This window comes from Cornus florida, unplaced genomic scaffold (assembly GCF_030987335.1).
Source record: "Cornus florida cultivar Cherokee Brave unplaced genomic scaffold, ASM3098733v1 CherokeeBrave_3.0.0_Hap2_Chr06, whole genome shotgun sequence".
Lineage (NCBI taxonomy): Eukaryota > Viridiplantae > Streptophyta > Magnoliopsida > Cornales > Cornaceae > Cornus > Cornus florida.
Window position 1 is genome coordinate 56,999,530 of NW_026775576.1, and position 72,089 is coordinate 57,071,618.

The 72,089-nt window shown below is 35.6% G+C and overlaps 1 protein-coding gene across 1 annotated transcript; it reads left to right on the forward strand.

Moving 5' to 3' along the window:
* The first annotated feature begins 23,891 nt into the window (after positions 1–23,891).
* Positions 23,892–24,677, forward strand: LOC132314873 (protein ASYMMETRIC LEAVES 2). The gene has a single exon (XM_059813655.1). It carries the CDS (start codon positions 23,895–23,897, stop codon positions 24,543–24,545), a length of 651 nt encoding a protein of 216 aa, XP_059669638.1. The 5' UTR covers positions 23,892–23,894; the 3' UTR covers positions 24,546–24,677.
* Positions 24,678–72,089: the final 47,412 nt, after the last annotated feature.

Sequence of the window (72,089 nt, forward strand, 5' to 3'; positions counted from 1 at the left end):
ACTTCTCTCTCATGTTTTGCAACGGATGTGTTAGGGAACAAGGAGGAGAAGACATGGCGTTTTGTGTACGGCCTAAAGCGTTCTATTAGGCCAGGGTTGACACTTTTGGAGTTAAAGAATTATTCTGAAACGGTTATGAGAGCATTAATGGTAGAAGCAGAAACCAATGATTGGCAAGAGAGGAGTGGTATCATAGGTTCTCAGGAACGAGGTATGAGTATGGGTACTCCTTCCAGGAGTCGGGACAGGAAGAGGCACATGGATGTTTCCTTGTTTAATCAGGAGCAGCGAACGGCAAGTGCTACTCCTATTGTCGGGACAGGAACGGTAGCGAACAGCGAACAGCGCAAGGCAGCGAACGGCAAGTCGCAATTTATTGAATTATGGCAAATTACCATTTTGGACCTCGATATTTAAATTTAACGTGAAATGACCGTATTACCCTCGGAGGTTTATGAGACGGGCAAGGACCCGTTTAATGATCTGGATCCATGAGGAGCTAGGTCGTTACAGAGTAAAACTGATATATATCATTATGCACAAGTCAATCACTTTTTTTTTTTTTTAACAGAACAAAACAAAACACACCTAATCTAAAAATAAAAGAAAAATACACAAAGAAACTAACCTATTTGTTTTTTTTATTTTTTTATTTTTAAAAACAAATTTAAACTAACCTAATCTAAAAGTAAAAGAAAAATTCATAAATAAACTAAAAACCTAGAAATATTAAAAAGAATAAAAAGAAAAAGAAAAATAAAAGTTAACTAATCTACAAGTGCTAAGTTTATCGTCTCTAGCAGACGTGGGGGTGACTCGCTAGTCAAAACTATAAAAAACGAGATACAGAACATCCACGTTTAACCTCTTATCAATTTTCCCTATTACCTCCTCACTTACAACATTGAAATCATCTTCCAAAGAAATAATTTGAAAATAAATGGAAGATTTAATATTTTTCCCTTCATCTACGGTCTTGCAAACAAAGTCAATAGTGGTCTGCCTTGCATCTTTGTTGTGCTCTTAAAGTATATTAAAAGAATTACTTCTTTTGTTAATTGGCAATGTAGTATCTTTCAAACACTTAAATTAGATCTTTAAAAAACTCACTCTCTTCATCATTTTTCTCTTCCTCTAAATGAATCACCTTTTCCTCACTCTCTAAGGTGGCTTCAATGATTTCATGATCCAAATTACAAGGAATGTCCTCATAAATTATGTTGTGCTCTATTGGATTTACTACTAGCTGACTTGGCAATTTCACCTCATCTAGACGAGATACAACACTTGTTATTTGCTTAACATGAGCCTCTAGTTAGGCTATAGCTTGAAAATGAGAATGACCAAGTGGGTAAATTTATGTAAGTTTAGCAAAAGCAGCTAATACTTTTTCTTCAAATCTAGGCGAGTACTTAGAAGGTGATGGAGTTGGTTCATCATAGAATTATTGGGGTGGGTAGTGGTTATAAGGAGGATAAAAAGAGTAATCAAGTCCATAATAAGATGGTGATGCTTGTAGTGAATTGGACTCAATTTTATAAGGAATAAAACATGATGGAGGGTTATAAGTAGAAATGATGTAATGACCCCTATAACCTGTATCTAAAAATTCCTCCATTCAAGCTCAATCCTCTTCAACATAATAATAATAATAACAACACTAATAATAATAATAATAATAATAATAATAATAATAATAATAATAATATTATACAACAAAAATAAGTGTAAGGATAAAAGTAAGAAAAACTCACGAAAGGTTTAGAAAATTCTATACCTTCTGCTTTGTTGCTCCCGCGCTTAAAATCTTGCACCTGAAAACAAAAAGAAATCAAATTAAAAATATATACAAAGTCCTAAACTACAAATTAAAATAGAACTAATCTCGAACTCAACAAATCCGTGACACAGTCCCCGGCAATGGCGCCAAAAATTGTTGTGTCGATAATAAATTAACCACTCGTAATAGAACGAATCCTTGTAGGATATGGCTATATTGAGGGTGTCGAACCTCAAGGACTGTGGTGGTTTATCGAGTCTTAATTAATTACTATTTTAATTAAGAAAGAGGATTTGATTTGTTGTGGTGCAATAATATAAACAAAAAATAAATAAAGTAAAAGAAAAGATCAAGGGTAGAGATACTTAGGGATTGACTTCACCACGATCCTCCTACTGTGATCAACTGTTCAACCTTGGGATTTCAACAATTTATATACCATATGAATTAAACTCAATAACATACATTTAATTCGGTTTTAAAGAAAGATGTTTCATGAATTTCAATTAACTATAACCTATCTGCAGTTAGCATGGACTATCCACCTACCTACTTCTAACTAATTTTGCAGTATAATTCATCTTTCTTAAGCATAGCCTATAAAAGTATTCATTCACAAAAAACGTTTGAACACTATTACATGATCTCCATTCTTATGTCTGACAAGGCTCCGCCAGATACCGTCCAATAAGAATGGGTTGAGAACAGTTTGTAAACAGTTATATCTAAGACAAGGTAATAACTATTCAAAAACTATTAATTCATTAAAACACCAATTGAGTTGGCTCAATTGCTCAAAATCATATAATCAAAATATATAAATTATTAAATTCCCAAAAGTATAAACAATCAAACCATAGTAATCGGATCGGGTTACATCAATGCCAAGGAATTAGCCACTCATGACAACGCCAGATTTCATCTGTGTTGGCGTAGTCTTCATCGTCAAGGTCTGCACTTCTTTCTTGGGGACTTCCCTTCAAAACCCTAAAAGCCGCCGTGAGAGAGAGGATATGAGAGAGATGGATGAGAGATCTCCATTTTCTGTGGCCTTATCCTCTTCTTTTATAGTGGAGAACAAGTCCCAATCCTATTTGGATTGGTTTTACAGCTTTTGGTAACAATTGGACCCATAAGGAAATAAAGAAATATGATTTTTGGTAATTCCCGCATGTATTTTCGACTTCCAAGACGTCCAAGCTCGAGCTCTAGAGTCCCAGGCTCGAGCTTTGAGGTTCAAGCTCGAGCTTTTGGGTTCAAGCTTGAGTTTCACCTGCCAGAAACTTATTTTAACTTTATAATGTGATTTTGACCCATTTAGAGTGTGAATCTCGAGATATCTATTAGAGACAAAAATGTCGGGCTTCGGGTCTTCTTTCCAGAGCCACTAAGTTTGCTCAATTTGGAGTTTTGAGTCAAAAGTTATGGCCAAAAATACTGAAGTAGGTTCAGAGTTTTCAACAATGCTCGAGCCCCGAAGTGGTGGTGCTCGAGCTTTCTGATTCGGGCTCGAGCCTTAAAGCTCGGGCTTGAGCTCTGGGAGCTAAATTTGTCTGGAACATCTTTTTATTGATGGTGCTTGATCCTTTCTTCATGGTACTCGATCCCAAGGTGTTGGGCTAGAGCTTTAGGCCTGTGGGCTTGAGCTTTAGGTGTTAGTGCTCGATCTCTGAGGCTTGGCACGAGGTCTGGGAGCTTGGATCAACTTTTTTCATTTCGACACATCATGTGCTCGAGCTTTTAGGTAAAAGCTTGAGCATCCTTAAGTTTGGCTAGCTTTGAGTTCAAAGCTCGAGTTTTCCTACCTTGGTGGAATTTCTTGTTTCGTGCTCGAGCCTTAAAATGAGGCTCAAGCTTCTGAACTTAAACTCTTCTAAAATTCACCATTTTGACTATAGGCTTGCTTCGGATGACCGGCAACGACGCGGTAAACTTCATTATCATTCTTTTTGATAAGTGCTTAAATGTTGCACATTTCAGCACATAAACTAGGGTATTTTAGTCCTTGCATTTATCTTATTTTCATGTTTTAGTTCTAATTTATGTTTTTGTCAATTTCAGGTCAATACAGTTCAAACGGACTAATTTCGGTTCATTAAGGCCTTTTTGGAGACAAACAAAGACATTCGGGAAAAGTTCAGAAAATGGCAAGAAGAGTCCGCAACCATTGTTCGTATAGTGTGCTCATCCTTCAAAAGCGGACAATTCTACATTTTTCGGGCCTTTAATGATATTCCCAAATATTAAGAAGCAAACGGATTAGCCCGGGGCTAAAATAAAGCTAAAATAGAGCTTAAAGGAGATTTCCAACACCTGGGGATCGATCCCCAGAGTGGGGGATCGATCCCCCACTATTCACAGAACTAACAATGCCCTTTGGGGATCGATCCCTAAGGCTGGGGGATCGATCCCCCAGGCCCTGGCAGCATTACGAGATTTTGTCTTTTGGGTCTATTTTTTTAGTTCTATTGGGCTGAAATAGAGTTTGTTACTTAAAGGAAATAGGCCCATTATTTTTAGGGTTAGTTTTTTTTATTAGTTTAGAGAGTTTTATTTTTATTATTTTATTATTAAGAAGTTTTATATTTTGTATCGTATTATTATCGCTCTATCTGGAAAACACGAAGAGGAGAAAAAAGTTCTGGAAAACACGAAGAGGAGAAAAAAGCTAGGGTTCTTGAGAAAAATTCAGAGAAGAAGAAGAGGAGCTAAATGAATCAAAGGATGGGGCTTGTTGACATCTTGCATCCATCAACCATGAGTGGCTAATTCTTCAACTTAGGGTTGGATAAACCCTAAGTATGTAACCTAAACTTTCTCTCTTTTTACTATTTTGGGGATTTAATTTATGTAATTTTTGTTATAGCCTTGGTATATATATAATAATTCTTTCAATTGATTATCTTTGTCAATCTCATATTGTCTTATATGTTTTTGAATGATAATTGATCTTTACACTTGATTTCTTTGTGAATTGAATCATGTGATGGCTATGCATTGTATTAATTTGATGTAATTGTGTTCTAATTTGATTGAAATTGCTTATATTAGATGGGTTGTACTACACAATTAGGTTAATGTCTAGTTTAAATAGTTTAATTTCAAGTTTGGTTAATTTAAGGTCAATTAGTTAATTGTAATTTAATTATTGGGTAAGTAGACAATCCATACAATTGTTTGAAATCCATACTTATTGTTACAATTACATATCTTCTAGATTAATGTGTGTTAAATTTGTAACTTGAATTGATGAATCATGCTTTGAATTGGTGAATTGCACTACACTTAGTTTAATTGTCATTAGGTAGTTGATTCATGCTTGAAATTGATGGTTTACACTTTTTATTGCAATTGTTAGCCACATATAAATTACATAGTATTATTTCCCCAATTAGTTGAAAGTTAGTGAGTTAGGGAATGTGCTTAGTGGTGAATCCTACACCCTAAGTCTCTTTCCAATCTCTCAAACTCTATTTCTTTATAGCAATCATTTAGTTTAAAATTATTTTTAATCACAAACAAAACCCTTTTTAGCAATCACATAAACACTAAAGTAGAATTCAATTATGAAAAACCTATAATTGTTTAGATCTCTTGGGACGATCCCTGCTCACTTCATACTCCATAGTAGAAGTGTTTAGTGGCTTTATAAATTTTAAAATATGGTGCCCACTTGACATTATTTCTAAACCTAAAGTGTTGTGCATTATTTTGTGCACACGCTCGGTCGCACCACTTTCCATCATAAAAGCCCGGTTTTAACTACTTATTTGGGAAAACACCTAAAAACATGAAATAAACATAAATCAGTATAAAACAGGATAGATATATCACTTTAGGTCTTAACATATGCGTATTTAGGGATTCGAATATGTAATATTCAGCGCTCATCAGTGACTCAACAGGAGAAACAACCGGATTGACTATACGACCCTAAGTCTCCCATTCCTGTGACTCTCCAAGCTGAACACCAATCTGTGATACCGAAGGTCAAGTCGGTCCTTGCCCTGAACCTACCCCACCAACTGGAGTTCCATCTCTCTTAGGACAATCCTTCTTCCTATGATCAGACTGACCACATTTAAAACAAACTCCAGAACTAGGCCGACTCTAAGGGCACTCTGCTTTCAAATGACCTATCTGCTTGCACCTATAACAAACCCTCTAGACCTTAAGGGAAGTCTCCAGCGGTGACGTAAAAATAACGGGAGAATGAGATGAATCACCCTTTAGCATTTTTTGTACGTAACTCTCGAACAACATCTCCACCTCCTTAACCTGATTCCACAAGCCCCTATCTTCTAGTCTATCCCTAACCTCTGTTTTCTCCGACTGTACCATCGACCTCTGAGTCTTTATGACTACTGCTTTGTCATGACCTCAACCAAATTCTTAACCAAAAAGTCCCAATCAAAGAGCTCGTCCTGCTCCCCACCATCATCTGTTTCTCTACGTCTCTTCGGAGGCATGACTCAAAAAATGGCAAGAAAAGAGTCAAATACCACACAATCATGCGACCCTGACTCAAAACTTTGAACACTCACATAACTCAAAACTGAGACGTAACACTTAAGAGCACACCAAATAACTCACCCCATAAAATCGTACCCTTCCCAAACGTGTACACCTATCACAAAATCGTATACAAGGCCGCATACTAGCCAGTTCTAAGTATACATGGCGTACGACACTATCATCATAACTTAAACCTATAATGGGTGATCGAGTCATAATTTCTTAACATGGAAACACATAACAAATAAACATGCTTTCACTTAACATATACGCTTCATTTACATATACTGACATCTAGACATGTAAGTATATAGCAAATAGGCATGCTTTCAAAACTGTAAACATATAAACATGTGATCACGTAAGCAAATAAATAGGTAAGCAAGTAAACAAGTAGGCATGCTGCTCAAACATTTAAACACTTTAACACGTAGCACATAACCATGCAATTCAACTTCCCTATGCAATCCCAAGTAGGCCTCTACCCGTCGTCCTAATAGTATTCGAACCATTACTCTGATACCAACTTTATCACGACCCGAAAATGATACCAATTATATATATATATAATTTTTTTTGGCATGACCTCTACTAAAAAAGGGTCTACAATAACCTGCTGAAATGTATAAAAAAAAACAATGGCCTCTCTTGGACCTTCGAAACTAATCTAACCTGTCCCAACACAAAAAAACAAATAATATAAAACATTCCCAAAACAACAACATCAACAACCTCTTCAAAATAACCCATTATCACCATCCCATTCATCCAGAACAAAGGAGTACCTGTCTTATACATAGTCCCATGCTCACATAATAGAATTTTACTCCAATTACATCAACTTACAGCCCATGAAGCAAAATTACAATACCAAGAGTTCATAAGTCTCTATACTGAATATAACATACTAAGGTTTTACAAAAAATAATGGGACTTGGATACAAAAATAGCAAAATGATCCTCTAATCCAAATTAGGCTTGTGGTGGAACGTCACCAATCACTTCTTTCCCATCTCCTAAAAAATGTTAAATAATAGGGTGAGTATAAAGCTCAGTAGGTGGTACCTAAGAGACACCTCTTGTGACCCTATGAATCCAAGCAATGAATAGAACAATAGGGAACGAGATCATGCTATGCTGGGAGAAATACAACATCAAGTTCAAATCCAAATGAATAATATGGTGCTATGAAATGCAATGCCGTGCTATATCGCTCTCCATTTTTAAAATCATCCATCATTTTTCAAACTGTTAATATAACCCGTCCGTTGGTGATTCCGCGGCGACACGAGAGAAGGATTGGCTACTGTCCCTGACCCTTGGTACCTCCGCGACGTCATTTGGGACCCAGATAGCTCAACCACGTTAGGGTGATTTCCCTAGTTCTCTCTATGTTACATTAACTCCACGGACCTTCGGTACCTCCTCGGCGTCCGGGTTTTCTAAAAATCATTTTTATCAAAACTTTTCCCAAAATCCCTTTTCTTTCATTCCAAAACAATTTCCCTTTTCTTCATACCCAATGATATGCATGAATGCATCCCTTTTTATGCTATGCTAATTAATACCCATAATCATACATTTAATCCAATTCTAAACCACTTAGCGTACTTGCAAGAATTTTGAAAGAATTTATGGCATGCTTCCTTTCAATAAGAATCTAACATGATAAGACTATAAACATGAAATTAATTCATACAAGCATATAATTTCAACTAAACACATAGCCACATACTTCATTTACAATAATCTAATCATTTTAGAGGAAATTCAACATAAATTGGCATGCTAGACAGTAATTAAAAAGGAAATTCACAAAGGAACGAGAAATTTCATGGATTAGGAACCCCTACCTCTTAAGATGCAAAAACCTCCAAAATGGGTTCAAAAATTCGAAATCCTTAGAGTTGGCCAAACAAGAAATTGTTTACACCCACGCGTAGATCTCGCCGTGCTCTCTGATTTGCCGCAAACGACACCCAAAAATTCCAAGTGGTTGAAGAGTAATCAAAGATAGAAGTTGTAAAAGAAAAAGAAAAAACAAAAGTCAGCGGGAGAGAGAGAAAACTGGCCGAGAGAGATGGTGAGGTTCTGTTGAAGATATTGGCTATAAAACCATTATATTTATTATAATATCATATGGGTCCCACCATTTTTTTTTCTTTCTTTTATAATAATCTTTAATAACATAAATTTATATATATACAATAATTAATTCACCACCACACAAATTAACATAAAAATAAATAATCTATGCAAAAAATAACAATGCAAGAAATGCAATGGACCCATGACACAAACCCTGTACACAACAATCCCGGTAACGGATCCCACTTGGAACCTCCCGGCTCAAAAAACGAAAAATACCGAAATGGCGGCCATTACATTTCCACGAGCCATGAATTCAAGGAAATGCCCTAATCAACCATCGGACACACCGGCACACCCCACGGTGTTTGGCACGCAAAACGAGGTACTAAAATTAAATAAATTCAGAAAATTCAAAAAACGCACAAAAATGGAAAAATAGAAAAATGATAAACTTCACATGGTTGTAATTAGAGCATGTGTATATATATTTTGTGGTGTAAATTAAAAATGGTGGACTTTTCTTAGTGGTGGGACCCACCACAAGATTTTTGTTGGCCAAGAGGCCAATTTTAACCTTATTTTCTCCTCTCTCTCTCCCAGTAAGTCTTCTCTCTCTCTCTCCCTCTCATATATATATATATATATATATTCCAAAGCTTCAAGCTTTGATTTCTTTCCCATTTTTGGGAATTTGATGGTGGTACCTTAAGCAAAGTTGTAGAGCTCATCGAGGCCGTCGATTTGATAGGAGCCAAGCACCATTTTGGCCAACCCTTGGATTTCGAATTTAAGGCTTTGAATTGGGGATTTTGGGGGTTTTCACTTCCATCGAGGTAGGGGTGTTCTAATGCATAAATTCTTGTACTTTTGTGAGTTTTCTTACTTAATAGATGTCTAACATGCTTAATTTGTATAAAGTTTTGCAAAAATTGTTTAAATGTCAAGTATGGAACATGTGACTTAGGGGTGGTAATATTTGACACGACACGCTAACACGACACGAACACGACACGAGATAAGCGGGTTAGGGTTTGGGTTAATCGTGTTCGTGTCATAATCGTGTTGACACGGATTGACCTGCTAACTAAACGTGTCGTGTTCGTGTTTGACCCTGTAAACATGATTATGGCATGATTAACCCGATTAACTAAACGTGTCAGATAAACGTGTCGTGTTCGTGTAAAAAATGATCCATTTAGCAAAATATGTCGTATTCGTGTCGAAAATGACTTAAATGTGTCTTTTCGTGTCGTGTCAAATCTTGACCTATTTATTAAACAGGTTTTGCGTGTCGTGTCGTGTTACACGTATAATAATCGTGTTGTATTCGTGTCAAGGGTCTTAGACGCGATTAATAATCGTGTCGTGTTCGTGTCAACCCTAATCGTGTCCGTGTCGTAATCGTGTCGACACGAACACAACACGCCAACACGAATTGCCACCCCTAATGTGACTACTTGTTAGTTATTTTGTTGTGACTAAACATGCCTATATGAAGTTAAATTCATGACTTATATGTTTACTATGCTAGATCTATGTTGAATGAAAGCATGAATTATTTATCTTAGAGATTTAATTTGCAAAGTATTTGTGAAATTTTATAGTTGAATTAATGATTAGAAATCATGTAATATTTATGCATTCATTGGGAAGGAAAAAAGGGAAAAATGTTTTAAAGCCAAAGGAAAATTGTTTTGGGAAAATGGTTTTGTTGAAAAATGTTTGTGAAAATCGGACACCTAGGAGACTCCTAGTAGTCCGTGGTGTTAATGTGATCTAGAGGGAGCTAGAGAGAGACTCTAGTGGAGTTGAGCTAGCTAAGCCCAGACGACGCCATGGAGGTGCCATGTGGTCTAGAAAAGCTAGCCAATCCTTCCCTCGTGGTGCTGTAGAGGTGCTATGGGCCGGGTTGCATTAACGGCTTGGAATGGCAGAAAAAAGAATTGTTTTGGGAAATGGAAGCAACATTGGCATGACATTGCATTTCATTAGCATATTTGGTGTATTTGGGTTTTGATAACATTAGTATATGCTTGTTGTTGTGGTTATTGATGTGTATCCCGTATAGTATGATCCCATCTACTGTTTACCCATTCTTTGCGTGGATTCACGAGGTCATAAGAAGTGCGTCTTAGACACTTCCTACTGAGCGTTTAGCTCACCCCATCATTTAACATTTTTTAGGATTGGGAAAAGAAGTAGTAGACGATGTTCCACCACAGGCCTAGCTTAGACCATGGGATCATTTTGCTATTTGTATCTAAGTTACATGAAATCTAGTGAACTTCAAATTGTTGTACTTAGTCATAAGACTTATGGATACTAGTTGATGTATTTTGTTGCATAGATTGCAAACTTGATGTTTCTATGGTGTAATTCATGTAAATGACTTTGGAACTATGTAAAGAGCCTGTAAATTTTATATTTTGAATGTATGGGTTATGATTAATCATTTTGCAGTACCTTGGGAGGGGATTGGATCAGTTTCAAGATCTCTATTAAGACCAATTTTCATTTCCATGTATGTAGCAGTTTTCTGCAGATTTTACAACTCGCAGGGCCATTTCGGCCGACCGAAATGGGCACTTCGGTTGGCCGATCATTCCAGTAGGTTCAGTTTCAATAGGGGTCACAACCGGCCGACCGATACAGAGGTTGTTTTGGCCAGTCGAAGCTCCATTTTGGCTGACCGGAATGCTGTTGTCATGTGCATGATGTTTCTTCTTTTGGGTTTGGCTATTGTTGAGCCTTAGAAGGTGGTTTAGTGTAATACCCATAATTTTAAAAAGATAGTCTCGATATTTATTTAATTATTTTATCCCATTTTAATTGAATTACTTGATTATTTGATTTCGTGGCCATTTGTAAATGTGCTTTTATTAGAATTAATTGTTGTATTAATTAGATATTTAATTGTTGTATTAATGGTATGTTTTAAATGTTGTATTAATTAGATGTTTAATTGTTGTATTAATTTTATTTTTAATTGTTGTATTAATTAGATGTTTAATTGTTGTATTAATGGTATGTTTTAAATGTTGTTTAAATTATGTGTTTCTTTGGGGTATTTAATTTAATTAAATAGTATTAATGTAGTTTTAGTGAGATTACTATATCTATATATATATATATATATATATATATATATGTATATTATTATGATTTTTCCTTTTTTTTTATTAAGTTATTAAGGTAATTATATTTGGAAAATGGTTTGATATAGTTAGTGTATATATATAGGTATATTGTCTGCCATAGGGTTAAAAAAACCCTATTCATGTTAGCGGAGGCAGAGAGTTTTTGAGAGAAAAACTAAGAGAGGAAGCTAGGGTTTTGGCCATAGTTGAAGGCTGAACCAAGGAGAAGGAAGTAGGATCTATTCGTGAGTAGAACCAGAGCAGTAGGAGGCTTGATGGCAATTAAAGGTCGCCGAAAAATCTAGGAAGAAGAAGATTAAGTTTCAATCTGAAACTTAAGGGAAGTTCTATTTCTTCTCTTCCTCTTTGACTTATGTTCTATACAGACTTAGATAAATTCCAGGAGAATTAATTGAATTAAAACAAATTTTTTTTTTACATGTTTAAAGTCTGAAGTTACAGTGTAAATATGTATGTAATAGGTTTGTATATATATATTTTTTATGATTTGATAAATTGATGCATGATTTGTGTTTTGGATTATTTAAAATATGTTCATATGATGTATTTTGGGTATTCGGACATTCTAGGAAGAGGAACCAGAACTTTAAATCTCCAACAATGGAGGTTTGAAGAAGAACCCGTAGAAGAAGACGATGAGCAGTGCCATTTCGGCTGATCGAAGAAGAGGTTTCGGTCGACCAAAAAGGGGTTTCGGCCAACCGATTTTGGCCTTTCGGCCGACCGATATGTCGTAGGATTTGGGGATTCTTACTGTTCATGTTAATAGTTGTTTGGATTTGTTTTAATTATTTTAAATTGTTAAAATAAATTCATGGAGGTTATGGAATGCATGATTATAATTATAATGCTAAGGTATTGTACAATATGAAATTTTAAATGGAGTTGCACGTTGTTAATGGAGAGTATAATTGCTTAAATTTAATTTAGCAATTTAATGTGGTGTATATATGATTTAGTCATATACTGTTAGTATAATATGATCACATATATGTCTGATTTATATTGTGCTCATTTATGGATTTATTGATGTAGTATTATATTTATTTCATCAATTGTGGATTGTGTGATGTAATGCATCAGTATGGGATGGTGACATTCTAGGAACGAATTAACTTATCAGTTAAGTCCTACCTATTTTTATATAAGGGGATGAATTAACTAAAAGAATGTTAAGTTCTACCTATATTTAAGTCGGGTCAACTGAACAAGTTGAATGACTTATAGAGGATTAATTATAGTTGGATATGATGAATTATATATATATAATTATGTGCCATAATATGAGCTTGAGTCTCAGGATCAGTGGTTAGGGCAATAGTGTAGTTGTGTACCCTGGTAGGTCTAGGTACTCATGCCCACTATATATGTATTTTGCATGTTCCTTTCTATTCAGGTTGAGACAACTCTATAGTCTAGTGAGGTTCCTTTAGTGTGTATATATTTATACGGACTATATAGTTATTGTTGGATTAAATAGGATGTATATGTGTACCGGGTCTCTATTTGGGGTGTAGTAGATTAGAACTTGTTCGTGGGCCTGATCCACTATTATTTTTCAGGTATTCGACAGTTCCAGTCTTACAGGTTGTTCGTGCTGAGTAGAGACAGTCTATCATCACTCTTCCGATTTGACGTAGGAGTCTTCTTTATGTTTTAGTATTGGATTTTATTTAATTCAGTTGGATTTTGGTTTAGGGGTCCACATGATGGATTCCAAAGTTGTAATTTTTAATTAATTACTGGTATCAGAGAATTTAATTATTGGAGGTTTATTATTGGATTAATTAATAAGGTTTTATTATTTAGTTATTTCAGTCTTTATTCTTTATTCATTTTGTATTCCATGATTGTTTAAATATTAATTGTTTGATATCCTTTTGGTTCTGTGCTCGGACTTGATCACCCGTGGCTCTAGAATATAGGGGTATCATGTAATACCCCTAATTTTTAAAAGGATAAAATGGGAATATTTTGGTTTGTTTTTCATTTTTATTTAAATTATTAGACTTATTTGTTATTTGGTTAAATTAGTTAATTTATTATTATTTATGTGTATTTAATTTAATTATTGTATTGTAATTGTTTATGTATGTTAAATTAATTATTTATCTGTTTTATGTTAATTGGCTGTGTTGCTTTAACTATTTAATGGTGTTTTTTTTAATTTAAACGTAGGATTAAATGACGTATGTTTTAATAGGACTTATTTGGTATATATTTTTTGTATGGTTATATAGGATTAGGGTTTTCTTTTAAGAGATAAATAAGCCGACTTATAGTTAGCTAGGAATTGGAATTAGGTCTTAGTAAGTGCCTATATATATAATCTTATATGTCTGTTAGGGTTAGGAAAACAAAACCCTTTTCACGTATTGTGAGATAGAGAGATACAGAGACATGTAATGGGTGTTTGAGGGAAAAACAGTGGGGCGCTTGAAACTGATAGAACCACCAAATGGGATTTCAGCCATGGACTGTGGGTTGAACCAAGGAAGGGATAGGAGTGTTGTTCGTATGAGGAACTAAGGAGGAAGCAAATAAGTTAGAACAGTGCGGGATCGCCGGAAAATCTAGGAAGACGGCGTAGGGATTTTAATTCAAAAATCTCAAAGGCAAGTTTCATTCTGTCTCCTTCCTATAAACTTGTGTTCTGTGCATTCTATATAGTCTCCAGGGATTAATTCAACCTTTAAAACTAATAGTTGATGCATGTTATATTAGACTGTAACCTATTTTACGTTTAAATAACTGAAATTGGGTTTTTCTCAAACTGTGTTGTTTTTTATTTAAACTTCTGTTAATCAAGTTCATAATAGAATTTGAGAAGTTCTATGATTTTTGGGACTTGTATTGAACCTTAAGAACTTTAAGGAAACTTGGAGTAGAGGAGTGGTCTTCGCCGGAAGCGAAGAAGATAAACAGAGGAAAAGAAAATTGTTTCGGTTGAAGCTTTGTTAATAAATTCATATTGGAATATGTAGGGTTTCTAGGACTTTAGGAACTTGAATAGAACCCTAGGAATGTTAAAAAGATTTGGGATAGGACATTGGGCTTCGCCGGAAGAGCAGACGACAACCGGACGAAGCAGAAACGAAGCAGTGAAGCAGAGAGGGGCTCTCAGGGGTGAGAGCCGGCTCCTAAATGGTGGGAGCCGGCTCCCATGAAGAGAGAGCCGGCTCTCCATGAGGGAGAGCCGGCTCTAGAAGCCTAGGAGCCGGCTCCAATAAAGGGGAGCCGGCTCCCATGGGGAAAAACCCCTACGGGTGTTTTCTGCAATTTTTTCTGAAGTTCAGGGGCTTAAAGGTAATTACTGGAAAGTGATGGGGGGTTTTAAATGATTAAAATTAACTTGTTAAAGCCTTCAAATAGTTGGTCTATGCTAAGGTGCTAAACCTAAATGCTTGTCATAAAACATAAGCTTATAATAGGCCTACTGTCAAGGAATGAGGAATGCTTGTTTTGCTAAGTTGTTTTGACAACTTAATTTGGACTGACATTGTAATTATTGTTAGAATTTATATCAATGATATATTTAGCATAGTTCAGTTCCAGGAATGTTGGTTATGACGTCATGTACTCGTATCTAATAAGTTGTATATTGTCGGGAGTAGTGGAAGGTTAGTTGCTAGTTTCGTGTTAGCAAATTAAATGAAACTGGTATAAAATACTTTTGAAGTTTCATATGATGTACTTAAACTTTGGAGTGTCATTATATCCGACACAGAATTTATAATGGGGAATTACATAGATGCCATGAGATTTAATTATAAATTTGCATGCCGTAAAGGATATGGGAGGATTTAAATGCTAGTCATCATTTTAACATTTTAAACGAACTAGTATGGATGTGTTGTTTTGGAATTCTAGTATAATGTGCAGTTTAAAATTCTGATATTCATTATATTATGTTATGAAGGATAATTGCTGAACTGTCTTAATTTCTGTTCTGTCAATTACATGGAAATGGATGGTTTAAATTGTTTATTCTTATTTTAACAATTTAAAAGGAGGATCTATGAATATAATCATATACTGTATGCATTATAGGAGCTTATCTATATCTAATTTCTATTATGTTGGTTTTGGATATACTTGATGTTCATTTTGAGTGTGCATCATGTGTGGATCATATGCATTATATGTACCGATATGGGACGGTGACATATCAGGGATGGATTAGATCAAAAAGCTAAGTCCTACCCTTTTCATACATACGGAATGGATTAACTAAAATAGTTAAATCCTACATGGATGCATGTCCTGTCAACTAAAACAGTTGAACGACATAACGGATGTTTGTTTTATTTTTCTGCATTAGGAAAGAATTTATATATATATTTCTGGTACCGTGATACGAGCTTGAGTCTCCTGATCACGGTTAGGGTGCGTATATTGTAAAGGTTGAGTAGCTAGATATAGCTAATGTTCTTTAGTATGTCACCTTCTACCCAGGCTGAACTATGTTATAGGCTAGTGAGCATCCTATAGTGTGTATTTATATATCTATGGACTATTGTAGATATTGCCGAGCTATCTAGGATGTATCTGCGTATCAGGTTTATGTACGGATTGTAATAGGATGGAACTTACATGTGGGCCTGACCCACCTTTATTTTTTAGGTGTTCGTGAATACTAGGCTTAGGGTTTGATCGTGGTGATGCAGATACAGTCACTCACTCTTCCGACTACATAGGATTTTCTTTCTTATTTTGGTTTTGGATTTTAATTCTGTAAATGTTTTACCAGTTGGAATTATTAGGGGTCCACTAGATGGATTCCCGAGTTGTACGGATTGGAAAGTTTATTTATATAAAAACTTTTATTTTGGAGGTTTTACAATTAGAATTCTTTTCAGCGTATAATTATTTGATTCTTAATTCAGTTTTATTCCTGCTTGTTTATATATTAATTGTCTGGTATCCCTTGAATCTGTGCCCGGTCTTGATCACCCGTGACTCTAGAATCGAGGGGTATCACATATCACGTTTAGTGACTATATAGAGTATATTAATGACATAAGAATGATGTGTTGATACCGGATTTAAAGGCATTGATTTAGGTGACCTCGGGTTCGGGTAAGACCCGGCTAGCGGTTCGGATCTACATGTTCAGGTCGTTATACCGTTACAGAATATGTTTGATGTTGCACCAATGCTGACATATCAGGTGATATAGGGTGGATCTGTGAAGATCTTGGAGGTAGGTGCGGAGCGTGAATAGATTAACGTTTAAACTGATGGCACATGGTGGTACGGTGACAGAGCTGATCTGATATGTTGAGCATCTCTGAACGAGGCATCTCGTTAAACAATGAGGCTTCCCTATACGGGGCATCCCTAATTGGGGTTTCTCTAAATGAGACATCTCATTGGGTTTCCGAAAGGAAGACTTGGACAACGAATCTTCCCTGGATGGGGCTTATGAAGATCTTTATAAAGATCTTGGAGTGTGCAGAAACGTACGAGTTGGTTGACTGCCGCCACCTAGGATGGGCTAATAGTGCCATCTCCGACGATGACTATGATAAACTTGTAGATTGTTTACCAGAGATGAAAAGGCTTTGATACCATGTTAAATATAAAAGAGAGAATTATATGAGATATAGGGGTTATGTGTAATGAACAAGTAAACCCTATATGTATATGGTAATCCTATATATAGTAATTCTATACGAACTATAAGGTAACAATATATTATAAAGTATATTCTGATGCTAACAATATATTCTATAATATATTCTAACACGTAAATTGGAGTTGTGTGTTTGGGAAGTAGGGAATTTAACAGTGACGTTTTAGCAAATCAGGTCGTGACAAGACACCTTTCGTATTCATGCCCACGCCCACGCCGTGTATGTGCATAATGTCATTTTACACATCCTCCGTACTCATGATTGGGTTTTCAAAATGTGTTTACACTGTTATCAGGAATCCACATAAATAAGTACCATGAACTCCCCTATACGTCATATGTCGACATCACAATCATCCCCTGAAATCATCTGTCATGATTCGCCCACATCGTGTAGATATTGTTCGCTTTGTACACTCTCTGTACTCATTATTTTCAAAACACGTTTATATAGTCATGAGACATCTGCTCAAGTAAGTGCCATGAACTTCTCTACTACGCGATCGCGAGACATCACAATTTATATTCTTGATTTTCTTTTTATTTTTATTTTTTTATAAAAGAAAAAATAATATATTCAAACTATAAGAATTACTCACATTCCATCTACTCTGAAATGACAACCTTGACAAACATACATCAAGTGGAGAGACTTCTTTAGGGCCTGTTTACTAAGAGGAATAATTCCTGATTTCTACTGCCAATTTCTAAAATTGAGAATCAAAAGTAAAAATCATGTTTAATAAAATACTTTTACTTTTTAGTTTTAAGAAAGTACTTTTTAGTTTTGTGAAGGGAAGAGAAAATAAGAAATCCTCACTTTCTCTATTTTCTACACTATTCACTGAAATCACTTTTTCTACTGTAGCATCACTTATAAAAAAAAAAGAAAAAGAAAAAAAAAATGACTCCATAATGTATCTCGTTGCAGCCTATCTAAATCCCTCTTCTGTTCCTCATCCTCGAGCCCTAGCCAACTGTAACCACTGCCACAACCATCAATTTCCACCTCTCCTCCTCATATCTCTCTTTACCCCATCACCCACCGCTCTTTTCTCTCTGTTTAAAATCAACCAAAGACCTGTTCTTCATTGGTTTAATTTATGAAGATGGTGATTTGAAGCTCCGATGACCATGGTTTTACAGATTCCGGCGACGAAGGATTCACAATTCCGGTGACAACAACCAACAATTTCGAGGACGGAGGTGTTGTGACTATGTAATTCCGGTGGTGGGTTTGGTTTTTGTTCCTTGGATTTGGACTTGGGTTCTCTGTGATTAGGTTGCAGTGGCGGCTAGGGTGTCGATGGTTTGAGTTTACAGTAGGCGGTGATGGGTGGTGGCGATGGAGGTTTTGGGTGGAGGTGGTGGTGTTTACACTTGGCGGTTGGCAACGATAGCTCTCTGCTACTGATTTTTTTTTTTTAATTTTAATTTTAATTTTTTAGGGTTGCAGTTTCTGTGTCTTGTTGGTTGTGATTTGTTTGGTGCAAATTGGTTTAGGTGATGGTAATGAAGGTTTTGGGTGGTGGTGGGCAGGGATCAGCGAATTTGATAGTGAATTGGATTCAATTAGTCACAGAAATATGAGAGAGAAGGATTGAAAAATTTTTGTACATACAAAATCAAAATTATAATTATTGAACTTGCTTTGAAAATATTGAAAGCATGAAAAATTAATGAACATAATTTTACTTTATATTTCAACTTTAGAAATGAAAATCATAATTTTACTTTTGAAGAATATAAAAATAAAAAAGTGAAAACGTCAATAAATGAGCCCTTAATATGTAAACATTATCTTTCTTTTATTGGTAAAATGGAGTAAAAACAAACACAAAAGCATGGTGACAATATAGCAAAGGGAAATTGCCTCACCGAACCACCTTCCCCTAGATTTACTTTTTAAGAGATATTTAATAATTAATTTATTTTTAATTATTACTATTGTCTAGGAAATTTTCATATTTGAGAGGCTAAAGGATGAAAAGAGATTAGGTTGCTAATGAATGTCAAAATCCTACATATTTTAGATTCACTCCTCACCTATATTATGCAACGTCAAAACTCCTAAGATTTGGCATTTTACAAGGTGCTTGTATCGAACATAAATTTTTAGTCTAAGACTCGCAGTATATTTAGAAAGTCAGAATTATATTTAATTTTGTTATTTTGGTTGTTAATATGCATATAAAGGTGCCACTAAAATGGAAGGATTTTATCAATGTCCATTAATGATAGATCAGAAGCCGAAAAAATTGAGTACTACTATCATATAACTTTGTATCGGTTAAATTTACGAATTGGAAGCTCGGTGAACGGCGACTGTTGTTATAACAGTCTTAACGCAACGAAGTTTCTTATCGGGTAAGTTTGGATCCGGACAAAAGGCGTAATGATATGGGCAAGGTCTCGAACAAATAGACATTGTTTTTTTATTAACTTGTGCATTGTTTAGTTTTATGAGAGTAGGTTTTATTTTTTATTTTATTGGGGTTAATAAGAATTCAAAAGTCAAAACCGGCAAGGTCGGGCTAGATTGGCCCATATTTTTGGGGCCCGTCTGATGGGGCCTGAGGGCTTTAACTTGTCCCTGAGTCGGTCAAAACAATTGCAAACATAGGCCCAATCCGTGAGCCTTGGAGAGACGAACCAGTGGGCCGGGCCAGCTAGTGGCTATCTTAGCGGACCAACCACAATTGGTTGGCTTCTAAACTGTGCTTCATGTTGGACTTTAAAATGTGGTATAATTGGAGTAAATTAATACTTTATTTATTTATTTATTATTATTTATCAAGGATATTGTGGTCTAAAAATGAGTGTGACATTGTGAGTGGTGTGTGTTTCTTCTTATTAATGACATTTTTTTTTTTTGAAAAGAAGCACACCTATTAGAAGAACTAAATCATCTACCAATTAGGAAACCGAAATATAACCGAGTAAATTAATACTTCAATTGAGATTATTGAGATAAAATTATGTTATGCATTATATTATTATATAAAGCTATAAAATAATTAAGTTGCAAATTGCAATACGTCATGAAGTAATTCATTACTAGCAAGAAGTCAATATCGTAGACTAATAAGTTATAAACTTATATATAATTGTATACAAAAATAAATCATAATAGTGTGAGATTAATATATATAGTATAAATATACACATTCAGTGCAACGCTGTAATAAACTAATAATATTTCACGCAAGTGAAAATATATCTATTTGAGTGCACCAGAGTCTAATAATTTGTTAGCTAATAAATTTGATACGAAATATGATTGATCGGGTCAGATAATAATCCAATATAATATAATATAATATATAATATGTTGTAAATATATTAATAATGCTATAATATATAATATTAACATATTATTAAAATACTTTTTACCATTTTTTATTTTTATTTTTATTTTTATCGACAAGAAACACATACATATCACTCACACACCCTTTGCCCCTTTCAATGAATTCTAACCGTCAACTTTGAAAAATTGAGGAGATACCACGAACTAGGACACAAAATCTTTGATATTTTTTACCGTTATTTTTGTTCTTCTTCTTTCCCCCCCCCCCCTCTCTCTCTATTGTTTTTTCTTTAATAAAAAATTGAATACCGATTTTATAATCTCTTTTTTGTTTATATTTTATTTTTCTTCTCCGATTTCTTATTTTTGCTAATCTCATTTGCCATTAAAAATTTTTATACAAAAAATATCTCTTCTTAATAAATTCGATTATCAGATCGGATATCTGATTAATGACAAATGAATATGGATTCACTTATAAATAATTCATTAGGTTATGGGAATAGATTGAATTAGCCATATCTCTTATTAGATTCAAATTTCATCAGCTCTAGGTTTAGCCGAGTATGAGTATGGGTAAGATTGCTACATTATATCAAGAATACAAATTCAAAAAATTAAAAATACTTTCTTTTAATGAAAATAAGATAATGTAAATTTGACTCTTTCAAAATTTACAATAACAAAACATCGTAAACTGAGTTAGCCCGAGAGTCCAATTAATTAAGAGAAATAAGTTTTCCTCAAGCACATGAGTTGAATCGAAGCTCTCCTAGTTCTCTAACCGAATGTTTGACCTAACCTATACCTGATGAGTACTACCAAGTCTGAGATACTAATGAATGGTCAACAACACTTAATTTGATGTGGGCTTTAATTACACAAAATATATTGTGTCATGTGTAAAACTGTAAACCCCATACCCCTCAAGCCCCCGTTTGGGATTTGAGACAGATGCTTTAGCTGGAAGCCTAAAAACCCTAACAGAAGAAAGGAAAAGATCCTATTTGAGGTAGGGTCATGTCACAAGTCCTAAGTCACAACAACAACACACACACATTACACTCCAAAATCTCTTAAATATATCCCACACATACAAACACACACTTTTAGAGAGAGAAGGGGGAAAAAAAATAAAAATTCTCTAGTAAGAGAGAGAAAACACACACACACACACACTACTGATCAGCTGGCTAGCCTTTGCTTTCTACCGCGTCTCCTTAGCCCCTGCTCCTGGGGGATCTCTCTCTCCTACTAGAATACCCACACTCTCTCTCTCTAGAAACCTCTCTCTACCCAAATCACTCTCTCTCTCTCTCTAGAAACCTTCGGCAGCGCCTTCTCGTCACCATCTTTACATTCTTGTTCCTCTGCCAGCTGAATGTGAAAGATTTCCGCCCCCTAGAAGATGCAAGCCAAAAGACTATGCGCATGATCGGTTAGATATATACATATACATATATATATATATATATATTATATTAATATATGCACAGTGCACACACAAACACAGACAAATATATATATATTGTTTGGAAATATAGCAGAAAAAAGTGAGGAGACAGACTGTGAAGAGACAGGTGAGATATATAAATATATATATAGCTGAAGAAATAGAGATAATCTTGTTTGTCTCTCTGCAAGAGTTGGGAGAAAAAAAAAGAAAAAGTTAAGGGGCTTTGAAACTGAGGCAAAAAAAGTGGGCAGTGACTTTGGAAAGTTTCAAAGGCTTTTTCCTTCACTTTCACAAGATCCAAACAAGTCATCTTCTATGCTTCAACAGTTGTGGTATAGTAAGAATACAAAAGGGGTTTGACTATCAACAAATCCAGAGGCCACGCAACGCTAACACATTTCTTATTATTATTATCATAAAAAAATCGAACTTCAAATTCCAAGAAGAATAGAATTAGAGACACCTCTAAGTCCACAACTTCTATTGGTACTTTTTTATGTTTTATATTTAATTTAGTTTCGTAACGAAGAATTAATTCATTGCTTAGTCACTCTGAATTCTGATTTACAAACTCCAAATACATGCAGTAATCACTCGCAAACCACAAACATCAGTTATATATATATATATATATATATACTAGTTTGTACTATATATATGTGTATATTATAGTATATATTTGGGTTGATTATTCCAAGAAGAACTAAGACTAACTGATCTCTCAAAAGTCCCATCTTTGCAGGTGAATGAAGTAAACTCTTTTATCTCTCGTGTGGTCTATGAAATTGAAGCAAGAGATCTGCTTGGAGGCTTTTTCTTAATTGGAAAGAGTGAGTCATAAGAGATCTCTTTAGTACTACTTCACGAGATCCAATCTGCAAACCACTGGTAAATAATCAACCTTCCTTCCCCTCTTTCTTTCTTCTCATCACCTTCTTCTCCTCTCAAAACCCTATTAATAAAAGCTCTTTATTTTCATTGTGTAGCCCCCCCTCCCTCTCTCTAGAAGTCAGAAAATATAGAGAGATATATATTCTTTATAATTATGTGATTTTTTCAGAGACTCTCATTATTACTTGATTTGTTAAATATAAGATTTCTATTTTTGTTCATATATTCAAGTATAAGATTGGTGTACATAAATACACAAACATATATATATATATATATGAGAGAGAGAGTTTTTATATAGCTGACCTCGATCCCTTCTTACAGCTCAAATCTCTTAAACTCCAGCCAAAGCCAGAGGTAGAGACTAGAGAGTGCTGGAGTACAAAATTTTGATATTGTGTTGAGTCCAAGAAAATCACAAGCCAAACAACATATATTTTCCAACGATTTCTTAAAATTGGGTGGTCATATTTTGATCAGGTCCTGCAAGGTCTCTCATTAGGGTGAGTACGTTTTATTCATTTCCATCCTTTATTTTATTTATTTATTTATTTTTTTCATTTAGTTAAGGGTTTTTATTACCTTAGGCCATCAAGTTAAGGTCTTCTTTTGTATTTTCACAAATTCCGGTCTGATCTACTTATTAATTGCTTGTTTTCAGATTTTATTGCTCCATATAGTACAAGTCTTGGTTGCTTCTCTTCTTGTTCCTCAAACTTGAAACTTTGCCATTGTTTCTCCCACTGCATATACGTTGTACATCTCTCTCTCTCTCTATATATATATATGAAGAAACACACACACACACACTAGAAAGCTTCTTGTTATAATTTTACACTTCATAACCCCCTTATGGAAATTGGGTTTTTGTTTCTTTTTATGTTCATTCCATAGAACATTAAGAGAAGTCCCCAAAAGCTTTAATTGTTACCATGCATTTTAATTATTTTTGTGTTCATCCCATATGTTATAACATAATCTATATGCCTCTTTGATCTGTTTTTCAGATCACATTAAAGAAAAGAAAAATTTTCTTGATCAATCGTAGCAACAACAATATGGCATCATCATCCAACTCGCCTTGCGCGGCATGCAAGTTCTTGCGGCGAAAATGCCAGCCGGAGTGTGTATTCGCGCCATACTTTCCCCCGGACCAGCCTCAGAAATTCGCAAACGTCCACAAGGTGTTCGGAGCAAGCAATGTCACAAAGCTCCTCAATGAGCTCCACCCCCACCAGCGCGAGGACGCCGTCAACTCTCTCGCCTACGAGGCGGACATGCGCCTCCGCGACCCTGTCTACGGCTGCGTCGGCGTCATCTCCCTCCTCCAGCACCAGCTCCGCCAGCTCCAGATGGACCTCAGCTGCGCAAAATCCGAGCTCTCCAAGTACCAGAGCCTGGGGATCACCGGCCACGGACTCATCGCGGCTGCAGCCGCCGCCACCCACCACCACCAGCAACATAATTTGGGGATCAATTTGATGGGTGGTGGCGGTGGCGGCAACCGGGAGCTCCACTACCACCACCACCAGTTTTTCCCCAGCAATCAAGCTCAGGTGATGAGGAGTACCTTCGATGCCGCCGCCAATTACGACGCCAGCAGCCTCCTCGGGATGAATGTGTCCGCCAGCATCGGGCAGCTGAGTCATTTCCAGCAACCCAGGGCGGCCGGTGGAGATGACCGGCGGACACCGGTCGATCCTTCTTAGGGTTTTTCTCTCTCTCATCAAGCACCCAAACTATCAATGATAAGTAAAATACCCAATCTTTTCACTAAGCTATTGTTGGGGTTTTGTTGTTATATTATTACTCTTATTATACTATGAGTATGAGTAAGTCTATCATGAGTGCGCAACTCTCATAGTCATCTTTTGATTCAATGGCTGAGGGTGCGAGTTCATGTTAAAACATACTCATGATACATTTTTCCTATCATTATATTATATACCTGTTGGACGACTTCAGGATGCTAGTTTTTCTTGAATTTAATTGAATTATTCAATGATCAAGACTCATTATAGAGCAATGAAAAACAACACACAAATGTTAGGTTTATCTAGTACCTTGTAACAATTTATGTTGGATCTGAAAAATCTGAAACTAGGGTTTTGAAAAGGAAAATAATTATACTACTAGGAAAGCTTAAGTTGAATTAAACTATCCCATCAGATTGCAATAAACTGGTACACAGAATTATCCACTGTTGGAATGAAACACCCCATAAATATTCCACACAAAAAATAAATGTTTGTAATAAATATTATTGATGTTATTCACTCTGAAAATTTTAATTATTTATACTAATTAAAAATTGCACACACACACACACACACACACACATATATATATAATTGGATTAATTTCTAAATTTATTTTTCGTATTATGCAGATTACAATACACTCAATTGTAACACATGCAACTCTTTTTTGAGTTTAAGATCACTCACACACACACACACACATGTATGCAACATCATTTTATTTAGAAAATGCATAATTCACTATACATATATTCATAATTAACAACTGTTATTTTCTTGGTTGGCTTGCAGATTTTGAAGGATTCAATATACCCTTCAACAGACAATTTTAGGGTTGTTAGCTTGGTGTATATATTAATTTGTCTTCTTAATTACTTTTCACATTATATTCTAATTTGGATCTCATATTGTCATTTGAATATATATATAAAAAAAAAGGGGGGGGGGGGGGGGGGGGGGGAGGACTTGCCAAAGCTGTACTTACTCTTCCCGTCTCACAGTAACACTAATAGTTTGTAGGGCCCTCCTCCTAAAATATGTGTCCCACACACAGTTTAGTTTTGTTCTTATCCATTTGATTTTTCCTATTTCCACAGTTTTAGACAGATAACAAAGAAAAAAGAATAATAGAATGAATGAATAACTAAATATTCCATCCATCATCACTTATATATATATATATATATATATATATATATATCTTTGCCACAATTCTTAGAGCTTGTGATGAGATGATCATTTTGCATAAGAAATTTCAACATCAAAGTAATATTTTAATTGGAAAATGTTTCTCTTAATTTCGAATTCGAAATATGTATTATTGCTCAATTTAAATTGTCACTCTGAAATTATCTAATATTTTCTTTTGTTAGATAAGACGATTAAATTTCATTTAGAGTTGCAAAAGATTCTACTTGAAAATAGAGGGCTAAATTCACATAAAATAAGTTATAAATTTTTTTATAAAAATATGTTTTGTTGTAGTTTCCTGAAAGTCGTTTAAAAAAAAAAAATCATAACACTACACAAAAATCTGTAATTATTATTTTTTTTCCTTAGCAAGAAAAATCAGTCACACACACTTCACTCCTTTCTATTCTTGCCTTCTCTTATTGTATTGTTAAGTTTGTGAATGAGCAGCCCGAAAACCTTTCATCTCGCTCTTTCATGGATTGACGGGACCCTTCCATGCCAAACCTATAAGGGGACTAGGTCGTGGAGAAGTCTCGACCTTCTACTTTGGAAGACTAGAAAGTACCACTAAGTTACATCCATTGGTTAAAAAGAGTTAATTTTCAGTAACCAATCTTTTATAATTATCAAAAAAATAAGAACTGATTTAAGAAAATCGAACTAATTAAACAAACTCATACTTTAAAACAGTTTTCTGTATTTTGAATTCTCAAAATACTTTTTATTTTAAAATTATTAAAAATTGTATTTTAAAATCAGAACCAAACAGTCCCTCTCATTCTATCTTTAGAACACATGAATATTTATGTGTTACAATACACATCTATGCAAGTACATGCAATCTCAACATTCAAAATGGGGACAATTATTTGATTACGGATAGATGAACCATATACTAAAAGTCCAACAAACATCAAATAACACGCTACAAAAGGTATGCCAATAATACCAATAATCGCAACACATTGTGCCTCCATATAGTACCAATATTCATTCCACTTTAGGGCACATGACTAGTACATACATAGTTGCTTATTTTTTGGGATTTTTTTCCGAAAGGTTTTTGGTTGGAAAATTTGAAACATGTATCTATCCAATCAATTCGTACATGCAAACTCCTAGGGAGTATTTAATAAAATCACTTTTGGAATCATATATATATATATATATATATATATATATATAAAAGAGTATTCCGTGCAAATATTGAGGTAAAATTTTAGAGATGAATTATTAAACACAATTAATTTGATAAGTATTTAATTTGTTCATAATTAAGTATTGAATTTATTATCAGTCAAACATCACCTTAGTCTTCAACTCCGGAGTCTTTTTTTGAATTGACACAATGTGACAATACATGTTTAGGTTATTTCTGACACGAACAAGATATGTTTAGTTAAACCGGTTATTTGTAATATGAACACGATATGATGTTTATATAACAAGTTTAGTTAAATGAGTTATAAACAGGTTATTTGTAATATGAACATGATATGATGTTTATGTAACATGTTTAGTTAAATGAATTAAAAATAGATTTATAGGTCAAACACGAATTTAACTACCATATTAATTTGGATCGACATAATACTATTCCCGAACACAATTAGATTAAACCAAATTCACATATTTGTATTTAAGTCACGTTAACACATCGTATCATCCATTAGTGTATTAAATTCTCAATTTAATAGTAGAGTATTGCATCAACTAGTCAACCCTCAATCCGCCAACATGTGTTTGTGTTGTGTGTGTGACTAGGGAGAGGCTCATACAATGCTCTAAAGCTTTGCCTATACGACATAATATTTTACAGAATTTGATTGAAGTTGAACGGAGAAATTAATTGAGGTCCTAACAACAAGACATACATACACAAGTGTCTTTAAAATTCAATGATTTAGCTGACTTTAATTTAGATACTGCAATGCTTAATGCATTTCCAAAACAGAACATGGAGACAATTCAACAGACAAAATAAATTGGAGATCAAAGAAGCAAATGAAATGAAAACTGAATTAAATTCAAGCAAACAACCCCCAAGTCTCCCTCCTCCCTCTCTGCTACAAGCCGTTGCAGCAGAGAAAATATAAGAGAGAGAGTCTAGAGAGAGAAAGATAGAGAGAGAGCAGCATTTACTGCTCCTACTGTGAACCACATTGAAAACCCAGTTGGAGAGAAGGGGATATATTGAGGTGAAAACTGATTCAAAACACTAGTCAAAAAACATTGCATGACAATGATTACGTACTAGAGCAATGATGGCTTTTTCTTTAAATGCATTGACAGTCCTTTTTTTTCTCTCTCTTATTTCATCAGGAGTGAGTACAGCTTACTCGCTGACCCATCATCCGTCGCATGCGTTTCTCTACCTTCTGCCCGAGTGTGTCATATTACTCCGTGTGTGTGTCACTGTGTGTACACACACATAGTATATAGCTTGGTTCCACTTGCGTTTGAGTCAAATTGTAGTGTTGCCTAATGCTAATAGCATCAACTACTAATAAGCATTGACTATGGTTAAAATATGTATTCAATGATTCATTTAACTTTTTAAACCAGTTTTAATTAAATAATTAAATATAAAGAGTTCCTTTATCAATAGTTAAATCAGTTTAATTCAATAATTAAATATAAAGAGTTCCTTTATTCTCTTGATATCATTAAGGGTAAAATAGTTAGGGTAGAAAAATGCTAAATTCTGAAAGCAATACTTTTTATACAAATAATATGAATTTTTGTTTTGTTTTTTTAAAGGTTACGTTTATACTTGCTATTTAAAACATTCCTTTGAACTCTGTTGATGAGATTATTCTGTAGAGGAGATCATTCTTACAGTAGGACCCATTTATCATATTGGAGGTTGAAGATTTATGGGGCTCCTGACAATCAGTGCTGTTCAATTTTTTTTTTTTTTTTTTTTTGATTTAAAATAAATGTATGATTTAATTAACTTTCAAGAAATAAATAAATAATAAACCAAATAGCGCGACAAACTAAATTTTGTTCGGTAAGATTAAAAATTAAGTGCTGAATTTTAAATGTTAACAATCATTTGAGATTTTATTTAGTTATTTATTTATTTTTATTTTTGTAATTTAGACCAATCTCATGCTGCACCACCATTTACAAGTGCATATCCACACTCCTTGCAAATAAACTCAAACATATCCTTCCCCATATTGTTGGTCCTGCTCAGTCAGCTTTTGTTTAGGGTAGAATTATTGATGAGAACATCCTTTTGGCCCAAGAACTTCTTAATGGTTATCACAGAAATGCTTCTTCCCCAAGATGTGCCATCGAAATTGACATTAAGAAAGCCTTTGATTCTGTTTGCTGGGATTTTCTTTTTGACACCATGAAGCTATTTGGATTTCCTGAAACTTACATGAAATAGATTCATGCCTGTGTTTCTACTCCCTCATTCACCATCTCAGTCAATGGAGAATTTAATGGTTACTTCCAAAGCATCAAGGGCCTTAGGCAAGGGGATCCACTATCCCCATTTCTTTTTGTGCTTCTTATGCAGGTTTTCTCATCAATTATGGACAAAGTCACATCTGAAAGGCTTTTAAATTCCATTGGAGGTGCAAGGAACTGCGCCTCTCTCACTTGATTTTTGCAAATGACTTATTCCTATTCTCTCATGGTAGCATCCCTTCACTTCAAACCATTAAGCTCGCAATTGATATCTTCTCAAACTTCTCTGGTCTTCACATCAACCATTGCAAAAGTCATGTGAGAAAGGGGAGCTCCCTGTAAGGTACTTAGGAGTTCCATTGGTAACAACCATGCTTCGAGCCAATGATTGCAGAGCCCTTATTGACAAGATCACTGTAAGGATAGGCCACTGGACCAGCAAAAATCTTTCCTTTGCAGGAAGATTACAGCTTATCAAAGCTGTTTTATTCTCTACACAGTTGTACTGGAGCTCGAAGTTTATTCTTCCAATGAGTGTCACTCATGAACTTGAGAGCATATTTGGAGCCTTTCTTGGGACAGGTCCAATTTTGAAGACATCTGGGGCAAAAGTTGCTTGGGATAAATGTTGCTTACCAAAGAGAACAGGTGGTCTTGGTTTGCCAAATATTCATGCATGGAATGAGTGTGCTATGATGAAGCACTTCTGGCACTTAATCATTTCAAAGAACATGTTGTGGGTAAAGTGGATCAATATTTATCTTTTAAAAGGAAGAAGTATTTGGGAGGTTAAGGTTCCAGGTCAATGCTCATGGAATTGGAGGAAATTGCTCAGCCTTAGAGATACAATTAAACCACTTGTCAGCGTAAAAATTGGTGATGGTTCTATCACTAATTTTTGGTTTTACAATTGGTGCTTTCTTGGCCCTTTACACTAACTGACATCTCCACAACTGATCTCATTTTCAGGCTTTCCAAGCAAAACTAAGGTACGATCCTTCATAACCAATAACACTTGGTCATTTCCCCCTTCCATACTTTCCATTATTCCACAGTTTCAGCAGATAACCAACCTTCCCCTCCCACAAACAAGCTGCAATGACAAACACATTTGGATTCCCTCACCCAATGGTGAATTTTCCATTGCACACACCATGAAACATTTCAACAAACATCTTCCAACCCTACCTTGGACTCACCTAGTATGGACCATACCCTCAATTTCCAAGCATTCCTTCATACTATGGGTAGCAATCCAACAAAGACTTCCCACTTTAGACAGGAGATGTACAGCACACATCAATTCAACATTGTGTACCCTCTGCAACACAGAATTAGAATCCCACAACCACCTATTTTTTCAGTGCCCCTTCGTCAAACCATTGTGGACATTTCTTCAAGCAAGATGCAGATTTTACATCTAACCATCATCCTGGCCTGACCTCATTAATTGGGCTGCACATCATTGGAAGGGATTCTCAGCTTCTCATAGCCACACTCTGTCAAAAATGAGCTTGGCAGCCTTGGTGTACCACACATGGATAGAGAGAAATAGAAGAATTTTCCAAAAGAAAGCCATCTCTGTAAATTCACTTCTTCACCAAACTCTGGATTCTGTTAGAGCAAAAATCACAGTCTCTACCATCAGCGACACATCTAATGCCTCAACGATTGCAACAGATTGGGATGTTCCTCATTCCATTATTCGACCACTAAGGAAGCCACCAGACCTCAACAACTGATGTGTTATTTTGCTGGAGTCTTGCTCCTGTTACCTGAAATTGTGGCAACATATGGTTATAGCTGTTATGTTGTTGGTGCCCTTGGGCTGTTACGTTTGATGTTTTTTGGCTGTCTCAATCTGCTTTGTATTCTGGGCTTGGCCTTTTGGTTAGCTATGGCTAGCGTTTCTTAATCCAATTTAACTTTAACTTTTCAAAAAAAAAAAAAAAAAAAAAAAAATGTTTCTTAAAAATCATTTACAATGATGTTTTTAAATTTTTATAAATTTTCAGTATTCAATATTCAGTAATGAGTGAAATCAATATTGACACATAAAAATTTACTTCATTGTAAGTGATATTACAAAATGCTTTATCAAAAACACTTAATTGAATAAACATTTGACATATTCAAAATCAAGTATTGAATTGGATTGTTAAATAGCACCCAAGTCACACAAAAGAGCTTTGTAAATGGCAAAATCTATAATTTGAGGAAGTGTTTCGACACCTTGTATGGTATTGTCTATAAATAGATATAATATGTGATTGTATAAAACACTTATTTATTTATTTTTTTTCAAAATATTAAGCAAAGTTATAAATAAAGGTAATTACATAAAGGGTGTTTGGCAAAAATAAGCCAAAAAATTGGCAACCCAGCCTAATTATAGAGCAAACCCAGGACAAGCTAGCCCATGACACAAACAAACACCCAGCGTTAACGAACTGATTATCGCCATTAAAGCTGACCATTTGATCCCAAATCCGATAAACAAACCCTAACGGTGAACCTCGTTAAGCAATTGGCGTCATTAAGTTCTACTCTCTCTGTCCCATAATAGATGTTCCTTATGAGGAGTAGAACTTTTTAAGGGGACATGTAATTATTGCATTACCCCCTTTGAAAATTATAAAGTTTCCCTTTCAAGTTTAAATATATATATAATCAAGTTTGAATTTTTTTAAAATTTTAAGGGTATTTTATAGAAAGATGTGAAATATGTTATTTAAATTTGATAAGTGGACAAGTATTTTAGGACAACCCAAAAATAAAAGATGGACAACAATTATGGGACGGAGGGAGTAGTCACTAAGAATTTGCCTTGATGTAGTGCAGTCTTTCAAGAACCCCAATTTGAGAAATGACTTTATGATGCTAGAAACTCTGGCAGTACTGCTCGCAGCGTAGAATTCGTCCAGCGAAAGATGCGTTCATTTCGCTCCTCCCATGTATGGTACACCATAGTTGAGAGGCATACCTTTTAAAGCAAGTTGATTGGCGTATTTGATTTCCATCGATTGCTGATCCATGATACCAAAACATCCTAATTGTGCATCGAAGTGTAGAAATTACATTTATCTTGGAAGAATTTCCAAATTGGGGAGCTAAATGTGTAATTGAAGAACATATTATTATATGATTCTTGGGATGGTTTGTACAAGGCACAAAGATTTTGGTTATGAGCCACTGCCATATTATCCAGAGTTGGTGGTTTTCTTTACATAGTAACCATAAATTGAACTCCATACGTGGTATATATGGCAGGGGAGTGCGAAATTAGGTTATGCCATGGAACCAGTGATGGGACCTGCAAGGTAAACAAAAGTATGCTTCAAGCTAAAGAACTTAGACGAAGAAGTAGTCCATATGAGCTTATCATTTCTGGATGAACATAGTGCATGGTTGGAGTGTGAGAAGCTCAGGAATAACAGTGGTTAGGTAAGGGGAATGCCTATGAACTGTTCACTATGAAGATAACAACTATAATGTAACGACCCAAACCCGTAGGTCCGAACCGTTAGCCGGGTCCTTAACCGAACCCGAGGTCAACTAGGGACAACACTATTCTTTCTTTTGTCAATACATATAATACGTGTCATTCCGGGTTTATAAAAAAAAAAGTAATAATAAATAAATAAATAATAATAAAATAAGATTACAGGTACAAAGTATGTCAAAACGGTCTACTAACCCATCAAACCCTGTGGAGGAGCGTCGTCTGCCACTGGCCATCCGTGTCCTGAAAAATGTTAAATGTAATTGGGTAAGCAAATTGCTCAGTAGGTAGTGCCTAAGACCCACCTCTTGTAACCCCGTGAATTCAAACAATGAATAGGACAATAGAGAATGGGGTCATACAAAGCCGGAAAAAAAATAAAATATACATTTTTAAGTCTAAAGCAAAAGAATGCCGTGCCATGAATGCAATGTCATGCATGTCACTTCCCATTTTTCAGAAAATTTCTATCATTTCACAAACTGTTAATATAACCTGCCCTTTGGTGACTCCGCAGCGACACGAGAGAAGGATTGGCTACTATCCTTGACCTTTGGTACCTCCGTAGCGTCATTTGGGGCCCAGATAGCTCAACCACGCTAGGGAAATCTCCCTAATTCCCTTTACGTTATATTAACACACCGGCCCTTTGGTGACTCCGCAACGATCGGGTTTTCTCAAAACCATTTTCTCAAATTTCTCCCCAAAATCCCCTTTTCAATTTCATTTCAAAACACTTTCTCTTTTCTTTCATGCCCAATGCTTGTATGTATATTACATGCCTTTTTAATATTATGGAAATGGAGAGAATTATTATCACACAATTAACATGCTTCCATATAAAATTTCTAACAAATTATTAAGCATCATAGGCATAGAAAATTAACACATTAAGCATACTTTCCAAGTAAATCAACAAATACACATAATTACATGATTCATATACTCAATTAAATCATTTAAGGAACAATCAATTCAATTTAATCATGCTTGACAATAATTAAAGTAGAAAAACTCACAAAGGAACAAAAATTCGAGTATTAGAGAGCCCTACCTCAATCTAAGCCAAAAGTCTTAATTTGTGCCCTAGATCCCAAACCTCTGTAGAGTGCACCAAACACAAAATTGCTCCGATCAACTTATAGATCTCGTCGTAGGCTTCAATTTACTGCAAACATCACTTAAAAATACTAAGTATTGAAAGAGAGATCTAAGTTTAAAGATTGAAGTAAAAAGAAAAAGAAAAAAAGAAATGAGAGAGTAAGAGAAAGATACCAGCGGAAGAGAGAATAGAGAGAAGAGAAAATGAGGCAAAAATTGCCTCTTGATTCCTTTTTGATAAAGGTGTGGGTCCCACCAAAATATTTTATCTTTTTCTTTTATCATTTTGTTTTTATTTTACACCACACACAACATATATACACATGTACATATTAATTTGCAACAACATAAAATACATTTAATAAAATTGATATGATGCAAATGGACCCAAACAAAAACCCCGTGAGCAACAGTTTCGGTAGCGAGTCCCACACGGGACTGTTTAGCCCAAAAAATTGAAAAATGTGAAAATGATCACCCTTACATTTTAAAGAGTCCTGGACTCTATGAAATATCCCAAACAACCTCTCAGATACAACCAGTGCACTCTGTAGTGTCCGGAACGCAAAACAGTAAAAGACAAAAATGCCCTTACAACGACAAAAATTTCGAAAAAATTAAAATGGTGAAAATCAGAAACATAACATATAATATCTTCATTAATTCCAACATCAATGAGGATTTGTGATGGGAATCTTAAGCACAGTTGTAATGTTACAAATGTTTCCTATTTTTCCAATTTATGGGATTTTTAGATTTTTCTGGATTATTTTGGTCTCGCCCTGTTTTATGTACCGGACACTGTGGGATGTGCCGTGTGTGTTGCATGAGTTGGTTGGGGCATTTTCTTGAGTTCAGGACTCTTGGAAATGTATTGATTTTCATTTCATCATTTTTCCATTTTTAGGGCCGAGAGTTCCAGGTGGGACCCGCAACCGGTATAGTAGTGCACCGGGTTTGTATTTCAGGTCCATTGCATACCATGTATTAGTGTTTGATGTAAAATTATATGGATATTTAGTTATTTATGTGGTTGTAATTTATGTTTAGTGTTTATATATTTTTATAATGAGACAAAAAGATATTTGTGTGAAATTGGCCCCACAAAGCACTAAGCTTATATTATAGCATCACATATGTATAATTTTGACCATTATCTTCACTCCAGAACCGTGGCTTTCCCTTCCTCTTCACAGTTTCATTTTTCTTTCTTTTCTTTCAATCTTCTAAGCTTGATTCACACCATTCCATTTGGATTTTAAGTTTGCCACTGAAGGCAAAGTTGACGAGTTCGCGAGGGCTTCATTATGAACGGAGCCTATTTTTGATTTGACAACTTTGGGATTTCGAGATTAGGAGCTGATTTGGGAATTTTGATGAGCGCTGAAAAGTGCGCATTTAAACTCCCTAAGCGAGGGTATTTTAGTTCATTTATCTATTTTTGTTTACCTGTTTTAGCACTTATTTGTGTTTTTGTCTATTTCAGGTCAATAATGTTAAAACGAGCTAAAAATGGTTTCTTAAGGCCTTTTTAGAGTCAAACTAAGTCTTAGTGAGAATTTGGAACAAAATGAGGCTGATTTGGAGCAAAAATGAGGCTAATGCTGAAAGCTGAAAAGTGAGATCAATCGAAGAAAAGTGAGATCGATTGAACTTTGATCGATCGAATTGTTTGCGAAAGTTATTAAAAAATAGATCTGAATCTCATTTCGAACCAACTCGGGCAGAACTTCAAAGAAGAGATTCTAGGGCCGAGTTCTCACATATTTGGGCTCTCAAAGCCTTGTATATAAGAGGGATTCAACCATTTTTGTTTAGAGATTCATATTTTAGATTGTAATTTCTATATTCTCTTTAGTTTCTCTCTCTAGAAAGTTAGAGATTAGGGTTAGAAGAAAAGAGGGAAGTGAAGGCACATCTCAAGATCCATTTTTAGATCCACTCTCTCTCTCTTTATAGAGTTTCAAAGAAGAAGAAGATAGAGCCATGTTTGGAGCTTACCCTTGAGGGTTTCATGACCACATCTACCTCCTCCATGATTGGCTAGATCTACACTTAGGGCTTGGATGAGCCCTAAGTCTTGTGTAATCTAAACCCTTGTATTTCTATTTTTGGGGATTTATATATATTGTTGTGATTAGTGTTCTAGCCTTGTGAATTTAATGAATCTTGGTATATTTTTATGATTTCTATGGTTTAATTCTTTCTATTAATTCTCTAGTTTATTTACATGTCGATGTGTGATTAAATTAGAAATTATTTCTTACATGATTCATATGGATTAATTCTTTTTATTGATTCTCTATTTGATTACATGTTGTATTATGTGTGATTATTTGGGGAATTGATCTCTACACTAGATTCTCTATGTTGGTTGCATGTCCATATGTGATTAATTAAGGATTTAGTGATGGCTAAGAATGGGTTTTCACTGAATGGGTTTGTAGATTAATTTGATAGATTATTCTTATGCTTGATGGGTTGTTCTATAATTTAATTCACGCTTGTAGGTAGGTAGACAATTTATATTTGGTTTGATATTCCATGGCTTATTATTGCAAATTCCATGATTATCTAGATTGATGTATGCTACAATTGTTACTAATTTGATGGGTTATGCTTAGAATTGATAGGTTGTGCTACACTTAGTTTATTTGTTGGTTAGGTAGACAATTCAAACATGAATTTGATGGTCCATGCTTAATATTGCAATTGGTAGTCGCATTTTGTTCACAACAATGTATTCCCTATTAATGGAAAACAAATGGTTAATTACATGAGCTTAGTGGTGATTCCAACACCTTAAGACCTCTCTTCATATCTCTTAAATCCCTATCTCAACTTAGTTTTATTTTAATTACATTTTCTTTAATTGAAGTAGTTTAATCATCTCATCAAATCTCTTTGCAATCTTATGATACATTAGAGTCAAAGTTAAATTCCAACACGTATAATCCCTTGGGACGATCCCTACTCACTCTTGCTACGTTAGTAGTAGTGGTGGTAGTGGTTTTTATAAATTTAAATTTGACCTAAAAGGCTTTTCTTGAACTGCACATTCACTACATTATTTTGACGCATAGAAGCGGCCTCGTCAAATTTTGCTCTTTATTTGAGGCAGGGATCTCCCTAATGCTTCAAGTTTTGCCTTTTATTTGAGTAATTTTTATTTCCTTTATTATATTTTAAGAATTGTAAGCTTTGATATAAAATTATGGTCTTATGAACAATTCTTGTGATTGTTTTCTTTGAAATAATGATGTGAAAAGTGTTCTTGTATTATAAATTTTTTGATGTATATCATGTCTTGTTTAATTACTATACTATGCCTTATTTAAATTTCTTAAATTGTGAATGCCATGTAAATATAATTGTTGCTATAATGAGTCATTATTAAGGGATTGTAACAGGGTGCATTGTATTGCATGACATGGCATGACATTAGGGGATTTTAAAGGGGGTTTTGAGGAGGAAAGTTTTACTTAAGGAAAAAGGTTTATTAATAAGGGAATTTTTTTAAAAATAAACCAGATTTCACGAGTCTGGGGCTAGCTTAACCTAGAGGAAGTGTGGCCCGGTGTAGGGCGTGAAAAAGTTGATACTAGGCCCAGAACGGTTGCCGGATTTAGAACCGGGGATAGTTATCAATCTGGCCTTGGTAAAGGCAATTAGCGGTTTTCGAAAATGGAAAGTTGGGTCGGTAGAGACCAAGTATGGGAAGGGTTGCATTATATTTCATGTTATACATGATATAATTTTGAAATTTATTGTGTTGAGAAGTAAATGCTTGTTTGGAATGCATATACTATTAAATGGACTCCCAATGCATGTCCCCAATTTCTTTATTCTTTTCATGTGTTACGTGGCTCAAGGGAGTCCAAATTGACACCTTAGGCGACTTCTACTGAGCCTAGTGCTTACCCCTTATTTTATTATTTTTAGGACATGGGAAAGAAGTGGCGGATAATGATCCACCACAAGTTTAGATTGGGTTGGAAGTTTATTTTGTTATCTTTTGTATATGGAACTTTATTATTTTGTTAAGCCTATGTGTAACTAGCATGAAGGTGTAATTCATGGACTCTTAAGATTTTCACTTGCTTATATGGCCTGCAATTGTAATCTTGATCCTTGATAGTACTTTGATGAAATTTGATTCATCTTTAATGGTCGAGAATGCATGTATCACCTTGTTTTATGTTTATATATGAATGGGATGATGTTGGATCCTTTTGAGGTGCTTAGGGACAGGTTTATATCAGTTTTGAGGCCAAAGGAGGCTGTTTGTTCCTTAAGCATTTGACAGCAGGATTTTTACCTTGCAGGGTCATTCTCGATGACCGGAATGATAGTTCGGACGACCGGTTGCTTTGCAGCCAAATTCCAGTAGCCTCTTCCATTTTAAGGCCACAACCGACAAACTGGATTGGCTATTCCGGACAATCGAAGTGTTCATTCCGGGAGACCAGAATAGCATTTCGGACGACCAATTTAGGTCATATTTTGAGGCTTGTTTCTTTTCATCTGGTGATCATTCTCAACCTTTTAATGATGCAATAGAGTACCATAAGACTTGAAATGATGTATATTTGGTGTCTTGACATTGAAAATGACGGTAGTGCCCTTAGATGACCTCGGATTCGGGTAAGGATCCAACTAACAATTTAGACCCTCGAATTCGGGTCGTTACAAATTTAGTATCAGAGCGATGGTTCAAAAACCATTAGGACAATGGGTAGAGGCCTACCTAGGATTGCATAGGAAGTTGAATTGCATGTTTACGTCCTTATGTGTTAAAGTCCTTAACTTTTTAAGAAGCATACTTACTTATTACCTATTTAAATGTTTAATATTTTGAAAGGCATGCCTATTTGCTAAGTGCTTACGTGTTTAGATGTCGGTGAAAGAAGTGTGTATGTGAATGAAGTGTGTATGTGATTTGGAAGCATGTTAATTGTGATATAATGACAAGTATGAGGAGTGCACTAAGGGCAAGTGGTAAGCACGGTTTGCATAGTTTTATTTTAAATTATAATGTAGGAAATAGTGAGCACGGTATGTACAAGTATGTTCGTATGGTATTGTGGGTTACAATTATTTTGTGTGTATATATATATATATATATCTATATACTTATGTGTATATGTGGTCAAGCATTGGGATGGTTGCTAGTACGGCAGAGTACTTATTGTGTCATAGATGGTTATGTGAGTTTTGACTTGAGTAGACAAGGAGCTTGGTTGCTACAGGATTGTTGGGCACTAGTTCTTATCGAACGAATGGCTCGGACATCTAGCTCATGAATTGAGCTATTTGATGTGTAGTCATTATGATCTTCTTATTGCATTTAGTACGATGCTTAGAGCACGACTTTAGAACGGGTTTGTGTTCCATGACAATGCGGTGTCCAGGGTGAGGTATATGGGTTTTATGTAATAATGTATGGGGTTTTGTGACCGAAAAGGCCAAGTGTACGATGTAAGGTTGCTTTCATGAGGTATGTGTGACTTTTAGAGGGTAGTGATTGTAACTTGGGTCACGGTTTGGTACGGAGGCTCTTTTCGAACTGATTTATGGGGGTGTGATAGAGATTGCTTGAGTCAAGAGTGTAGTCTTTGGGTTGTAAATGTTAAGGGGACTTGTTGGGCTCTATGAGTCTAGGGTGGCGAAGGTATTGACTGAAGTCATGCTACTGTCGAGTGATCGACTATTTGATGTGATTTAGTTTATGAGTTGTAAGAGTTTGTTTTAGAGACTGGTTTGTCGAGGAGTGATTCCCATTTCGGATAGCTATAAGAGTATGTTATAAGTAATTGACTCTCAGTGAGTTGATTGCATAGCTCAGTGGATGAGCGGGGTTATAGGTTGTCACGGTTGTCGAGAGAGTCTCGAGGTGGGGTATAATGGTCAATTTTAGTTATGTAGTATAGGATTGCATGATAAGACAGGTAGTATTTAGTTATTGGTGGTTGTTTGTGGATGAAGTGATAGATGGTAGGTACTATGTTACCAAATATATTGTGTTTAGAATTTGGAAGCTGTGGATTGGAGTTGTATTTTAATTGCGTCTGGGGTATCAGGAAATAGTGCTAGTTGTTTGAGGATTCGAAGAGCTAGACTAATGATTAGAGTGATTGGGACGAGGATGATCCCGTAGGTGTAGCTGGGTGGTTATGGTGGGAACTATTGAGAGTGCGGCATACTCTCTTGCTGTGATACTGTGATGGCATACTATCTTGCTGTGATGCTTGAGGGGAGATTGCTTAGCGGTAGCCTGTTGAGTCGGTGGGATGTAAGTTAGAGTTGTCATTCGAGGATGATGGTAGTAGAGGCGTTATGGCATGATGTTTATCACTGATGAGCAAAATAGTTTAAGGTATGATCCAAGGATGGTTCAGAGATTATGAGTTATTTGTTGTGTGTTGTCAGGTATTGGATAGGATTGTGCGCCAGTTAAGGTGATTGTGTACGGTTTAATATTTAAAGCCAGTATGGACGATGTTGCTGGATAGGCACCTTTTTCTTTTGACGAGTCAGTGGGTTACTGTAACTGAGGTCACAGGTCTTGTGTGCACGGTGTTCGACGGAGTGTCACCTAGAAAGGTAGAGATAAAATGGGTAGTATGGATCTAATTGGTTTTAGCTAGCATGGGTATTGCTGTGTAGCGTATGCGAGGTTTCGGTGTCGATAGTGTATGATGGTCCGTTAGTGGCGAGGTCACCTAGATTTGAGTTTATGGTTCCATACGGGTATTTAGTTGGCTCTTCTCTTTGTATATAAGGAGTTTAGTTCATCTCATGTGAGATTGGGTGTCTACGTTTGGACAATTGGTGAGCAACGGGTGCCAGGGTGTCAGGTGTATTCAGGTACGAGTCGTCAGTCTCTTGTGAGAGCATGGTATTGTGCATTGTGTCGGTGTGACAGTGTAGATTTGGGTGATTTATCTCGGGTGACGAGGTGTGTTAGGTAGGACCAAGTGTCTGATAAAGGGTTTGCGGTACGATTGTTGATTATTGAAGATCTTGTTTTATGGATTTATGTCCTGGGTACAGGATAGTTTATTCTATTATTCTGGTGACTCATGATTATGCAGTCATTGGGAGATTCATTATTTAATCATCTTAAGGTTGTTCAGTATAATGATTACTGAATGGTGCAATTGGTGGTCGTTTGTACCGATATGTGGCGGTGTAGCTATGCCATAGATAGCGAGTGCTTGGTTTGACAGGGATGTGTAGATTTGAGTTGAGCTTGATTGTGAGATGAACAGGGTTCCTTGTTTGGGGTTTTATGTGTTCTTTAAGGAATGAGTTGAGATTGGATATTGTCATGTTCGGTGATCAAGTGGCCGTTTTTCTTTCGGGTTCGAAGTCTTGCGTAGCAGTGTAGAGTGGATCGATATCCATTTTGAGTTGGTACAGAATCCAGCTGGTTTTGTGTTATGATGTGGTGTTTAATGAGTACCCTCATAGGGTGGTGAGCATTGCATTTTTGTGGTAATGGTGTGTGTGTATGTGTGCCTGTTTGCTTCTAGTATTAAAGGCAAAAAGGTTAGTGAGTTCTTAGTCTTGCGTTTTTAGAAGGTTCCTTCTGGGAAGGTCTATATTTGTGAGTCCTTTATTCTTTAAGGAGGGTAGATTTCGAGGATGAAATCTATTTAAGGAGGGTAAATTGTAATGTTACTCATTTTTCCTATTTTTCTAATTTTTTAATTTTTCTGGATTATTTTGGTCTCGCCCAGTTGTACGTGCCGGACACCGTGGGATGTGCTAGCTATGTTGCATGAGTTGGTTAGGGCATTTCCTTGAGTTCTGGACTCTTGGAAATGCACTGGTTGACATTTCATTATTTTTTCATTTTTCGGGCTGGGAGGTCCCAGGTAGGACCCGCAACCGGTATAATGGTGCACGGGGTTTGTGTTTCGAGTCCATTGTATATCACGTATTAGTGTTTGATGTAGAATAATATGGATATATAGTTATCTATGTGGTTATAATTTATGTTTAGTGTTTATATATTTTTATAATGAGACAAAAATATATTTGTGTGAAATGGGCCCCACAAAGCACTAAGCTTATATTATACCATCACATTTATCATTTTGATCATTATCTTCTCTCCAGAATTGTGGTTTTCCCTTCCTCTTCATAGTTTCATTCTTCTTTCTTTTCTTTCAATCTTCTAAGCTTGATTCACACCATTCCATTCGGATTTCAAGTCTACCACCGAAGGTAAAGTTGACGAGTTCGGCGAGGGCTTCATTATGAACGAGCTGATTTTTGATTTGGCATATTTGGGATTTCAAGTTTAGGGGCTGATTTAGGGATTTCTTTAGCTTTGCTCTTTATTTGAGGCAGGGGTCTCCCTACTGCTTTGAGTTTTGCCTTTTATTTGAGTAATTTCTATTTCTTTTATTATATTTTAAGAATTGTAACCTTTGATGTGATACTCCCGGATTTCCGAATGCAGGTTAGCTAGGCCCATGCCTGAATATCCGGAGATATCAAAACAAATCAGCAATAAACGAACACAGAATACAAATATGATAAAGAAGAATAAATAAAATGCTAAAAAGAAACTAAAATAATAATCCAATAATTAATCCTCAGAATAAAATTTCATTAAATAGTAACTTATTCTGATATAACCAATCCTCCAAACTAATACAACTCGGGAATCCATACTATGTGGACCCCTATCAAATTCCAACTAAACAAGTGACAACAATAACTGTCTACATCAGAACACTGAAACATAAAGGAAACTCCTATGTAAATAATACGGAAGAGTGAAGTAGACTAATCCCCGCTCAGCATGAACAACTTCTACTCCTGACGAACACCTGAAAAATAATGGTGGGTCAGGCCCATAAATAAGTTTTACTCTACTACAGTCTAAGTAGAGATCTGATATGCGTATACATCCTATTCAATTCATCAATAACTAGTAGTCTGTATATATATATATATATATATATATATATATATATATATATATATATATATATACACACACATTATAGGAATCCTCACTAGACTATAGAGTTGTCTCAACTTGAATAGAAGGCAACATGTAAAATGCACATATAATGGGCATGAGTACCTAGACCTACCAGGGTACACAACTACACTATATCTAGCTACACATCCCTGGCAATATACGCGCCCTAACCACTGATTCTGAGACTCAAGCTCATATCATGGCTCATAATTATATTTATAAAATCCATCCTATCCTACTATAAGTAATCCTCTATAATTAATCGTCTACAACTAATCCTCTATAATTAATCCTCTACAAGTAATCCTCTATAAGTTATTCAACTTGTTTAGCGGATCTCACTTGAATATAAGGAGTACTTAATATTTTAGTTAATCCATTCCCTTATACAAAATAGGTATGACTTAACTGATAAGTTAATCCGTCCTTATAATACCACCATCCCATACTGGTGCATTACATCACACAATTCATAATTGATGAAAATAAATATAATATTACATCAATTTAAATCCAGAGATAAGCATAATATAAATCAGGCATATATATGATCATATTATACTAACAATATATGACTAAAATCATATACATACAACATGAGATCATTTTAGATTAAAATTAAACATTTATATCCTCCATCAATAACATATATGTATAATTAAAGTCCATGTCGTTCTTATCATTGACATATTAATATTTAATTATACATTCCAATCCTCCATGAATCTATTTAAACAGATTTAAGACATTTAAAAATAGATTCATCACATGTAATCATATACAATATGCAAAAACTTCAAAAATAGTTCCCAGTGCCAAATTGGTCAACCAAAATACTAAACCGGTCGGCCGACATAGCTATTTCGGTCTATCGAAATACCCCATTCGGTCGGCCGAAATACAACCTCTATCTCTCACTGTTGAGCCACTTCGGTCGACCGAAACACCAAACTAGTCGACCGAACCTCCGCGGCTGATCACCTCCTTCGACTCCTGCAACTTCGTCCTCCTCTGTTAAGGGTCCTAAGGTTACTGTTTTAAGTCCAGAACACCCCTAAACATTATTTAACATCCTTATGCATAAATTAAACAAGTTTAAATCAAGTTTCATGCAGTCAAAGTTCAAATTAAGTCAAACATATACATATACATATAAGGCACTGTAATTCATCTTTTTATTATGCATACATGCTTGATTTTACCCATTAATGATCCTGGAATTTTCGTAGGTATGTACAGAATACAAATCAAAGGGAAGGAGATAGAAGTAAAACTTGCCTTACGGGTTTTGAATAAAACCCAACTCCTTCTTCTTCCTAGATTAAACTCAGTTTTTCGGCGACCCTTGGTTGTCATCGAACCTCTTTGCTATTTCGTGCTAGACTCACGAGCAACCTCCCTTCTTCCTCTCTCTTAGTTTTCTCTCTAAAACTCTCTATAACCTCTCATTCTCTACATGTTACATATCACGTAATAATAAAATATATCCTCCCAAGCCTATACTATTATATATATATATATAACATATAACCTATTACGTATCAAATGATGTACATAGTCAGATTATTATAATTAGTTATTTTATTTTCCTTTTTCTATTTTTCCTTAAGGTAGGCTTAGGGTTAAACTAGGATTAGGGTTATATATATATATATATATATAACTCCTCCATGATATATAATTGCTAAATATAATAATATTATTATTATATATATACCATATATATATATTGATTTATATATATACATATCTACAAAAACTACCATGTATTATTTATAATAATAAATACTAATAATACATACCATGCTAATGCACGTATATACATATATATATATATGCCCATTACTATATATATATATATAATAATAATAATAATAACTATTATTATACTAATAATAATATCCACACACATATATATATATACACACATAAATATATATATACAAAATTGACAGAATTATTGGATATATTGAAGATGAATATCCCAGGCATATTCCAGGTCAGGTCACTCCAGCACAAAAGCAAGTCATCAAAAGCCAACCAGAACAGTCGTCTTCTATAAATACATCCAGAACCCGACGACATCCCAAGTCAGAAATTGCAGAATTAAAAGAAATGGCAGCATCTCTTATTGATCGTGTTCAAGATCTTTCACAGGATGAAGAGGAAGCTGATGATACATCCTCAGCTGCTGAATCAAGTCACCCAAGGAATCCGTATGATGATTCTTTGTATCAGGATAGCCAAGATCCATTTACATGATCCAAGTCAAAGCCTAAAAGCCAAGTCAAAATCACTATTTGGTCAAAATCACTATTTGCTACAGTACCCGTCGGCAGAATCATTATTCCTACAGTCCCCTGATAAAACACTATTCATCTACAGTCCGTCGCTGTCGGTATAAAAAGACAGAAACAGTGAACACTATTCATCTGCAGTAAAAAGCAGAGACATCTCAGTCGGAAAAGTCAGAAGCATCTTTTTAAGCCAAAAGTTACGCCACAGATTCCAGAAAGATGTCTTCAACAGTTCTCTAACAATACAAGAACTCAGCTATAAAAACGGATTAAATATATATATATATATATATATATATATATATATATATATTTATATATAACCAATGCCCATGGATCATAATTCTACCCATTTAGGCTCCTATCCAAGTAGTCCATGTGACCTAATTTGCTGGTCCATTACTACAATCCACATCCATCCTTTTGAACTAAAAAATAAAATTAAAAATAAAATAAAATAAAATAAACAGTTAATCTTCCAAATAAAAATAACAATGAATTCACGTCATTAAAGCACACAATTTAAATAAACAAATAATAAAATTAATACATAGATAAATAGGCAATTAATCAAGTAATATTTAAATCAATTTAAACACGTAAGCAATTAGCCAAATAATCAATTAAAAAATTAAAATGTAATTAAAAATAAATAAATAAATATGAAAACTATCCTTTTAAAATTACAGATATTACATTTGATATGAAATTGTGGTCTTATGAACAATTCTTCATATTGTTTTCTTTGAAATAATGATGTGAAAAGTGTTCTTGTATTATAAAATTATCGATGTATATCATGTCTTGTTTAATTACTATACCATGCCTTGTTTAAATTCCTTAAATTGTGAATGCCATGTAAATATAATTGTTGCTATGAGGAGTCATTATTAAGGGTGCATTATTAAGGGAGTTTAAAAGGGGGTTTCAAGGGAGAAAGTTTTACTTAAGGAAAAAGGTTTATTAAAAGGAAATTTTTAAAATGAACCGGATTTCGAGAGTCCGAGACTAGTTTGACCTAGAGGGAGCACAGCCTGGTGTAGGGCGTGCAAAAGTTGATACTAGGCCCAGAATGGTTGCCGAGTTTAGAATGGGGATAGTTATCAATCTCGCCTTGGTAAAGGCAGTTAGTGGTTTTCAAAAATGGAAAGTTGAGTCGGTAAAGACCATGCTCGGGAAAGGTTGCATTGCATTTCATGGCATACATGATATAATGTTGAAATGTATTATGTTGTGAAGAAAATGCTTGTTTGGAATGCATATACTATTATACGGACTCCCAATGCATGACCGCAATTTCTTTATTCCTTTCATGTGTTACGTGGTTCAAGGGAGTCCAAAACTGACGCCTAAGGCGAATTCTACTGAGCCTAGTGCTCACCCCTTATTTAATTATTTTCAAGACACGGGAAAGAAGTAGGGGACGATGATCCACCACAAGTTTAGATTGGGTTGGAAGCTTATTTGCTATCTTTTGAGGCTTTCGTGAGGTAATTCATGTACTCCAAAGTAGGCCATTATGTTCTTTAAGCATTTGACAACAAAATTTTTACCTCGCAAGGTCATTCCGGACAACCAGAATGAAAGTTCGTACAACCGGTTGCTTTGCAGCCAAATTCCAATAGCCTACTCCATTTCAGGGCCACAATCGGTAGACCGGTTGGGCTATTCCGGACGACCAAAGTGTTCATTCCGGGCGACCGATTTAGGTCATTTTCTGAGGCTTATTTCTTTTCATCTGGTGATCATTCTCAACCTTGTAATGATTCAATTGAGTACCATGAGACTTGAAACGATGTATATTTGGTGTCTTGACATTGAAAAGGATGGTAGTACCCTTAGATGATCTCAGGTTTGAGTGAGGACCTGACTAACAATTCGGACCCTCAAATTTGGGTCATTACAAATTTGGTATCAGCGCGATGGTTCGAAAAGCATTGGGACAACGGGTAGAGGCCTACCTAGGATTGCATAAGAAGTTGAATTGCATGTTTACGTACTTATGTGTTAAAATGCTTAAATTTTTAAGAAGCATACTTATTTCTTACCTGTTTAAATGTTTAATGTTTTGAAAGGCATACCTATTTGCTAAGTGGTTATGTGTTTAGATGTCGATGTATGTAAATGAAGTGTGTATGTGATTTGGAAGCATGTTAATTGTGATATGATGACAAGTATGAGGAGTGTGGTAACGACAAGTGGTAAACAAGTTTTTGTTGTTTTATTTTAAATTATAATATAGCAAGTAGTGAGCACGGTATACGCAAGTATGTTCTATGTATATCCGGTCGAGCATTAGAATGGTTACTAGTACGGCTGAGTACTTATTGTGGCATAGATGGTTGTGTGAGTTTTGACTTGAATAGACAAGGAACTTGGTCGCTACAGGATTATTGGGCAGTAGTTCTTATCGAATAAATGGTTTAGACATCTAGCTCGTGGATTGAGCTATTCGATGTGCAGTCATTCTGATCTTTTTACAAAATGCAATAGTGTATTGGGTTTTATGACCGGAAAGGCCAGGTGTGCGATGTGAGGCTTTCGTGAGGTAAGTGTGACTTTTAGAGGGTAGTGATTGTGACTTGGGTCACGGTTTGGTACGGAGGTTCTTTTGAACCGGTTTATGGCGGGTGTGACAGAGGTTGCTTGAGTCACGAGAGTAGTCTTTGGGTTGTAGATGTTAAAGGGAGTTGTTGGGCTCTGTGAGTCTAGGGTGGTGTAGATATTGACTAGAATCATGCTAGTGTCGGGTAATCAACTATTTGATGTGATTTAGTTCGTGGGTTATAAGAGTCTCTTTTACAGACTGGTTTGTCGAAGAGTGATTCCCATTTCGGATAGTTATATGAGTGTGTTTCGGTAATTGACTCTCAGTGAGTTGGTTGCATGGCTCAGTGGATGAGCGGGGTTATAGGTTGTCATGGTTGTCGAGAAAGTCTTGAGGTGGGGTATAGTGGTCTGTATTAGCTGTGTAATGCAGGATTGCACGATAAGGCAGGTAGTATGTAGTTATTGGTATGTTTGGTCGACAATGACCTATGCTTGGACAAGAATGTAAACAATGCGATAGCCTTGACAAGGGCTATCTCGCAAGTATATATAGAAATGAATAATTATGGTGCAAGGATTTCAAGAAACGGTCACAAATGGTCCCAAGCAACAACGTCGTGATCCAAAACTCGCTTCTCTTGGACTAAGTACGTAATTGGACATTGAAGAAAGAATAAAAAATGAGAAAAGTGTATGAAATTAATCTTATTTGCAATGAAATAAGCACTAATACCTAATTTGATTCCAATCAAAACCGTTAATCACCATCAATGCACCAAAAACATGATACGACCTTGGTGTGTGCACAAAAAATGTGGTTATTATATTTAGATATGTCAAATGGGCATTGATGTGTTTTTTTATTTATCAATAATAAAATACCACTCGCAATAGAACGAATCCTTGTAGGATAGGGCTATGTTGAGGGTGTCGAATCTCAAGGACTGTGGTGGTTCATCGAGTCTTCAATTAATTACTATTTTAATTTAGAAGGAAGATTTGATTTGTTGTGTTGGGAAGTAATTCAATAACAGAAAAGAAAATAAATGGAATAAAAGGAATGAGATCAAGAGAAAAAATACTTAGGGATTGACCTCACCACGAACCTCATACTATGGTCAATTGTTCAACCTTGGGATCTCCATAATTATGTATCATATGGAATTAAACTCAATAAAATTTATTTAATTTAGATTTCAAGAAAGATGTTTAATGAATTTTAGTTAATAATAACCTATCTTCGGTTGGCACGAATTATCTACCTACCTATTTCTAACTAATTTTGCAATATAACTCGTCTTCCCTAGGCATAGACTATGAAAACATTCATTCATGAAAAACTTTTGAACACCATTGTATGATCTCCATTCTTATATGCAACAGGGTTCCGCCAGATATCGTCAAATAAGAATGGGTTGAATATAATTTAAGAATAATTAAATCTAAGACAAGGTATTAATCATTCAAAAATTATTTAATAATTAAAACACCAATTGAATTAAGCAATTGCCCAAAATCATGCAATCAAAATACATAATATATTAAATTCCAAAAGTATAGAACAATCAAACCATAATATTCGGATTCGGGTTACATCAATACCCTAAGATAGGAATTAGCTACTCAGGATGACGTAAAATATTATCTGTGTTGTTGTGGTCTTCATCGCTATGGACCGCTAAAACTCCTTTTGGATTTTCTTCAAAACTTTAAAAGCTGCCGTAGGAGAGAGATATGAGAGAGAGCAATCATTGATTTTCTATGGCCTTCTCCTCTTCTTTTATAGTGGAGAACAAGTCCCAATCCCCTTTTGATTGGTTTTACGACTTTTGGTAACAATTAGGCACATAAAAAATAAAGAAATATGATTTTTGGTAATTCCCGCTTGTATTTAAGACTTCCAGGACATTCAGGCTCGAGCTTTAAAGTCCCAGGCTCGAGCTTTGAGGTTCAGGCTCGAGCTTTTGGGTTCAGGCTCGAGCATCACCTGCAAGCAAATTGTTTCGATTTTGTAACGCGATTTTGACCCATTTAAAGTGCGAATCTTGAGATGGCTATTAGAGACAAAAATATTGGGCTTCGAGCCTTCTTTCCAAAATGGTTGAGTTTGGTCAATTTGGAGTTTTGAGTCAAACGTTACGGTCAAAATATTGAAGCGGGGTTCAGAATTTTCAGCCATGTGCTCGAGTTTTTTGATTCATGCTCGAGCATTAAAGCTCAGGCTCGAGCTCTGGGAGTAAAATTTGTCTGGAATGTCTTTTTATTAATGGTGCTCAATCCTCTCTTCATGGTGCTCAATCCCAAGGTGCTGGGCTCAAGCTTTAGGTGTTAGTGCTCAATCCTTGAGGCTTGGCACGAGGTCCTGGGACTTTAGATTAACTTTTCACATTCCAATGCATCATGTACTCGAGCTTGAGGGTCAAGTCTCGAGCACCCTGGGTTAGGCTCGAGCATCCTTAGTTGGGGCTCGAGCTCTAAGGTACAAGGCTCGAGCTTTAATGCCTTGGTGGAATTTCTTTTTTTGTGCTCGAGCCATAGAACTGAGGCTCGAGCTTCTGAACTTAAACTTTTCCAAAATTCACCATTTTGACTCTCGACTTGCTTTAGATAACCAGCAAGGACGCAGTAAACTTCATTATCATTCTTGTCATCATAAAAGCCCGATTGTAACTGTTTCTTTGGGAAAACACCTAAAAATACGAAATAAACATAAATCAGTGTAAAATAGGATATATATATCACTTTAGGTCTTAACATATGCGTATCTACGGGCTTCAATATGCCATATTTAGCACTCATCAGGCATCAACTTTTACATTTATAAAAGCCACTTAACACTTATACGTTAAGTATAGTGACAAGGGATCGTCCTCAGGGATTAAACACGTGATTATAATCTAACTTGACTTAGTGCAAATGAGATTGAAAGGAAGTTTGGTTTAGTTGATTATTCTAATGTTCAATTAATAACATGCAATATAAATAAATTGATGAGTGCTCAAGTGTGATGCATTTTAGCACCTAAGTTAGGGTATTTTAGTCCGTTTCTCTATCTTACTTTCCCGTTTTAGTTTTAATTTTTGTTTTTGTCTATTTCAGGTCAATGAGGTTCAAATAGGTTAAAAAAAGTCTATTAGCTCCTTTTTGGAGTTAAAGAGAAAATCTAAAAAAAGTAAAAAAAAAAAAAAAAAACTGCACTGGTCAAGCTTCAATCGATCGAAGGAAGTCTCAATCGGTCGAAGACATCTTGGATCAATCAAAATCAAGGCGGTGCCAACTCAATGAATAAGGAAGTCAGCTGTCATAGATATCTTTGCCACGTCATCTTTGATCGATCAAAGCAAGCTTTGATCGATCGAAGCCCCTGCTAGCAGTGTGCTGTTTTAATTCCCGAGCGTGTCTGAACTCCACCAACTTTTGTACCTGTGAGATTGCACCAATCAAAGGCCTATTTTCTGACTTGTTACCTACTCAAAGAGGCTTGTATTTAAAATTAAATGGAACCATTTGTATAGGTTTTTACACTTTTTGTAAGACAAGCTTTAGATATAATTTTATTTTCTCTCTCTACATTAGGGTTTTTTGGAGACCAAAGCAAGAGGAAGAAGATGATGCCTACATTAAAGAAAGCCTTTGAGGGTTGGATGACAACAACCATGAGTGGCTAGATCTTTTTCTTGGGGCTAGAGATACCTTTATGCTTGCTTCCTAAACTTGGTATTTTGTTGTTTTTGGGGATTTTTGTTGTAAATAATGTTTTGACCAAGATTATATACAGATCTTGAGTTTTTACATGATTTGTATGGATTAATTCTTCTAATTGATGTATTATTTCTTTTCATATGTCTATGTATGCTAGAATGAATGGTCATCTGCTTACATTAGATTTTATGAGTTTGATGCATGTTTAAGTGTTTTGGAATTATAAATCTAGTGATGGTCAAGGCATAGTGCTTAATTGACTACTCTTGTGGTTTATTTGATGGATTATACTTATTTCTTGATGGATTGTACCACCTCCTTAGCTTAATTAGTTTAATTTCTTTGTCATTAGTACAATTGTAGTGTAGTTGCTTTAAATTTCTAGATAGGTGGACAATCCATTCTTATTGTTTGATGATCTATGCTTCTGAGTGAAGTAGTACATTTCTTTAGGTTTTAGTATGTGTATTAATTGTGGGTTTATTGAATAGTTAATGACTTAATTTGATAGGTTGTGCTACTTACTAGATTGATTAGACAATTTATGCTTATTTTGTCATCCATGCTTAGTATTTTAATTAATGACAAACACACATTTGATTTACAACTTGGAATCTCCCTAAATTCGTAAATGCTATATGTTTATTGAAGTAAAGTTTAGCGGTGAACTCTATGCCCCAAGACTTCTCTCTCATTCTCTATATCTTAATCTTTAGCATGTTCTTTAGTTCCATGATTTTAATCGAATCATTAGCTTAATTCAACCAATAAACCCCTCTTTGATCATTCGACCTACTAACCCGAATTCAATTCTGTAATACCTTACAAATCCTTTGGGATGATCCCTAATCACTCTTGCTACGTTAGTAGTAGTAGTAGTTTTTATAAATTTAAATTAGACCAAAAAGGCTTAACTTAAACTACTTACATCTAATTTAGCAATTGAGCAAAATGACAAGCCGGGACCAAATTTTGGCGCCGTTGCCGAGGATTAGCAACGCCGTATTAAGAATTAGTACTCTTTTGATCCTTGCTTTATTTTTATTTTATTTTGTTCTCACTTTATTCCTCTTGTTACTTAGGCACTTGGAGCAAAGAGAAGCAAAACAAATGAGCTCCAAAGTAAGTAAAGCATAAAAAGCAAAAAAATAAAAATAAAAATAAAAAATTGCAAAAGCAAAGCAAAAAGGGCTAAAATTTCTTCAAGTTGCTTATGACCCTTTGTGAGCGTTTATAACTCCTCTTTCTTAGATAAATCATCGGCTCGTGTGGAGCCGTTTTGATGAGCGCTGAGTATTGTATATTCGAGCCCCTAAATATGCATATATTAAGGCCTAAAGTAGTACTTCTATCTATATTTAGACTGATTTATGTTCAATGTGCATTTGTAGGTACTTTCCTAGAGAAATGGTTAAAACCGGGACATTATGATGATATCGAAGCTTACAAAGTCATTGCTGGTCATCCAGAGCAAGCCAAGAGCTTAAATGGTGATGTTTGGAAGAATTCAAAATCCAAAGGTTGAGCCCAAGTCATGAGGCTCGAGCCTTATAAGTCAAAGAAGACAAAAATCAACAAGGCATTAAAGCTCGAGCCTTGTACCTTCAGGCTCGAGCCTGAACAAAGGGTGCTCGAGCCTGACCATAAGGTGCTCAAGCCTTGACCCTTAAGCTCGAGCACAAGGCGTCGAAATTTGAAGAGTTAATTTCCAAACTCCCAGACCTCGTGCCTAACCCCAAGGAACGAACACTATCCATTGAAGCTCGAGCCTTGAGAACCAAATGCTCGAGCCTGGTACCTAGTGCTCGAGCCCATGAAGCTTTGATCGAACAATAGTAAAAGATTTTAATCCCAAGAATATTCTAAGTGTTGAAGAAAAAGACGCTTCGAAAAATAATTGAAGAAATTTGGCTAAGTGTCAAAGTGAAGATCGAGCACCAATTCTTGAATCTTGAGCATCTATCCAGAAAAGTTCAAGCCTTGTTTCCTAAGCTCGAGCCTGAACCTTAAAGCTCGAGCCTTTGTTCCAAAAGCTCGAGCCCTCCATGACATATCAGATTTAAGTTATGAGAAAGTTCTCTTTTCAAGCCGTATCTCATTCCAGATGGGCTACAAAACCTAAAAGCCCACCAGATCCTTATTTTCTTCTATAAAAGAAGGCTTAAGCCTTGATAGAAGAGGTCCAAAATTCCAAGTCCTTTTTGCCGTATGATTCAGAAGGCTGACTGTGGTGGCTTTTAGGGTTTCCACAACCTTAGAAAGTGAAGATCCTGAGAAAAGAAGTGTTGTCTGTGACGATGGAGACAACTCCAACACAGATGATATCCGACATCGTCTAGAGTAGCTAATTCCTCTCTTATGGCACTGATGTAACCGAATCTAGTATTATGGTTTGATTATTTTAACTCTGGGATTATTTTAATATATTATATTTCCTTGATTATATGACTATGAGCAATTGAGACAACTCAATTGGTTTTCATGTTTTAATAGATTACAAACTATTATTACCTTGTCTTAGATATAATTGTTTGTTTTCTACTCTCAACCTATCTTATTGGACGGTATCTGGCGGAGCCCTACCGGACATGAGAATAGAGGCCATATAATGGTGTTCCAATATTTTTTACAAAAGAATGTTTTCATAGTCTATACTTAGGAAAGGTGAATTGTTTATAAAGTAGTTAGAGTAGGTAGGTAGATAGTCCACGCTAAACGCAAATAGGTTATAGTTAACTGAATCTTGTAAAACATATTTCTTTAAAACCCAAATTGAACGAATGTTATTGAGTTCAATTCATTTGAAAAACATAATTGTTAAATCCCCAGAGTTGGTATAATTAACCATAGTATGATGATTGTGGTGAAGTCAAAGCCCTAAGATTTCTTTCTCTGATTGTTTAATTTACTCTAGTTTAATATTTTGCTTTAATTTTAGTTTGTTTTTAATCGTGATAACCAACAAATATTTCAATCAGTTACCTGTAAACCAATAAAACTAAATTAAAAACTGAATATAAATCTCATCTCTCTGTGGGTTTGACACCTCTCTTTATAGCATTATCCTACACGAAATCATACTATTATGAGTGGTAAAATTAGACACATCAATTTTTGGCGTTGTTGCCGGGGAGATTAGTTTTTGTTTAGTTTTTAATTAGGTTATTTTAGTTTACCAGTCTTCGGACTTTCTGATATCTCACCTTATTTCTTTTTCTTTTTAGGTACAAGAAGTAGCAGTGAGGACAAAGAAAAAACTTTGGTTTTTTAAACCTTTTGTGAGTTTTTACTGTTTTCTTTTTACTTAGAAAATTTTATTTTTTGTCACTTTTAGGATTAGTGGAATTGATGCACGTTAACTCACCAAACTAGATCAAAACCTTTAGTGCATGAACCTGAAATAGAGAGAACTTTGAGTCAATTAAGAAAACTTAAAAAATATTTAAATAAGATAGATAGTTCCTCTGATAACATGGCTGAATATCGTGATACACTGGGTAATGACAATGGTAATGGTAACGGTAATGGAGGACGAGTTCCACCTGGCCCTCCACAACCATAATTGAGGGACCATTTTATTCCTACCACATACACTTCTCCTTCGTCCTTTGTATTTCCGGACACTGATGCAACCCATTTTGAGATCAAGCCTGCTATGATCCAAATGTTTTCTACCTTCCATGGGTATACAACAGAGGATCCTTATACGCACTTGGATGTAATTTTGGAATTGTGTTCAACTACCAAGTTGACCACTCTTACCAATGATTCATTCAGGATGCAACTTTTCTAATTTTCTCTTAAGGACAAAGCAAAAACTTGGTTGCATTCCCTTCCTCCAAATTCCATATCTACATGGGAGATGCTACAACAAGAGTTCTTAAAAAAGTAATACACAGTAGGTAAAATTTGTCAAATGAGAAGAGAAATCATGGCATTTTCCCAAATCCAGAGAGAACAGTTCCTTGATGCTTGGGAGAGATATAATGATCTTCTAAGAAAGTGTCCACACCATGATATTGCACAATGGCACTTAATACAAATTTTCTATGGTAGTCTCTCCGATTCTTATAGAAACATGGTTGATGCTTCTAGTAACGGAGCTTCTATGCGTAAGAGTCCAGCTGACGCTTGGGAACTGTTTGAGGCCCTAAGTGAAAATTCAACGCAACATACATCTTCCTCTATGTCTAGGTCTTCACCTAGAATGCATAAAGTTAAAAAAGTCTTTGAGGTAGACAAATCTAGTGAATTAGCTGCTCAAATAGAAGTCTTGAACCGTAGGTTCGATCCAATTCTATCATATGGCTTTGTTCCTATTGCTAGTCCACAAACTTTCTTACCAAAGGAAGTTTGTTCAATCTGTGCTAATCCTTTCCATTTTGCTGACACTTGCCCTATGATGGGACAATCATCTAAGATCCCACAGGAGCAAGTGAATGATGCATTCTCTAGACCAGCATACCATCCATATTCTTTTACATATAATCCTAGCTGGAGAGATCATCCTAATCTATCATAGCATAACCAAAGTTAAGGAACCACTGTTCCCCAATCTCAGGGACAGTATCAAAATTCATCCAATCCTATGCCCTAAAATAATTCTTTCAACCAATCTGGTATTTGCTGTCCGCCTCAGTTTAGGAATCAACCCACTCAAGCTCCTAATCTTCCACCTCGTCATAGAAATTCTGCTTTTGAGGAACAAGTACTTAATGCTTTTATTGATCTTGAATCCAATACCTAACTTCTTAATTTTCATTCTCAAGCCATAGCAAAGCTAGAGGCACAAGTTGGGCAAATAGTGAGTACTCTATCTCGAAGAGAGGATGGAAAGTTGCCTAGTCAGTCAATAGCTAACCCAAAAGGGCAGACTTACATGATTGATGAAACCAATTCCTCAGGTATTCATCATGAGCAAATTCAGGCTATCACTACATCGAGGAGTGGTAAAGTGGTTGACAATCAAGTTGAAAAAGGACAGGAAGAAAAAGAGAAGCTTAGGATTCCTATTGTTCCTATCATCCATAATCCACATCCCAATAATGTTTCTTGAGTTCTATTCCATAATCCACCATAGGAGTTGAAGATGGAGTCACTTCTTCATCTGCTCCTAATCCTAAGACAACTTATGAGTCAAGAGTGCCTTATCTTGAACGTCTCAAGGAACCCTCCCACTTTGGTAAACAAGGGGAGAAAATTCAAGATATGATGGAGGTCTTTAAATAAGTCAAAATCAATCTTACTCTGCTTGATGCTATAAAGCAAATTCCCGCCTACTCCAAATTTTAAAAGGATTTGGGCACTCTTAAGAGAAAATCCAAAAGCCAAGTTTCTAAGAAAGTTTGTCTCACCGAGCAAGTTAGTGCTATTCTTAAGTATAACACTCCTCTTAAGGTTAAAGATCCTGGTGCTCCTATTATTTATTGTATTATTGGAAACAATGTGTAGAGCGAGCACTTCTTGATCTTGGAGCAAGTGTTAATCTTATTCCTTACTCGGTGTATGAGAAGTTTGGTCTGGGTGAGTTAAAACCTATGTCGGTTGTTCTACAGCTTGCTGACCATTCTGTCAGACAACCACAAGATATTGTTGAAGATGTACTCATAAAAGTAGACAAATTCTTCTTTTCGGTCAATTTCTTAGTACTTGATACAGAATCGGTCCACGATTCCAAAAAGTATATTCCAGTTATTCTTGGGCGTCCTTTTCTAGCCACAGCGAATGCTTGTATTAACTGTAAGACTGGAGTCATGGATTTATCTTTTGAAAATATGAAAGTCAAGCTGAACATTTTCAATGCTATTCATCATCCCTATGATGATAGTGAATGCTTCTTCCTTGATATTATTGATGAGTTGGTTGAGAAATCACTCCCAACTATTTTATCCAAGGATCCTTTAGAAGCTTGTCTGAATCACTTCAATTATGAAGATTTTGATAGCTGAAGTAAATTATTTGCTTAACTCCACTCCTATCATAGATTTTCCTCCATGTAAATCTAGAATAGAGCCTCTTCCACCACTTTCTAGTATTCCGCCTATTCCTTCCTTAGAGTCTCCACCTACGCTTGAGCTTAAACCACTTCTGGACAAGCTCAAGTATGCTTTCTTTGGTTTAAATGACACTCTCCCGGTGATTATTGCTTCCAATCTTACAAGTTCCCAAGAAAGTAGTCTCTTAAAAGTTCTTGAGCAAAATAAAGAAGGCTATTTGGTGGAGTGTGGCTAATTTAAAAAGAATTAGTGCCACAATTACTGTGCATTTAAGGCACTGATTTGAGAAGTTTGTGGGTATCTTCACTGGAAACCCTCACGAGACTACAACTCGTCCACTAGGGGTAACCTAGGGGTTTAAAGGCATGTTGCATAGGCTAAATGCAATCGTGATTCCGACGAAAGTGGCTTTTTAGTTCTGTATTGCTAAGGAATTAGCAATATGTAAGTTTGGGGGTATGATGAGCGCTGAATATTGTATATTTGAGCCTTAAATATGCATATGTTAAGGCCTAAAGTAGTACTTCTATCCATATTTAGACTGATTTATGTTCAATGTACGTTTGTAGGTACTTTCCCAGAGAAATGGTAAAAACTGGGACTTTATGATGATATCGAAACTTACAGAGTCGTTGCCGGTCATCCAGAGCAAGCCGAGAGCTTAAATGGTGAAGTTTGGAAGAATTCAGAATCCAAAGGTTGAGCCCAAGTCATGAGGCTCGAGCCTTACAAGTCAAAAAAGATAAAAATCAGCAGGGCATTAAAGCTTGAGCCTTGTACCTTCAGGCTTAAGCCTGAACAAATGGTGCTCGAGCCATGACTCTTAAGCTCGAGCACAAGGCGTCGAAATTTAAAGAGTTGATTTCCAAGCTTCCAAACCTCATGCCTAACCCCAAGGAATGAGCACCATCCATTGAAGCTCGAGCCTTGAGAACCAAATGCTTGAGCTTGGCACCTAGTGTTCCAGCCCATGAAACTTTAATCGAGCAATCGTAAAAGATTTTAATCCCAAGAATATTTTAAGTGTTGAAGAAAAAGTCGCTTCAGAAAGTAATTGTAAAAATTTGGCTTAGTGTCAAAGTGAAGATCGAGCACCAATTCTTGAAGCTCGAGCATCTATCCAGAAAAGCTTGAGCCTTGTTCCCTAAGCTCGAGCCTGAACCTTAAAGCTCGAGCCTTTGTTCCTAAAGCTCGAGCCTTCCATGACATGTGAGATTTAAGTTACGGGAATGTTCTCTTTTCAAGCCATATCTCATTTCAGATGGGCCACAAGACCTAAAAGCTCACCAGATCCTTATTTTCTTCTATAAAAGAAGGCTTAAGCCTTGATAGAAGAGGTCCAAAATTCCAAGTCCTTTTTTCCGTGTGATTCAGAAGGCTGACTATTATAGCTTTTAGGGTTTCCACAACCTTAGAAAGTGAAGATCTTAAGAAGAGAAGTGTTGTCCGTGACGATGGAGACAACTCCAACATAGATAATATCCGACATCGTCATTAGTAGCTAATTCCTCTGTTAGGGTACTGATGTAACCCAATCTAGTATTATGGTTTAATTGTTATAACTCTGGGATTATTTTAATATATTATGTTTCCTTGATTATATGACTATGAGCAATTGAGACAACTTAATTGGTTTTCATGTTTTAATTGATTACAAACTGTTATTACCTTGTCTTAGATATAATTGTTTATTTTTTATTCTCAACCTATCTTATTGGATGGTATCTGGCGGAGCCCTACCGGACATGAGAATAGAGGTCATATAATGGTGTTCTAATGCTTTTTACAAAAGAATGTTTTAATAGTTTATGCTTAGGAAAGGTGGATTGTTTGCAAAATTGTTAGAGTAAGTAGGTGGATAGTCCACGTTAACCGCAGATAAGTTATAGTTAACTAAATCTTGTAAAACATATTTCTTTAAAATCCGAATTGAACAAATGTTATTGAGTTAAATTCATTTAAAAAACATAATTGTTAAATCCCAGGGTTAGTATAATTAACCATAGTATGATGATTGTGGCGAAGTCAAAGCCTTAAGATTTCTTTCTCTGATTGTTTAATTTACTCTAGTTTAATGTTTTGCTTTAATTTTAGTTCATTTTTAATTATGACAACCAACAAATATTTCTACCAGTCACTTGTAAACCAATAAAACTAAATTGAAAACTGAATATAAATCTCATCTCTCTGTGGGTTCAACACCTCTCTTCTTAGCATTATCCTACACGGAATCGTACTATTGCGAGTGGTAAAATTAGACACATCACATTTTATTTATTTTTAATTAAATCATCAGCTTGTGTGGAGGCATTATATATTTCTTGCATTGTTGAAAAGCATGGTAATATGGGAACAATTTATGTGGAGGCTTATTGATTGATTGATTTGTTGTGGAGGAGGAGTTCTTATTTTTGTTGGTGTGTTTACTAAATTCTGTGCAGTTTTTCCCCACTCTTCATCTTCACCACCCCAATGGAAAACCTTGAGGACAATCTTAGTTATTTAGACCCGAACTTTGTTGAATATCAACCTTTTGAACAATTTCCTCTCAGAATTCAACCTCTAAATCCTCCAATGGTGCTTCGTGATCATTACAATCCCAATACGTACCATGTGCCGACTTGCATCTTGCTTCCTAATTTTAGGGCCGATCATTATGAAATCAAACGCGAGACCATTCAATTGTGTCCACTGTTCTATGGGTTAAATAGTGAGGAACCATACAAATGCAAAATGAATTTCTGAAAAAATATTACCCCGTGAGTTTAACCAATGCCATGAGAGCCGCTATTAGAGAATTTTCCCACGAGGAGGGAGAACTTTTACATGAAGCTTGGGAGAGATTGAACGACTTATAAAGGAAATGTCCACATCATGACATTCCAAATGACAAGTGGTTCAATATTTCTATGAGAGGTTATTCGATACCCACAAGGACATGGTGGATACTTCATGTGGAGGCTTATATTTTGGGAAACATGAAGATGACGTTTGGCATCTCTTTGAAAAAATGAGTGAAAGTGCAATACATGAGTCTCAACCCTCTTGGGTGTGTCCTAATTCTTATGTAAGAGGGAACAACTTGAAAGTGTGTTAAGTTGAGACTCCAATGGAGATTGTTGCCGTAATCTAAACTCTTACCCAAAGACTTAATTAATTTTTGTTGAGTCAAAAATTGGCAATTCAACCATTCCACTCTCCCCACCTTCAAAATGATGTATGTATGACATGTTCTAGTGTGCTTCACAATACTTCCCATTATCCCCATGGACACGCTCAAGATACACAATATGAATAAGTTAGTACTACATTTGCCCATCCTTATTCTAATGTTTATATTCCGGTTTGGAGTGAGATTTCAAGTCCGCCTCAAAATCAAAATTTTCAAAGAAAGTATGTGCCTCCTTACATAAGAAAAACAAATTCTCAAGGATTTCATCCATCTTCTTTTCATCATCAAAGAATGAACCATTTTTCTCACCCTTAAGCTTACAATTCTTAAGTCTATTCTCATCAATCTCAAACACTTCCTAGCAATCCTACCTTTGAGGATAAAGTTTTAGTAGCATTGGGTACCTTAGAAGCAAACAGTAAATTATTGCATTCTCATTCTCAATCTATATCAAAGCTTGAATCCTATATTGGGATGATAACTAACTCCATGAATGCAAGAGAAATGGGTATATTGTCTACCCACCCCGAGAGAAACCCCAAGGTTCATTACATAGTGGAAGCAAATCCTACATCGGGATGCCTTTCCCATGAGCAAGTGCAAGCCATCACCACCTTGAGAAGTGGTAGAAAAATTGATAATAGGGTAGAAACGCCAAGTGAAGAAAGTTAACCGGTGCAACCAAGTGTTAGTACCCAACCCGTTTCCGATCTTATTCCTACTTCCTTGGATGAAAATGGTTCAACTAAGAATTCTCCATCTTCTTCCTCATCTCCTCAAATAGGAAAAGTCTATTAGCTAAAGGCTCCATTCCCATATGCATTGAGAGAGACTTCACCTTTTGGGAGACAAGAGGGAAAAATCCATGATATAATGGAAGTTTTCAAACAAGTCGAAATAAATCTTCCTTTTTTAGATGCTATTAGGCAAATTCCACGATATGCAAAATTCTTGAAAAACTTATGCACTCAAAAGAGGAAGAACAAGGGACAAAGCCCTAAAAAAGTGCTCCTCACGAAGCAAGTGAGCTCCATTCTTCTCCATAACACTCTTTCTAAGTTCAAAGTTCCCGGTACTCCGACCATTTTATGTGTGATTGGAAACCACGAGGTTCGTAGAGCTCTTTTTGACTTAGGAGCAAGTGTTAATTTGATTCCTTACTCCATGTTTATCCTACTAGGTTTTAGTGTTTTGAAGCCAACTTCGGTGGTTCTCCAATTGGACGATAAATTAGTCAAAAAACATAGGGGCATGGTTGAGGACAGTCTCATTAAGGTTGACAAACTCTATTTTCCGATTGACTTTGTTATTCTAGATACCAAACTAGTTTCCAACTTTACCAACCATATTCCAATCATCCTAGGAAGGCCATTTCTTGCCACCGCAAATGCAACAATCAATTATAGATCCGGGGTTATGGATCTTTCTTTCAGTAACATGATGGTAAAGCTTAATGTGTTAAATGCAACTCAACATCTTATCGATGAAGACGAGTGTTCTCTTGTAGATGTCTTGGATGAAGTTGTAAAGAAGTCCATTCCTTTCAAGCTTCTTAAGAACCTTCTTAAGGATAATCTTTCCTCTCTTCTTTCCAAGGATCCTCTCGCATCTCATCTCTTAGAAATGTATGGAAATTGTGGGTTTGATAATGAAGGATCCATGAGTATAGTAAGTACTTTAATGGAATCCATTGTTAGCTTGGACTTCCTGATGAATGCTGAATGTTGCATATTCGAGCCTCTAAATATACATATGTTAAGGCCTAAAGTGATACTTCTATCCATTGTTAGACTGATTTATGTTTAATGTGTGTTTATAGGTACCTTCCCAGAGAAACGGTTAAAACTGGGACTCTATGATGAAAAGACTGATATCAAAGCATACAGAGTCATTGCCGGTCCTTCAGAGCAAGCCAAGAGCTTAAATGGTGAAGTTTAGAAGAATTCAAAAACCAAAGCTCGAGCCCAAGTCTTGAGCCCGGCTAGAGCCTTACAAGAAAAAGAAGAAAAAATTAACAAGGCATTGAAGCTCGAGCCCTACTCAGTGGTGCTCGAGCCTGACCTTAGGTTGCTCAAGCCTTGGCCTTCAAGCTCTAGCACAAGGCCTTAGAATTTGAAGAGTTGATTTAATGGAAGAACCAAGCTCCTAGGGCCTCGTGCCAGACCTCGAGGTACCAAGCTCTAGCCTTGAGTACCCAAAGTTCGAGCTTGGTACCTCGAGCTCGAGTCCATAAAGCTTGGATCGAGCAATTTTGAAAGAGATGAATCCCAAAATATTCAAGTGCTGAAGGAAAAAACGCTTCAGAAATAGTTAAAAAATTTTGGCTAAGTGTAAAAGTGAAGATCGAGCACCGTTCCCTGAAGCTCGAGCAATAACTCAATGAAGCTCGAGCCCGAACCTCAAAGCTGGAGCCTTCTATGGCAGATCAGATTTAAGTCACGGGATTATTCTTTTTAAGGTCGTATCTTATTCCAGATGAGCCAGAAGACCTAAAAGCCCACCAAACCTTTATTTTCTTCTATAAAAGAAGGCACATGCCTTGATAAAAGAAGTTCATTTTTCTCGTATTATTCAAAAGGCTGATACTGTGGTTGCGGCTTTTAGGGTTTCCATAACTTTAGAAGGTGAAGATCTTGAGAAGAGAAGTGTCAGCCATGATGATGGAGACGACTACAACACAGATGATACTCGGTATCGTCACGAGTAGCTAATTCCTCTCTTAGGGCACTAATGTAACCCAATCTAGTACTATGGTTTGATTGTTTTAACTCTGGGATATTTTTAATATATATTATGTTTTTTAATACATGACTATGAGCAATTGAAACAACTCAATTGGATTTAATGTTTTAAATAGTTTTCAACTTGTTATTACCTTGTCTTTGATATAACTGTTCGTTTTCTATTCTCAACCTATTCTTATTGGACGGTATCTGGCAGAGCCCTGTCGGACATAAGAATGGAGGTCATGTAATGGTGTTCCATTGTTTTTAATAAAGGAATGTTTTCATAGTCTATGCTTAGGAAAGATGAATTATTTACATATTAGTTAAAGTAGTTAGAGTAGGTAGGTGGATTATCTATGCTAATCGCATATAGGTTATAATTAACTGCAATTTATAAAACATCTTTATTTAAAACTCGAATTGAATGAATGTTATTGAGTTCAATTCATTTGAAATATAATTTGATTAAATCCCCAAAGTTGAAATTGTTATCCATAGTATAAAATTTGTGGTGAAGTCAAAGCCCTAAGACCTTTCTCTCTCTGATCACTCTAGTTTAATTTCAATTTCAATTTAGTTTATAATCGTGACAACCAATCAATCAATTCAACCAGTTACCTATAAACCAATAAAGATTAGTTAAAATCAGAACATAATAACTCATCTCCCTGTGGGTTCGACACCCTCTCTATAGTGCTATCCTACAAAGATTCGTACTATTGTGAGTGGTTATTTATAATTGACACAACACAACAATTTTTGGTGCTGTTGTCGGGGAGATTTTTTTATTAGTGTAGTTTTTAATTAGTTTTATTTTTGGTTTACCAGTTTTCAGACTTTCTGATATCTCACCTTAAATCTTTTTCTTTTCAGGTGCAGGAAATTAGCAGTGAGAGCAAAGACACTTAAGGGATAAAAAGATTCAGTTTATTAAACCTTTTGTGAGTTTTTGATATTTTCTTTTACATGGAAAATTTTATTTTTGTTAATATTAGGATTAGTGGAATTAGTGCATGTTAACTCGCTATACTCAGTCAAAACCTTTAGTGCGTGATCCTGAAATAGAGAGAACTCTTAGTCAATTAAGAAAATTTAAAAAACATTTGAATATAATAGGAAGTTCCTCTAATAACATGGCTAATAATCGTGATGCACCGGGTAATGGCAATGGTACTGGTATTGGTAATGGAGAACGGGTGCCATCTGTTCTTCCACAACCACAATTGAGGGATCATTTTATTCCATCCACGTATACTTCCCCTTCGTGCTTTGTATTTTCGGATGCTGACGTAACCCATTTTGAGATCAAACCTGCTACAATCCAAATGCTTCCTACCTTCCATGGGTTCGAAATAGAGGATTCTTATATGCACTTGGATGTATTTTTGGAATTGTATTCGACTACCAAGTTGACCACTCTTACCAACGATTCATTCAGGATGTGTCTTTTCCAATTCTCTCTTAAGGACAAAGCAAGAACTTGGTTGCAGTCCCTTCCACTAAATTCCATATCTATATGGGACATGTTGCAACAAGAGTTCTTAAAAAATTACTACATAGTGGGTTAAACCTGTCAAATGAGAAGAGAAATCATGGCATTTTCCCAAATCTCGAGAGAACAGTTCCATGATTCATGGGAAAGATATAATGATCTTCTAAGAAAGTGTGAACACCATGATATTGCTAAATGGCACTTAATACAGATTTTTTATAATAGTCTTTCTGATTCTTATAGAAACATAGTTGATACATCTAGTAATGGAGCCATTCTGCTTAAGAGTCCGGTTAACGCTTGGGAACTGTTTGAGACCCTAAGTGAAAATTCAGTGCAACATACTTCTTCCTGTAGGTCTAGGTCTTCACCTGGAATGCATAAGGTTGAAAAAATCTATGAGGTAGACAAATCTAGTGAGTTAGTCGCTCAAATAGAAGCATTGAACTGTAGGTTTGATCAAATCTTATCATCTGGCTTTGCTCCTATTGCTAATCCACAAACTGCCTTGCCAAAAGAAGTTTGTTCAATCTGTGCTAATCCTTCCCATTTTGCTGACACTTGCCTTATGATGGGACAATCATCTGAGATCCCACAGGAGTAAGTGAATGCTGTATTCTATAAACCAGCTTACAATCCATATGCTTCTATATATAATTCTGGCTGGAGAGATCATCTAAATCTATCATGGTGTAATCCAAGTCAAGGAACCACTGTTCCTCAATCACAGGGACAGTACCAAAATTCATCAAATCCTATGCCACAAAATAATTCTTTTAATCAATCTGGTATTTATTGTCCTCCTCATTTCAGGAATTAACCTACTCAAACTCCTAATCTTCGACCTCCTCCTAGAAATTCTATTTTTGAGGATCAAGTACTCAATACTCTTGTTGATCTTAAAGCCAATACCCAACTTCTTAATTCTCATTCACAAGCTATACAAAGCTAGAGGCACAAGTTGGGCAAATAGCGAGTACTCTATCTCGAAGAGAGGATGAAAAACAGCCTAGTCAGCCAGTAGACAACCTAAAAGGGCAGACTTACATGATTGATGAAACCAATTCCTCAGGTATTCATCATGAGCAAGTTCAGGCTATTACTACATTGAGGAGTGGTAAAGTGGTTGATAATCAAGTTAAAAAAGGATAGGAAGAAAAAAAGAGGCTTAGAGTTCCCATTGTTCCTATCATTCACAATCCATATCCCAAGGATGTTTCCTTAAGTTCTATTCCACAATCCACTACAGGAGTTGAAGGTGGAGTCACTTCTTTATATTCTCCTAACCTTGAGACAACTTATGAGCCAAGAGTGCCTTATCCTGAACGTCTGAAGGAACCCTCCCACTTTGGTAAGCAAGGGGAGAAAATTCAAGATATAATGGATGTTTTTAAATAAGTCAAAATTAATCTTCCTCTACTTGATGCTATAAAGTAAATTCCAGCCTACTCCAAATTTTTAAAGAACTTGTGTACTCTTAAGATAAAATCCAAAAGCAAAGTTCTTAAAAAATTTGTCTCATCGAGCAAGTCAATGTTATTCTTAAGTATAACACCCCTCTAAAGGTTAAAAATCCTAGTGCTCTTACAATTTCTTGTATCATTGGAAACAATGTGATAGAGCGAGCATTTCTTGATCTTGGAGCAAGTGTAAATCTTATTCCTTACTCGGTGTATGAGAAGCTAGGTTTGGGAGAGTTAAAACCTACGTCAGTTATTCTATAGCTTGCTGACCATTCTGTCAGACAACCACGAGGTATTGTTGAAGATGTACTCATAAAAGTGGACAATTTTTTTTTTCAGTCGATTTCTTAGTTCTAGATACAGAACCGGTCTATGATTCCAAAAATTATATTCCAGTTATCCTTGGGTGTCCTTTTCTAGTCACAGCGTAATGCAGACACTGTAGGACTGAAGCCATGGATTTATCTTTTAGAAATATAAAAGTCAAGCTGAACATCTTCAATGTTATCCATCATCCCCACGATGATAGTGAATGCTTCTTCCTTGATGTTATTGATAAGTTAGTTGAGGAATCACTCCCAACTATTTTATCTAATGATCCTTTAGAAGCTTGTCCGAGTCACTTCAATTATGAAGACTTTGAGATTGAATCTTCAATAGCTGAAGTGAATTCCTTGCTCAATTCCACTCCTATCACAGATTTTCCTCTATAGAAATCTAGACTTGAACTTCTTCTTCCACTCTTTAGTACTCTGCCTATTCTTTCGTTAGAGTCTCCACATAAGCTTGAGCTTAAGCCATTACTGGACAAGCTCAAGTATGCTTTCTTGGGTTTAAATGATACCCTCCCGGTGATCATTGCTTCCAATCTTACAAGTTCCCAAGAAAGTAGTCTCTTAAAAGTTCTTGAGCAAAATAAAAAGGCTATTGGGTGGAGTATGGCAGATTTAAAAAGAATTAGTCCCACAATATGCATGCATTAGATTCATTTAGAAAAGGACTCCCGAATATATCGGGAATTCCAAAGAAGATTGAATCCTAATATGAAGGAGGTGGTTTTGAAGGAAGTTGTGAAGTTGATAGATGTGGGAATAATCTACCCTATCTCAGATTGCAAGTGGTTGAGTCATACTCAAGTAGTACTTAAAAAGATAAGTATTATAGTGGTTGAGAATTCTGAGGGAGAATTAGTTCCACAACGCACCCCCACGGGATGGCGCGTGTGTATTGTGGTGTGTCCGTTTACCAACAAGTTAAAATGTGTTAAAGAGTGGCCAAGTTTAAATTTGTAAAGTGCCACTACTACTTCTAATTACTAATATAGTTAGGGTGAGTAGCGATCATCACAAGGGAAACGAAGTAATATTGATATGGAAACAACGTTGGACTAGTAGGTCGAGTGATCAAAGATGTTTTGATTGGTAAATTAAACTACAATGTTAAACAAATTCAATACAAAGCAATTAAAGTAAATAAAGGGTATAGAACAAGAAAGAGAAATCTTGGGATTTAGAGGTCACCACTAAACATCACCTTTCTAGACACTCAATGTGTAATGAATAAGGGGAAATATATGTTGCAATACTAATATATGTGATTCATTGAATCAACAAGCATGGATGACTAATTAAGTATACATTGTCTAGATAACCTAATGAATAGCACAATATATCAAACTAAGCCATTATTCCTTCCTTTAAGCTCACAATCAAAACACATTAACAAGTTAGAGAATTATACTACTTGTATTCATAAGCATGGAACATCAAATAACAAGCATAGATTATCCTTCTATCTAAGAAAGTAAGGTAACTACACTACAACTAAGCTAGGGACATGAAAATTAAACTAATTAAACCAAGGTAGAGGCACAATCCATTAAAAAATGAGTATAAACCATCAAACAAACCACAAGAGTATTCCATTAAAGCACTATGCCTTGACAATCTCTAGATTCATAGCATCAACATACATAGACATGCATCAGTAACACAAAACCTAGAGATAAACACATGAACATCTAATTCTAGCATACATAGACATATGAGTAGAATGAAATGATTAATTAGAAGTATTAAACAACACAAATCATTGTAGAAAAAAGATTCATATATAAATCAAATGTCAAGACAAGAATTACAACACAAATCCCCTCAAAATACAAAACATTAAAATCTAGAAGGCATGCTTAGGGCTAACTCTAGTCCTAAGAAGATGTTTAATCACTCATTGATGTAGTTATCCAACCCTCAAGAGCCATCTCCATGGTAGAATGATCTTCTTCTTGATGGAAACCCTAGATGAATGGAAGAACTCCCAAATGGTGTGTATCTCTCTAATCTCTGGACTCATCCAACCTCTCTCTCTAAGATTGTGTATCTTTAATCTCTAGATTCCTCCCAACTCTCTCTCTAAGATTGTGTATATCTATGTTAAAATGGCTCAAAATTCTTATATAGGTAGCTCAAATGTCATATCCAATGGTCAGGCCTCGTGCATTTGGGCCTCTTCAATTATTGCACCACGAGCCATCTTTTAATGAGCTAAACTTTATTTTTTTTTCAAACTTGAGGAGTTTCGATCGATCGAAGTTTGGTAAGATCGTTCGAACCATGGCGGCACCTTTTGGAATACTGACAAATCTGAGATATTTTCAAGATATTTTGGAAAAAAAGACAAAAGTGGTAGATAGGAATAAGATCAAAGAAGTTCGATCGATCAAAAAGATATTGGATCGATCGAAGATTGTAATACCCCTAATTTTACAAGGATATTCCCGGTATTTAATTTTTATTGCATTTATTAGTTAATTGCATTTTATTTGATTATGTGTCATTTTATTGGATTAGTTGTTTAATTATTTTCTATTGTGTTGATTTAGTTGACTTAATTGATTTGTTTTTAATTTTGTTAATTGAATTAATTGTTTAACTGTTTTTAATTTATTAGTTGTAGTCTACTGTTTTAATTTCCATACTTATTTAATTGATTTAATTAATTAATTAATTCATTCATTCATTGTGTATTTATTTTCTTTATCGTAACTTAGGGTTTTGGGTTTTAATGTGGCCGACTCATAGTTAGAACGGGAATAGGGTTTGGTTACTTGAAGCCTATAAATACATAAGAATATTGGGGTTTAGTGTTTTAGAGAAACGTAAGCTTAAGTCTGTGACACAGAGAGATACAGAGGAGGAAAAACAGAGTGACCTTGGGTGCTTAACAAAGCAGTTCAAGGAGGAAGGAACCGGGTTGTTTCTGGGTGGAACTAAAGCACCGGAGGAGTAAACCTGCAGTATAGGACACTAACGTAGCATTCAAAAACTGTGGAATTAGAGTTTTAAATCTGAAACTCAAAGGCAAGTCTATGTTCTTCTTTTTCCCATGAATCTGTGTTCTGTGCATGCTTAGTTAGACTCCAGGAATTAAACTAAGTTTTAATTACTTCGTTTATGCATGTTAGATTAGTTTTTAGAATCATTGGATTATAATCTGTTTCTCGGTTTTTACAAGTTCAGTTTTTATATGTTTATCGTTGCTTTAAACATTGATCTGTATTTCAATTCATAGATGTATAACTTTGCTTTGTGATCAATCTGGGATGAGGATGGGACCTTAAAACATGTAATAGAACTGAATTTAATGACTGGAAACCATCGGAGCAGGAGAAGACAACAAAAAACAGCCACGGCTCTTAGAGGTGAGAGCAGGCTCCAAAAATGGAGGGAGCCTGCTTCCAAAACACAAGAGCCAGCTCTCAACCATCTAGAGTCGGGTCCTAAGGAAGTGGAGCCAGCTCTCCTTGCATAGAGAAGGCTCTCTGTTTTACAGAGCCTTCTCTTTCTCCTATAATGCGTAAAACTTGATTTATTTGCTCTATTTGGCTGAGGCTGGGGTTTCTAAAACTGTTTAAAAGCTTCTGGGGATTTAATGCATTGCGTAAGACTTATAAATAAATTGGGAAGCAGCTTACACTCAGGAATTAAGGACAGAATTAACATAAGTTTGAACAAAGGTGTGTCTGTGGAAGATTGAACAAATGAATTGTATTGCAGATTGTTTTATAAAGTTGATGCCTATGCATGATCCTAAGTTTTGTATCATGTCTTGTAGCTGAGTTAAGGATTCTATTATTTAATTATAGGTATGCTTGGCTGGGATTAACTGATAATTAAATATGTTATAATCTCATTTGTTACGACATTATTTGGAGGAGAGTTGCTGCCATTGCATGATCTTAAGTTTTGAAACATGTTTTTCAGCTGTGTTTTAAGCATATTTTTTATTCAATAATGTGTATGCTTAGTTGGAATAAACTGATGCTTAAATCTGTACATAAATGCACTAGATATGGTATTGTTTGGAGAAACAAATTGTATAAACCTGTTTTATCAATTTAATAGACTGAAACTTGAATGCTGAATTTTTCAGTGAAGGCATGGTTTAGTGACACACATGTTAAACTATACTGTTGATTATTTTGGAAGGTGGTTGATAAATAATTATACAATTTTTGTCAACTTTGTTAACTAGAAGATGGTATGCACCGGTATGGGACGGTGGCATACTAGGTATGGATTAGTTCAGACACTAAGCCTACCTAATCTGGATTGAGGTTCGGATTAACAATAAAAGTTAAGTCTGACTTCTATTAGTGTCAGGTCAGTAAATAACTGAATGACATAATTGGATTTCTGGGATGAATTGTTATACAGATATCAAGTCACTATATCAGATGGATGATATTTTGTATTAGGAGGATACGGATTTTATATATTTATGTTATAATGCCATGGCATGAGCTTGAGTCTCATGACCATGGTTAGGGTACGTATATCGCCTAGGATGGATAGCTGGACAGTAGATGTTGTTCCCTGGTAGGTCTAGGTACACATGACCACGTAATGTGCGATTTGCATGGTATCTCTACTCAGGCTGAGACAGACCTATTGGACTAATGAGCGTCCTATAGTGTGCATTATATACATATATGGACTACTCATTGTTGAGTCTATTTAGGATGTATCTGCGTATTGGATTCTTGTTTGGATCGTAGTAGAACAGGACTTCCATATGGGCCTGACCCACTCTTTTATTTTCCAGGTGCTCGTCAGTTCCAGGGTTAGAGCTTGATCGTGCAGAGTAGATACAGACTTCTATTCCACCGACTACGTAGGATTGCTTACTTATTAGCTTTGGATCTTATTTCAGTTAGTTCATTTACAGTTGGGATTTTTTTATTAGGGGTCCACTAGATGGATTCCCGAGTTGTTAATTAATTGGAGATTTTGGAGTTTGGATTTTTATAACATTATTTTAAGGATTTTCAATTAGAGTTCTTTTCAGCCATTTTTATTTACTTCTTATTATTTTATCTTGTATTCTGTGTTCGATTTAAATATTAATTGTTTGATATTCCCTCGGGTTTGGGCCTGGGCTTGATCAACCCGTGTCTCGAATCCGAGGGGTATCACAAAGATGAAAATTCTTGGGGATAAGGACAAGAGGCTGGATCGATCACTGTGAGATCGATCTAAGATTTGTCTGATCGATCGAAACTTGCTGTTTTCCACCACTTTGCTCATTTCTTCCATGTAGCTTAAGATTGCTTCTTTTATGCTCTAATTTGGCTGAACTGACTTATTTTGGGGATAAGTGCCTGAAAAGGGCAATAACACGAAATTAGTCTAAAATGGAAAAATAAGATAGATAAAGGTCCTAGAATACTCGAGCTTAAGGGGTTTAAATACGCACTTTTCAGCGCTCATCATATTGATTACCAGAAACTCAACTCCGCTACTAAAAAAGATCATTTTCCATTACCATTCATTGATCAGATTCTAGAGCGATTGGCTGGCCAGAGCTATTATTGTT

What these genes read in the sequence shown, in the direction of transcription:
- LOC132314873 (XM_059813655.1), top strand. Translation starts at nt 23,895, where the DNA reads ATGGCATCATCATCCAACTCGCCTTGCGCGGCATGCAAGTTCTTGCGG.